This window comes from Phocoena phocoena, chromosome X, assembly GCF_963924675.1.
Source record: "Phocoena phocoena chromosome X, mPhoPho1.1, whole genome shotgun sequence".
Classification (NCBI taxonomy): domain Eukaryota; kingdom Metazoa; phylum Chordata; class Mammalia; order Artiodactyla; family Phocoenidae; genus Phocoena; species Phocoena phocoena.
The window spans coordinates 129,642,080-129,714,168 of NC_089240.1; the positions used below are offsets into that span (position 1 = coordinate 129,642,080).

The window sequence follows — 72,089 nt, forward strand, 5'->3', positions numbered from 1 at the left end:
AAGCCTTTACCTAGTGAGGCTTTCCTGGGTCAGTCTCCTTTCTCTGCCTGAGTTTTATTCTTTCCACTTCTCAGCACCTAACCATCTCTGTGTTTTTCTTTCCTTTTGTTTGTCTATCAATCACCATTGAGAGTGTAAGATCTATGAAGGCATGGAGTTTTGTCTGTTTTGTTCAGTACTGAACCTCCAGCATCTAGGACAGTGCCCAGATCATAGGAAGCACTGAACAATTGTTGAATGAAAAAATAAATTGAATAAATGAATCAAGGCATGTTTGGAGGTTGACTAGTGAGGAGCTGAGTTTCTATCATGGCCTGTCTCTCTCCATTTTGTCTATTAAGTAGGGTCAAGGTCATTTGTTGAGTGGAAGGAGGGTGGGGGAGGGATGGTACCAATGGGATAGGGAGTGTCAGGAAAATGCTAAGAATTTACAGTAGTTTCCTTGGAAATGTGAAAGGAACTAATAAAGTTCAGTTATTTCCCCTGTTCAATAATGTCCCCATCAATACTACATCATGAGGTGATATCAAGACTTTGAGGAAATAAAAAATAATCTTTAACAGAAAGTTTGAGGAATGTTGTACCAGATGATTAATAAGCCATTCTAGTCTTTGTGCTTCAAAGATATTGTTGAGTTATATGGGTGAATGTAAAATGGTAACTCTTTGCATTTATTCACATATATGGTAAATGGTTAACATTGGTGAAACTGGAAATAATAAAAATATTTCATTTTTAGGCTATACTATGTCACCCTTCATCAGACGATATAGCAGGTACTTGAATGAAAAGTCACTCGCATACAGACTGATGGCATGTGACATCAGCAAAGCCAAGAGAGGGTAGGTAAATACCATTGGTTTGTAAGCAAGAAGTACTGAAATACATACGTGCTCTGATATGTAGTTTGTCAAAAACACAGCTTTATTTCAAGATGCCAATGTCACAGTGCTTCTCAAACTCAGTTGTTATACTGCTGCTATGAGATTCTTTTATGTTTCACAGGACGAATGGTGTGATGAGAACTATGAACAGTAGAGAGCTGCTGAATGCTCTTCTAGTTATTCAAACTCAGTTCACTGCTCTGCTTAATGTTAATGTAAGAGCTTTATAAATCCCTTTGAAAAATACTGGTAAACAGCATTGTTTACCTGTAGGTGGGAGAGGGAAGTTTTTAAAATTGTGGTGGTAATTGATTACTCTTTTATTTAATTTCCAGGCAAATCCTGATGAAATAACTAATGGTATAATATATGCTGCTTTCATGCTCCTCTTTAAGGATGCTCTTCGCCTCTTTGTGGCCTATAATGAGGGGATCCTTAATCTGCTAGGTAAGCTAAAGAATAGGCATTACTTTTAAAAAATAAACTGGTAAAAATAATTTATTTGTAAAAATCTTTTATCTCTACATTTAGACTCATATGTGTTTTAGATTCAAAATAGAAGATCCTTGCAGGGTCATACATATTTTTAAATAATGAGACATCGTATTCCTTTTTTTCTTAAAAATAATTGGCTAATCAGCCACAGAAGTTTTCAGTTTGTATATAAGTGCTAACTGATATTTCTGGGAAACTTATCAGGAAATCAACATGGGTTGCCATATTTATACGTTACACACTAAGTCCCACTCTACCAAGGTCAGATAATACAGTTCTGACTTTCCTAAGATATAGCCTATAATATAAGTAATTGCTTTGATCATATACAAGCGTATGTTTCTTAGGCTTTTCAGGAAATTTCAGTCATCATTTAGCCCTAATGAGTGATTCATTTCATAGGAAGGGTTCTCCAAACTTTGTTGATGAGAATTTGAGATATTTCTTATACTGAAGAAGTGCCTGATACATTTGTAGAGCTATAAAGGGTAGAAAACACAGCCCCTTCCGTCAGAGACCATCAGAGCTTGATGTTAATCAAAAAGATTCCAGACTAGAAGTTGTAGAAATTAAACTATCTAAATTACACGTGTACACTGTTAAATGCCATACATATTACCAACACCACTGTTCAGCATGCAGTAGTTCCTCTATGAAAATCTGTTGATTATACTTAAATGAGCAGTGTTGTTGCTTCTTAAAGCAGAAAATAACTGGATTAAAACTGTAATTGTTTTCAACAAGTTACAATCATATCCATAATCAACTTAACACAGAATCATCAGAATGGAGTGAAACTTGGAATTGCTACGATATTAGCTCCTTTGTTGTAATTTATTTTTCTATTTTTAGGCAAGTATTTTTACATGAGGAAGAACCAATGCAAGGAAAGTTTGGATATTTACATCAGCTTCCTTGGAAGAATGACCAAATTTGTACAGTTCCTGAAAGTTGCAGAGGTACAGAAATCTATTTGTATACGAGGCTTTTGTGCTGTTTTCTGTATTAGTTTAGTATCCTGTATAACTATACATCTACCCACCACCATGCCACACAAACACACAGAAATTGGTAGTTTAAACTATTTTGTAAACAGTACAGCTAGAAGCTAGAATTAGGTACTTCAGATGTACCTTCCAATGCGCTTGTGGTCAAAAACAATCTTACAAGGATTTCTGTTTGTGGCCATGAGGATAACTGATACCAAGCTTACCCTCCCACCAGAAACAACTCTAAAACCAGGCCAAAAGATATATGACATGAGTCTTTTAAGGCACCGGATAATAGGTAGAACAGGTCTGTGATCAGTGAGAGAAGGAAATATATGAGGCGAGCTGCATGTTTGCCCCAATAGCTGATTCTGACTACTTGAAAAATTAGAACACATTTGTATGATATCCAAAATGCAGATTAGCTCTTCCCAAAACAGCAAAGGTTCAACATCTGGTGAGTCCTTTCTTTTTTAATTTTATCCTAAGAACAAATATAAGTTTATGCTTAAGTGTGCAAGGTATACGTTAGCCTGATGTTTTTCTTGATCAGGGTGTGTACCAGCCCAGCAAGGCATTCATGCTCTTGGAGTATTTTCTCTTTAGTGTACAAATTGGTCTCACACTTACTTTTCTTTGTTAACGCTCCTGGCTGTAATGTTTTCTTTTTTCCCCTTTTTTTGTGATTTCAGCAAGTTGGAATTGACCAGAATGACATTCCGTATATTAATCAGGTCAGTATATCTCTCATCCGTGTTTAAGTGACTTTTTAATTTAATTAATTAATTTATTTTTGGCTGCGTTGGGTCTCCGTCGCTGCACACGGGCTTTCTCTAGTTGCGGCGAGCAGGGGCTACTCGACGTTGCGGTGTGTGGGCTTCTCACCGCGGTGGCTTCTCTTGTTGTGGAGCACAGGCTCTAACGCGTGGGCTTCAGTAGTTATGGTGCGTGGGCTCAATAGTTGTGGCTCACGGGCTCTAGAGCACAGGTTCAGTAGTTGTGGTGCACGGGCTTAGTTGCTCCGTGGCACGTGGGATCTTCCTGGACCAGAGCTCGAACCTGTGTCCGCTGCATTGGCAGGCAGATTCTTAACCACTGCGCCACCAGGGAAGTCCCTAAGTGACTTTCTGTTTTTATGTTGTGTTTATTATATTAATCATCATCCGAGACTCAATCATTTTCCATATACTTACATGTGTATTTTCATTTTCCCGAGTAACATTTATATTTATACTTATATATACATAGGCTTGTGTCTTCTGAACAGGTCTGTGAGCTGTAGGTCTCATAAAAGAGGGCATTCCCCTCTGAGAGCTAAGTGGCGACTCATAGTCTAACAACTCCAACATGCTTTATATTTTTATCTTTTATTTTTCAAAAAATATTTTTATTGGAGTATAATTGCTTTACAATGGTGCGTTAGTTTCTGCTTTATAACAAAGTGAATCAGTTATACATATACATATATCCCCATATCTCTTCCCTCTCGCGTCTCCCTCCCTCCCACCCTCCCTATCCCACCCTTCTAGCTGGTCACAAAGCACCGAGCTGATCTCCCTATGCTATGCGACTGCTTCCCACTAGCTATCTATTTTACATTTGGTAGTGTATATATGTCCATGCCACTCTCTCACTTTGTCCCAGCTTACCCTTCCCACTCCCCGTGTCCTCAAGTCCATTCTCTAGTAGGTCTGTATCGTATTCCCGTCTTGCCCCTCGGTTCTTCATGACCTTTCTTTTATTTTTTTTAGATTCTAAATATATGTGTTAGCATACGGTATTTGTTTTTCTCTTTCTGACTTACTTCACTCTGGGTCCATCCACCTCACTACAAATAACTCAATTTCATTTCTTTTTATGGCTGAGTAATATTCCATTGTATATATGTGCCACATCTTCTTTATCCATTCATCTGTTGATGGACACTTAGGTTGCTTCCATGTCCTGGCTACTGTGAATACAGCTGCAATGAACATTGTGGTACATGACTCTTTTTGAATTATGGTTTTCTCAGGGTATATGCCCAGTAGTGGGATTGCTGGGTTGTATGGTAGTTCTATTTTTAGTTTTTTAAGGAACGTCCATACTGTTCTCCATAGTGGCTGTATCAATTTACATTCCCACCAACAGTGTATGAGGGTTCCCTTTTCTCCACACCCTCTCCAGCATTTATTGTTTCTAGATTTTTTGATGATGGCCCTTCTGACCGGTGTGAGATGATATTGCATTGTAGTTTTGATTTGCATTTCTCTAATGATTAATGATGTTGAGCATTCTTTCATGTGTTTGTTGGCCATCTGTATGTCTTCTTTGGAGAAATGTCTATTTAGGTCTTCCGCCCATTTTTGGATTGGGTTGTTTGTTTCTTTTGATATTGAGCTGCATGAGCTGCTTATAAATTTTGGAGATTAATCCTTTGTCAGTTGCTTCATTTGCAAATATTTTCTCCCATTCTGAGGGTTGTCTTTTCATCATGTTTATTGTTTCCTTTTCTGTGCAAAAGCTTTTAAGTTTCATTAGGTCCCATTTGTTTATTTTTGTTTTTATTTCCATTTCTCTAGAAGGTCGGTCAAAAAGGATCTTGCTGTGATTTACGTCACAGAGTGTTCTGCCTATGTTTTCCTCTAAGAATTTGATAGTGTCTGGCCTTACATTTAGGTCTTTAATCCATTTTGAGTTTATTTTTGTGTATGGTGTTAGGGAGTGCTCTAATTTCATTCTTTTACATGTAGCTGTCCAGTTTTCCCAGCACCACTTATTGAAGAGGCTGTCTTTTCTCCATTGTATCTTCTTGCCTCCTTTATCAAAGGTAAGGTGATGATATGCCAGCATGCCTTTTAAATGGACAGAACGGATTGGTGGAAACAGCAGACTATTGGGAATAATGAATTTAGGCTTGAGGCCACCTTGCCTACCTTTCAGGTGTGTAATCTCAAGCAACTCATTTCCATTCTCCATCCCTCGTCTGTGCAAATGCAGAGTGAGTGTGATAATATTGTCTACCTCAAGGCAGAGTTGTGAGAATCAAATGAACTTAGGCTTTTTCTTTTCCCAGTGGGTGTGATGTGAGGCAGAGGTGGCCATGCAGCAGGTGAGGATGAAGCGAGGGTCTGGCAGCCTGCACTCCATCCCAGGTGTATCATAGGGCTTGAGCAGCAGGGGTTGCTGGCCCAGCCTGGACCTGCTCTGGGCCCAAACTAATATGGCAGGCCACTTTAGATCACTTGGAATATGGGCCAAAGCAGTCTTCCTTGGTATCCAGAACCCAAAGAGACCTACCAATAGTCGTGTTTCCTTTTTTGGGATGAGATGTGCAAGGTGCACCCGTTTGTCTTCTGTTTTCAGTGGGATTTTCTGGTAGATCCCTGGCCACTGAAACCCTAAAAATTTTACTGTTACAGAAGGCTCCTGAATGTTTGTAGGGTTTACCTCCTATCCTCTGGAGTGCATATAACTTTCCAAGGTCTCCACTGTACTGGCACCTCCCTGTCCATCTGATCCATTTAGCATGAAGATCATGAACAGAAGTGGATCAATGCGATTTATGAGGGGTGACCAGATGGTCTAGGCTTCTTCTGACCATATTCTGACATATGGGTTGAGAGAGTTAACACAGCCTGGGTCAGAGTATAAATGTATAGCATTGCCCATTCCACGTGCCTACAGACTCTTACTGATCCACACTTTAGATGGCAATGGAAAGCAGAACATTCACCAAACTGTTAGCCACATACCATGTTCCTGAGACTACATTAACCCACCTCTACCAAAGAAACTATAGTGGCTGCAGTTGGGTTACTACTTGATTGATTATGCTGTAGTGTGTCACTCTCCAGGGCCTGACTGGTTTGGGGGCCATACTGGTGAATTATATGGAGATAGGGTGGGGACCATCACCCCTGCATCCTTTTTATCTTTAAGATTGGCACTGATTGCTGCCATCTTCCTAGGAGGTGATCTTGTTTATTTTTACTGTTTTGACTGGATGGTAGGAAGGTGGGTGGAGTAGAGGTCTCCATATCATCTCCAACAGGGGAGACTCAGGACATTCACAGCCATCCCCCTGGATCTCCCCATCCCATGAGTCAGGGCTTTTACTCTTTCCCAGTGCCTGACTGTGGTGTGGCAGACCTGCCTTGGTTGGGACTGGAGGAATGGGGAGTAGTCAGGTGGGTGTGGGGAGAAGTCTGTAAAGAGAGAGAGGGTGATGCTGTGGGGGGAGGAAATTGAGAGGATTTGGGATCCAGAACACGGTGCATCCAGCAGTGGCCTCACATGAGAGGGTAGAGGAGGTTGGGAGGAGAAGGTAGTTGCAGCTGCAAATAAATCTTGGGTTTGGGGCAGAGAAGGAGAGAGTTTCTGTCTGATGTCTTGTCAAAAATCTTTCAAGGACTACATCTTTATTCCCATCTTGCCCCTAGGTTCTTTGTGACCATTTTTTTTAAGATTCCATATATATGTGTTAGCATACGGTATTTGTTTTTCTCTTTCTGACTTACTTCACTCTGTATGACAGTCTCGAGGTCCATCCACCTCACGACAAATAACTCAGTTTTGTTCCTTTTTATGGCTGAGTAATATTCCATTGTATATATGTGCCACATCATCCTTTTTTTTTTTTTTCCACATCTTCTTTATCCATTCATCTGTTGATGGACACTTCGGTTGCTTCTGTGTCCCAGCTATTGTAAATAGAGCTGCAATGAACATTTTGGTACATGACTCTTTCTGAATTATGGTTTTCTCAGGGTATATGCCCAGTAGTGGGATTGCTGCGTTGTATGGTAGTTCTATTTTTAGTTTTTTAAGGAACATCCATACTGTTCTCCATAGTGGCTGTATCAATTTACATTCCCACCAACAGTGCAAGAGGGTTCCCTTTTCTCCACACCCTCTCCAGCATTTGTTGTTTGTATATTTTTTGATGATGGCCATTCTGACCAGTGTGAGGTGATACCTCATTGTAGTTTTGATTTGCATTTCTCTAATGATTAGTGATGTTGATCATCCTTTCATGTGTTTGTTGGCAATCTGTATATCTTCTTTGGAGAAATGTCTATTTAGGTCTTCTGCCCATTTTTGGATTGGGGTGTTTGTTTTTTTAATGTTGAGCTGCATGAGCCACTTGTAAATTTCAGACCTACTAATGGCTGTAGATGGCTAGTGGTGGTAGTGCTGAGACCAATCAAACTTGGGAGGAATTACTCAGCCATAAAAAGAAACGAAATTGAGCTATTTGTAATGAGGTGGATGGACCTAGAGTCTGTCATACAGAGTGAAGTAAGTCAGAAAGAGAAAGACAAATACCGTATGCTAACACATATATATGGAATTTAAGGAAAAAAATGTCATGAAGAACCTAGGGGTAAGACAGGAATAAAGACACAGACCTACTGGAGAACGGACTTGAGGATATGGGGAGGGGGAAGGGTAAGCTGTGATAAAGCGAGAGAGAGGCATGGACATATATACATTACCAAACGTAAGGTAGATAGCTAGTGGGAAGCAGCCGCATAGCACAGGGAGATCAGCTCGGTGCTTTGTGACCACCTAGAGGGGTGGGATAGGGAGGGTGGGAGGGAGACACAAGAGGGAGGGGATATGGAAATATATATATATATATATATATATATATATATATGTATAGCTGATTCACTTTGTTATACAGCAGAAACTAACACACCATTGTAAAGCAATTATATTCCAATAAAGATGTTAAAAAAATATATTTCAAGGAAAGAAATGTGTCCTCACAAGCATTCCTTCACGTACAGATAGTTATGAAAGGGACCTATTTTGTGCACAGACATTGAACCCCACAGAGTGGTCCACAACAGGAACCATTATTGGATGAAATAACGCACAGCTTCCTGAATGAGAATTCAGATAACCAGGCCGAGAGAAAATGAGACTATCTGGATTAATAGGGGAGAAGATGGAATTTCATTGCTCAAAGGCACTGGCATTGGTGGATTTCAATCAACATTCATTCACAGACACAGGCCTGACCCCTACCAGGAAGAAGGAGCTATAATGGATGAGGTACACTCCTAGCCCCTGAGTTCCAGCAAAAGAGACCTCACTTCCTTGAGGTGGTGAAGCTGGGAAGGGTTCCTGTGCTGAGAACCACAGCTTGGCTGTCATGGGGGCCCAGAGGAGCATCAGTTGACCTGGGCTTGGCATCTTGGCCTTGGCCTCCTTCAGTGCTCAGCACCTGTGGCCGGAGCTCTAGGGGACATCTGACTGTCGCTTGGCCAGTTTCTCTCGTGCTTGCAACAATCGTTATGTGAAGCAAGAGCTGCTAAACTGTTAGGTGCAGGCTCACCATTTTCAGGCTCTGCCAAACCCTTGTGTCTTCTGAAGGGGCATCTCCCTCCTTTCCTTGGCTGGTCCTTCCTCCTTGGTTTCAACACTGTCTAGGGCTCACAGGGCTTCCTTCTGCAAGTGGCTGTCTGGTGTGTCTGCCTGTGTCTATGCCTCTTCTTTCCACCGTCGCCTGCCGTTCGTGTTGAGTGCGACTCCCAGAAGCTCGCGTAGCAGAGTCTGCTCCGTCAGCCATTCGATGCACTTTTATTTTTCACCAGAGCCGTTCAGACCTACGTCTCTGGGCCACACCCCTCATCAGAGCTCCAGGGGCACAAACTCGGGGACCTACCAGATGGTTCCACCCTGCTGGGTACCAGCTTCGCCTTAGTAGCTGCGGTTTTGGTGGGCGGAGGGCCACTGTGTGCGTCACGAAAGAGCTCTGACAGCCTCACGCCTACCCTTTCGCTGGGAAGCACCGTTTGGGGGCCTTTTAAGTTTCGGTCGTTCTGAGCGGGGTTCTGCTAATCACGGGTGACAGCATTGCCACAAATTTATAGCTGTCGGTGAATTATCTGAAAGCAAATCGGATGAAAAAGAATGTTGCCAACCAACATTGTGCAAGTAGTGACAACTTCTATTTATTTATTATTTTGTTATATATTTATTGAGTGACTGAATGAATGAACGAAAAATGCTCTGTGTGTTTGCCCTGGTGATGCTGGGAGTCCCCTGGTCATCTTGGGGTCCCTCCACCCCTCTTTCCCGTCTAGTATGTTTGAACCTTTGAAGCTCACTCTGGACTCCAGACTTCCTGGTCTCCCTGCTGCTGAGGGGCCTGTGAGCTCTGGCAAGGAAGAGATTCTCCAATTCCTCTGTGTTCAGGGTGCCCACATGGTCAAGAGGCGTCCCTAGGGAGATCTTCTCCTGGTCCTCATATGTGGTCCAGCAGGAAATCCCTCTGAGCAGATTTCTGCTTGGGTGCCTCAGCGTGGCAGCCTGTCCTCACTGAGTGGTGTCCAGGCTCCTCTGAGTGTGTATACCTCTTGTGCCATTATTGTCATTCATAGCACTCCCTTTTCCTCTCAGAATGGTCCCTCAGCCCTGTCCACACCTCTGTGAACAGTTCCTTCATTAAACCCTTCTCCAGCTGCTAGTTCAGCAGCATCTGTGTCTGTCTTTGCCACCACACCATCATCCTGGCTTCAACTCGGATCCTTTCACTTCCCCATATATCTGCCCCCTGCTGTTTCTTTTATGCAATGCAACCAGAATGCTGATCTGAGAACTGCCAAAATACAGATCACTCCTCACTTCAGAGTCATCCGGTATTCTCAAGTTAAAGTCCAAACTCCACAACATTGCGTGGATTTTAAGGTCTTGCATCGTCAAATCCCTCCCAGCTTCATCTCCTCCACGCTCCCCTTGGCAGCATGGTTCACCTTTACTCGTGGCCTGTGCCATGTGCCCTCCTGCCATGCTCATTCCTCTTGTAGTATCCTACTTTTCTCCTGGATATCCTTCAGCTCTCAGCTCAGGTGTTACTTTGTTCAGGAGTGCTTGCTTCTCTGACATCCCTGACTTGGTCACATTCACTTACTTAAACACTACCTATCATGCACCTCTCTTTCACAGTACTTTTCACAACTTTCATTTTACATTTATTTGTTTGATTATTTGATACCTCTCCTCTGCCAGACCTGTAGACTGGAGCCACAAGCAAAAACAACCAACCTAGTTGCAGGCTTCATGACCTGGGAAGCTCCAGTCTACAGTAAACAATACAGACAAAATCTCTGTCTTCGTGGAGTTTTATATTTTCTTGCAAGGAGACGGATAATAAACATACACGGAAAGAAACCTATAATCTCAGGGAAGATAATTGCCATGAAGAAAAAGAAAACTTAGTGAGGGTAAAGAGACTGTTGGTAGGTACTATTTTATCTAGGATAGCCAAGGAAATCCCAGTTGAGGAGGTGGCATTTCAGGAGAGACCAGAGACCGTGAGTGAGATTCTCTCTCCCTCTTCCCCAGTAGACTTAATGTTTTACTTAAATTTATTCAGTAATCTGGTGACTCATGAAGGAACCATAAGTAATGAATGATTTCAAGCCCAATGTCTTCTCCAAAGGAAATACATATTTTAGCAGCCCATTGATCATTTTAAGATGCTCTTTTATTGTTTTTTTTAAAATGTATGTAAAAGTATAGTTTGAAAATGTGATTTGATACCAAGATGCTACTTTTAATAATGAATTTACTTCTAGCAATTAGTTAGCTTTAATCATTTGCTATACAGGTGTCTTAATATTTTTCAAAATCTTTTTATGATATAGGAGAGTATGAATTTGCTAAGAACTATCTATCATCAAAAAACAACTTTTTTCCTAATAACTTTATTTTTAGGTACCCTGCAGTTTACTTGAAGCACTAAAACAGCATTTAGCTTCTTTGGAAGAGAAAATTGACATTTCACCCCCTTATAGGTAAGTTGATAAATGTCTTAATATAGGTTAATTCTGTTTTCATCTAAATAATTTCTCTCATTTTAGCAACATCACAGTGACTGAATAAATTACAGGCTTTGAATATGGTGGAGTGCTGTACAACCATTTTTTCTTTTTTTTTTTTGCGGTACGCAGGCCTGTCACTGCTATGGCCTCTCCCACCGTGGAGCACAGGCTCCGGACGCGCAGGCTCAGCGGCCATGGCCCACGGGCCCAGCCGCTCCACGGCATGTGGGATCTTCCCGGACCGGGGCATGAACCCGTGTCCCCTGCATCGGCAGGCGGACTCTCAACCACTGCGCCACCAGGGAAGCCTATACAGCCATTTTAAATGATAATATGGGATAGAGTATTTCAGTCTTTTGTGGGATGCCATACACTTCACAGCATGGTCTGCTTCCCAAAGGAACATCCTTTGTTATACTGAGTGATTCTCAAAGTCAGAAGTTGGCACTTGAATAACCCCTCTTTGAAGAATTTGATTTCTTCCCTTAGGGACTCCCCTAGTGAGAATAACTGTTGTGCATAGTAACATTCAAGATGAATGTGTGTGTATGCATACATATACACATACCCACATACACATACTCCTCTATATGTGCACACATACACAAGTTGAATAATATAAACTTTGAGGTATATCACTTCAAAAATGTTCACATTAGCTATTTCTGAGTGGAAAAATTATGGTTGATTTCAGTTTTCTGTTTGTACTTTTCAGTATTGTGAAAATTTCTATAAGGGTCATGTATTATTCATTCACTCCACTTTTTACGGTTATGTTCATTGTGATTGATTTATATTATCAATCTCTACCAGCCAAGTCTGTTAACTATCTCTTTTTTAAAATAAATTTATTTATTTTATTTATTTTTGGCTGCATTGGGCCTTTGTTGCGGTGCACAGGCTTCTCATGGTGGTGGCTTCTCTTGTTGGGCTGTATGGGCTCTAGGCGCGTGGGCTTCAGTAGTTGTGGCACGCAGGCTCAGTAGTTGTGGCACGTGGGCTTCAGTAGTTGTGGCACACGGGCTCCAGAGCGCAGGCTCAGTAGCTGTGGCGCACGGGCTTAGTTGCTCCGCGGCATGTGGGATCTTCCCGGACCAGGGCTCGAACCCGTGTCCCCTGCATTGGCAGGCGGATTCTTAACCACTGTGCCGCCAGGGAAGCCCTGTTGACTATTTCTTACTTATCTCTTTATCGTAGCTGGATGTGTAGTTAGTATATAGTTGGATGGATAGATTGAGAGATGGATGGATAGATGAGTGAATGAAAGAAATGCAGGCTCAGCTGGGTAGGATATATGTGACTCTGTTCATTTCTTGTGATCTCTTCAGTGTGCAGCATGCATTGATTCCCTCCATCCCAAATTGTCCAGTTGTGAAAGCTTCAGCAAGCAGAGCTCGGCTTGAAGCTAATATAACACTACTGTATGTGATAATTGAGGGCAGGATTAGAACCTTTAATTCTTACATTTCCTAACCACCTACTATGTCTGCTGCCTCTTCCTAAAGCAGTCTTTGACCCAGCAACTTCATTTCTAGGAATTTATCCCGTATGTATATTCATAGTTGTGAAATGACATATTGAACATTACAACATTGTAACAACAAAATGATTCTTCCTAAGAGTCTTGTTTTAATGTACCAGAATGGAACGGTCTCCAACGTGTATTGTTAGATAGAAAATGAGCAAGGTGGGAAACAGTGCATAGTATGCTACCACTTTTTCTTTTTCAAAACAAAAAGAAAGAATATATATGTTTATTTCATTTCTTAAAGAATACTTCTGGAAGGATATCTGAGAAATGAATAAAATGTGCAAATAATTACTACTTAAAAGATAAATTTTACAAAAAAGAAATAAGACATACATAAATCCGGAGTGATGTCTGTGTACAGACCTTGTCGTGCTTACCAGGGAAGTCCTTGGTAAGCTCCTAAGGTTAGTTTGCCTCTTAGTCAGGAAATTTGAAAGCTGGTTGATGACACATTGGCAACTTGAAATTGGCTATGATGGAAGTATGTATACCACAAAAATGGGCAAACAGTATAAAACAGGCCTTTTCCTGGGGAGCTGGCTGTTACACATTTCCTGGCGTGCAACTGCTCAAAATCAGCCATATTCTGTTTTTTAATGGTTGATTTTGATTCAGTGATGATGTTACTTGACCCTCTATGCTAGACGAAAATCCCTGTAATAATGAGCTATACTATCATAGGGTTTATATGTCTTAGAATTTGTTTGCTCTTAATTTAACTTGAAGACTTAAACTGTATCTATTTTAAATGTTTTTTTCTGGGGCTTCCCTGGTGGCGCAGTGGTTGAGAGTCCGCCTGCCGATGCAGGGGACGCGGGTTCGTGCCCCGGTCCAGGAAGATCCCACATGCCGCAGAGCGGTTGGGCCCGTGAGCCGTGGCCGCTGAGCCTGCGCGTCCGGAGCCTGTGCTCCGCAACGGGAGAGGCCACAGCAGTGAGAGATCCGCGTACCGCAAAAAAAAAAAAAAAAGGTTTTTTCTTTTGTGCATATTTTCTCAATGGACACACTTTCTGCATTTTCGACGGGTGAGTTTGACCAAAACTATGATGAACATAAGTCCTTTGAGTAAAACAGTATGTATAGCAAAAACTGTACATTTGCTTCATTTCCAAAAGAAGGACTGTTTTTCTGAGGCCCTATGGTTTGGGAATCATTATAAGGTTAAATGTAGTGGTTGACATGCTGTGGATTCAGTCTGATGTGAATGTGAATCCCAAGTAGGGTAGAGGGGGAGGAGGGGAAGTACTATTATGGTGTTATAAAGGCCTCTGGGCCTGGTTCCCAACAGCCCAAAACTGGCTTCTGGTGATGTCTGCGCATGCTGTCCTGAGGACTTAGCCTAGGTTGCCTAACAGTCATTGCTTGAGCCAGTTGTGTTGAAAATCCTGTGGGCAGCTGAAACCACTTTTTATCTTCAATCACTGTGATTTAAAAATACTGGCCATGGAACCAGAATACTTGACGTTAATTTTCACTCTACCATTCATGGACTGTGTGACTTTGGGTAGATCACTTAACCTCTCTGTGCCTCCGCTTGCTTATCCTCAGAAGGTTGCTGTCAGGATAAATGAGTCAATGAAATGTAGAGTGCTTAGAACAGGACCTGACCCATGTATTGCTTAGAAGTGTATTTTTGAAATTTCATGTATATGGGGGCCTTCTAATTATCTTTTTCTTTTGTTACTGAATTTTGTTGTTGACATAGTGCTTACTTGCGCTGTGGCAGAGAACCTTCTCTGTATTTCAGTCCTTTGGAATTTGTTGATACTTGCTTCATGGCCTAGCATATAACCTTTTTTTTTTGGTAGAACTTTCATGTGCCATTGAAAACTGTATCCTGTTGAGGTTTTCAATTCTGTTGCTCAAATCCTCTAGATCTCCATTGATTATTTTCTCTGCTTGTTCTTACAGTTCCTAAGAAAGGTGTGCTAACATTGCCCGTTTGCTTTAGTCAAAGTCACCAGTGACCTCTAGGTTGCAAATCCGATGATAATTTCATCAGTCTTCATCTTACTGGACATGGTTCATCACTCCCTCTTCTTTGATATGCTTTCTTCAGTTTGCGTCTTGGTTTTCTTCTTATCTAACTCTTGGCTACTTTTTAGACTGTTTTCCACTGATTCGTCCTCATTTCTCTTCTTTATCTATATGCACGCATTTCCTAGATGACCTCATCCAAGCTCATGGCCTTAAATACCATTTACATGATAAGAACTGCCAAATTATTATCTCCAGCTCCAGCCATACCTCCTGAACTCAAGGGTTGTATATCCAAGTGTCTATTCCGTGGTAGCACTTGAATGTCTAGTAGGGTTCCAAAACTCAGTGTGTCCAAAACTAAGCTTTTGATACTTGACCCCAGACCTGCTTTATCCATGGTTTTCCCCACCTCAGCTAATGGCAAATAGCAACTCATTTCTTCTAGGAAGAATGTGACTAGGACCAATGTGAAGGAATGAGGACGGTGGGTGGGACAGAGGACTGAGCTAGAGGACGGGTGCCAGGAGAGGAGAGTACTAGAGAAAAGGCTGGAGCTGGAAGAGTAAAACAGTTGGACGGACCAAAGTCTTTACAATTCCTTACGAACCCCTCCATGGCCTCCTCCCTGTTCTTCAAACACACCAAGCACACTCTTTCCTCAGGACCTTTGTGCATGCTGTTCCTTCTGCTGGATCCACACAGTTCACTCTTTTACATGCTTCAGCTCTTTACTTAAAACTTCCCTTCTCAGTGAGCCTTTGCTGTCTAGCATTTAAGTGCCCACTCTCCCACCAGCATATCATAATCCTTTCCCTGATATTTTTTCCTTAGCACTTATCACGATCTAACATATTATGTACTTTATTTGTCTTGCTTATCTTCTGTCTCCAATAGAACATAAGCTAAATGAAGGCAGAGATTTTTATCTTCTTTATTCACAACTGTATCTTTAGCACCTAGTACAGTGTCTAGCACACAAGTGCTCAATTAAAATTTATTTAATTAATCATTTTAAACGACCTTATTTATACTAATTAACCTAATAAATTGAAGTCCTGTTGCTTTGTAATGGGAAGGTACATATATATATATATATATATATATATATATATATATAATTACTGTGTTGATAGAAATTTGGTTTAGGTTTTCATCTGATTCTGTCTCTTATTTTCAGATTGTTTCCTCTATGTGATATGTTACAACTGACATTGCCTTCACAAGTCCCCAAGTGTATTGCAGCCAGACAGCAAAGTGGAAGTGTTATAGCAAACAACCTGGATGGCTCACTGGTTAGCCCTGTAAGAAGTAAGCATCTATTTTTAATTTAATATTTGAGATACATATTTTTAAATGCATTTTAAGAAAAAGTATTTATACAAAAATAATGTAAAATTTGTGTTTGTTTTACAAAACAGATCTTAACTTTGGAGAAAGCCCAGTCAACAGGTAAGTTTTTTATTATTTAAAAAAGACAGCCAATAAATACATGTTAGAGGAAGGGACGGATGAGACTCATACCTGAAAAGAGTTATTTTTAACGTAGGTTTAACCCTTCATGGTTCATCTGAAGGATGTTTTTCTAAGCACATCTTAAATGTTGGCATTCCTCATAGTTCTTTGTATTCTTGGTTCTTTTCTTACTTTATGATATAAACTATTAAATGAGTAATAATTGTTTATTTTATTAAACAAAGACAATGAAACTACCAGTTGGAGTGCCTCAGCATCGTAAGGTAATCAATGTTACTTCATTGAGTGCTTCCCTACATTTTCAGCCAAAAAAACCCCCAAAACAAACCAAAAAAACCCAGGCAAATGGAAACCAAAGGAAGGCCGAAGCGATATTAACAACAAATAATGTAGAATGTAAGGTTAAAAGCAGTGAACAGAATAAGACACTATTTAGGGGGAGATACAACAGTCTTAACAGTTTATGCACAAAGGTGAATACATAAAGTGAAAACTATTAGAAATGCATGGAGAACTTGAGAAAAGTACAGTTAAAATGGGCAGTTTCAAACCACCTCTTTCATCGTTGGACAAATTTAGTAGACAAAACAAGAAAGGACACAGAGGAATTTAAATAATACATAATAAATAAATAATAAACCTAAGTGTACACACACACACAGAATGTTCATTTTCTTCAAAGCAATCACAAAGAAAACCTTTAAAAACTCCTAAACAATTTTATGGGCTACATTCTCTCATAATCCAACAAAATTATAACTACTTAATGAAAAGTTCACCATGAAAATCTTAACTACTTATAAATTCAAAAATATCATCCTTTTGCCAAAGAGGAAATCAAAAGGAAAGCTAACTATCTAAAGGTAATGAAAAAGAGAATTTCATACCAAAGCTAATGGGGCACTGTGAAAGCTGAACAGAAAAAGATTTCATCATTGTTAAAAAAGATAAATTAACAAGAATTTAGTTTTGTCTTAAGAAGATAGATATAAGTTAATAAAAATATATTAGGAAGATAAAATTTATAAAGATAAAAGCTTAAATTAATAAAATTGCAAAGAAAAATAAATCTGGAACTTATTTCTTTAAAGTCCAATAAAATGAGGTCCTCTGATTCAACTGAAAAGAGAATGTAAAAGTATACAACATGAGGAATAAGAGAGGCTGACGTAACCACAGACGTAGGAGAGATTAAAGTAACTATAAGTGAATACTTTGTGCAGCTGTTTAGTAACAACGTATTTGAAAATCTAAAGGAAATTGATGATTTCCAAGCAAAATACAATGACAAAATTCATCCAAGAAGAAGCAGAAACAGGCATAGACCAATTGCCACGTAGAGTAGAGCTTTCTCTATCCTTAAAGAATAGGAAATTTCAATTCCAGGCTATGTAGAAAAAAGGGAAGATCTCCAATTCAGTGTATGAAGTGATATGACCTTAATATGAAAGCCCAGTAAAGATAGAAGAAAGTGCTGACTAAGCTCATATATTCATTATAGATGTCAGAATTCTAAATAAAATATTCACAAATAAAATCCAGGAATATATTAAAAAATTCCACTACCTGTACAGAGTGTTCCTTTTCTTTTTGAGTGTGCCATATGAAACACCCTGTCTGGCTGGCATGGTAGTAGTAGAGGTTAAGGATAATGGAAAGTGGATGCACCTGGCACATGTTCTGGGGTAGAGTTGATAGCAGTTGCTGTCAGAGGTGAGGAGAAAAGCGGGACCAAGGGATGGTGCTTAGGTTTTTGGCCTGAGCTACTGCATGGATGGAATTCTGTACTGAGACAAGCTCTCGAGGAAATACAAGGGATAGAGTTTCCAGACACCCAAAATCTTAAAAAAAATTACCTGCCATGCACCTTTGCTTAGGAAGATCCTACAAGGTGTGCTCCAACAAAACAGAGAAGTAAACTAAGAAAGAGGAGCACATGGGATTCAGGGAGACAGTACTCTACTTAAGTGAGAGGTGGAGGGAATTTGCAATATAAAAACAATGGAAGTTACATTTACTTGTACAGCAGCCAGTTTAGAATGGAACCGAAGGATGTAGAGCTCCAGGGGAGATGTCTCCTGGAAAAAATCAAAATGACATGTTATCTGGTGCTAACATTTATTGTTTACTCTGAGACATACTGTTCATTCTAAGTATTTTACACATAATAACTCAGTCTTTCTACTTGAGAAAGTTATTGTTTCCACTAGATCACAAGCTCCATGAAAGCAAATAGTTTCATCTGTTTTATATATTCCAAGCACCAAGGATGGTGCCTGGCATCTAGTAGATATTGAATGGATGTTTGTTGAATGAATGCAATGAATCCACATTTCACATATGTGAAAATTGAGATACAGAGATTCTTTGGGATTATGGAATTAAATACCATAAGGAAAAGTGTGGCTACTTTTGCGAAGGAGAAGCGGTGACTGGTATTTTTGGTTTTAGATCTTTTAGCACTGGTTGACTTTTTAAACTCTGCATCACGTGGATAAAAACTAAATTTCAATAAGTCAAATGATGAATACAGAATAAATATGAGCTTTTAGATACAAGAACCATTTCTTAGAATTAAAACTAAAGTGTATGTGGAATAGATTATTACATAATTTGGTAGAGGAGTTGAAATAGATGTAGAAAACAGGGATAATAATCTTAACCACTGGCATAGAATATAGACTCCTAGTCCTGCCATTAATTAACTGTAAGACCTTGAGCAAGATATTTCCCTTCTCTCAGTCTGTTTCCTCATCCATAAAATGAGAATTTATAATACCTACTTCACATAGTTGCTATGAAAGTTAAATGATATTTAAGATTGTGAAAACACCTAACACAGAGCCTAGTAAGAATAAATGCTCAATGAGAGTTTGTTTCCTTTTGTTTCTAGTTATTTTCTTATTTATACAAAATATTATGCATCTTGTATTATTTATTCTCTTAATAACTCTAATTCTATGAAGCATAGTTTATCCCAATTTTACAAATAAGGAAAGAGGTTAAGTTATTTAGTCAAGGTTACACAGCTAGCTAATAGCCTGGTGAACCTCAGAATGCAATACTTCTGTTTCTTACTCTAGTGCCCTTTGACCCACCACCATGGGGAATACTAGGTTTTCTTCCTTTCTATATAAACTATTAAAATAGTTTAGAATTAAATGTATTTGTTCAAGTCACTTTTTTAAATGGGCAACTGCTACTATTGAATTCCTTCTATGAACTCTCAAACTTTGTTAGTGGGAAATTTAAATTTGGCATTATCTATAAAAAGTAAGCTGAAATATTTAGTTTTGTAATGATAACTTAATATAGAAAATAGCCAGTGGTCTTTTTAAAAGCTTTTCTTGTGATTCCTTCCTATTATATTTTACCTATTGATAGCCATAAACATTGTCTCAAAGGCTATATCCTGACGAGATGTTTAAATGGTAGATTTGCCATTTCCCCAAATGGGCTGGTTTATACGTCTCATTTTAGATCGGACGTGAAGGGGTGTCAATCCTCAGAGATGGAAATGACTGGTGGAATGAACTGGCAGTTGAATAGCTGTACCTGCGTATCAACCACCTGGAGCCCAATTTCTATTCCTCCGGTTTCCCACATGGTAACGTTTGTGATGTATTATTACGTGTTTTCCTTTTTGATATATACATATAACATATACATTTGTATTAGAGAAGTAGGTAGACCAAGAAATGTTCTCTTTTTAATCACTTTTAATATATTGTGCTAACATTTGTTGTAGACATGTTAAGCTAACTAACTGTTCCTCTATTTGTGGAAGGGTCGATCCTGTGGTGGAGAGAGAACTATAGAGTTCCACCATTTTGCTCCACATTTATTGAACACCTATTAGGTATTTAGGCACTGGGCTGACAGATCAACGGTAGACAGACATGTCATCAAATAGAGGAACTGAATATTCCAAGTGGAATGAATACTTTAGAGGGTGTGTTGGTTACTTTTATAAAGAAGCTGAACATGAGGTAAAAAAGGAGATGAGGTGAATTGACAAGAACTGGTTGGCAGATGGAAACTTGGTGGGTTATTCAGGGAACTCGAAGTAGTTTAACATGGCTATCGTGTAATGTATGATGGGTGCAGCAAGAGATAAATCTCGAGCTTAAAGAGAGGTCAGATCTTGTAGGAACTTGTATAGGAGTTTTGGCTTTGTCTTATAAGCAGCGGGGAGCCAAACCTATAACACGATCACTTTTACATTTTTGAAAGATTAGTCCAGGAGGAGTGTGGAAGATGGTTAGTAAGGAAATAAGACACAAATTGGGGAAGTCAATTAGAAGTCTCTTCAAGTCATCCAGGCAAGAGATCTAGACTGCTCTGGTCTAGAATGCTAGAATGTTGGCAGTAGATCTAAAGCAAGAGTTTCGAGAGATAGATCTGCAGATAGAGTTGATGAGAGTTGCTGACAGGTTGAAAGTTGAAATATGTGTCCCCGATAAATTATCTGCAAACATAAAATTCAAAAAGCTCTGGAAAGCAAGTTCTTTTGTTAAGTTTGCAACAAACTCTTTTGGCTGCAGAACTTTACTTGAACCATAATGAGGCTATAGTCATTATTTATCCTACTAAGTGTAACTGTTCATACACGAATGTTGCATTTGCATTTTGCTGCAGAAATATTAGTGTGTTTCATTACAGGGTGCTATTTCAGTCCCCCTGGGGTGTTACTAGTATCTTCTATGTGTAAATTCTAAATTAGCTTTCTAAAATACAAATCATTCTGAATTCCAAAGCACATCTGGCCCCAAGGACTTAAACGATGTACACCTCTGCTATTTTTTGCATGATTTTGCTTTGAAACTTCATTGGTCCAATGATATAACAAACTGCACATTAACTCTTGAGTACATAGTGACTTTGCTTTCCTGATATGCAGCAGAGGTGCATTTAGGAATGAGAATTCTGATAGGATTTGGGAAGAAATAATTTTGAAATGTACTGAGGAAACGTGCGGCTATGCTGCTGCAGTAGATTTGAGGACATAGCTGACTAAGAACCTAGAAAGGGTTTGGAGGGATGTATTAGTCTATCTTAAGGTTCACTGAATCTTTCCTTTGTCATCTCCCTTCTGACATGGAGTCTGTATCTTCTATTTCTTGGCTGAAGCTTTCTATTTTAACTCTTGTTTCAAGAGTGTTCGTGATGACTCATTCAGGCATCTGTCTAATAACCACTTTAAAGTCTTTGTCAGATAATTCCAACATCTGTGTCATCTCATCATTGGTGTCTGTTGATGGCTTTTTTCCATGGAAGTTGAGATTTTCACGGTTCTTCATGTGCCATTTGGACATTTTGACCATTAATTTAAAAGACGCCAGGTCTTGTTAAATTATGGAGCATGTTGATATCTGTGCTGTAGCAGACACTTGACCTGGTTAAGTTTAAGCTACAACTTCAAGCCTGCTTCTCTGGCCCGTGGTCCCAGTATCAGCTCAGTTTCTACAGTCTTTGCTCTGCTCTTAGTGGTCATCATGGGACCTGGGCTGTGGTCTCTCCAGGGGCTTAGTAATCAAAGTCTTTGGTATATGCTCATTAAGATCCCATCTACCCGTGTACAGGTGGGGGGAGGGGGCGGATGAACCCAGAGGTCCACAGCCAGCTTCCCCGAGCCTCTCTATCTCTGCTGTCTCTCCAGTATTTTCCAGTTTCTTGGGGCTCCCATTCTCTTTCATCTGGCCCAAAACGCCATACATTTCTGTGATTGAAACAAGTCAAGCTTCCAAGTAGTGGTAGGACAGAGAGAATTAAAACACATTTTTTGTCCCTCCCTTCATGAAGCCACAGCTCCACCTAATGGAGAAGAAAGTTCCTCTCCCTCATATATTTGGCTCTTGCAGTTTTCCCTTACTGCCACCATAGCCACTGCTGCAGGAAAAGGAGAAAAAGAAAAACCACTGCGGGCTTTTTCTGACTTTGTCTGAGCTTTAGGAGTTCTCTTTATAGCTACTCAAGCCAGAGCTAGAGAACTTCTGGAGTTTTTTCTCATCTGCGCAACAGTGATCTCTTCCAGGTTTCAGGCTGATTTGAGTCCAGTGTGCATGATGCTGGAAGGGAAGAATTACAGATTCACTGGTACTTTGAATTCTGGTGTTCTTTCCTGATCTACCTGCTGATACTTACTTTTCAGAGTTTTCGGATAGCCGACCGTGCATCCTATCCAGGTTTTAGAGTTAGGTGTTCAGTGAGAGAGGAAGATTTTCTGTTCTTACTCAGTTTTAACTGGAAGTAGAATCCAATCCTTGTCTTTTAACCTGAGTTTAGTTAATGTGTTTTTATGTGATTATGGATATATTTGGATGTTTCTAATATAAGCTGTTTTTTCTCTTATTTTTCTTTTTTCTCTCTTATTTTTTGCTTTCTTTTGTCATGATTAAATTCTTTTTTTTCTCCTTTCATTTTTTCCCTTTTCCCTTTGAAGTTATACTCTAGAGACTACAACATACATAGTTAAATTACCAAGGTCTAAAGTTAATCAATATTTTCCTCTGAAACAACAAAAGGACTTCAGAAGACTTTAACCCTGATCATACTCCCTGCTGAGTTCATATGCTATTGTGGTAAAATATTCATAACAGAAAAGTTATCATCCTATTTGAAGTGTACAATTCAGTGACATTAAATACATTCAAAATGTTGTGTATCCATCATCATTTTGTAGGTTCAGAGCTTTTTCATCATCTCAAACAGAAACTCTACCCATTAAAAAATAACTTTCCATTCATCCCACCCTGGTTACCACTTTTCTATTTTCTGTCTCTATGAATTTGCCTATTCTAGGTACCTCATACAAGTGGAATCATACATGATCTGTCCTTTTGTGTCTAGCTTATTTCACTTAGCATAGTGTCTTCATCCGTGTTGTAGCATTTATCAGAATTTCTTTACTTTTTTTTTCAAAGTTGTTTATTAATTAATTTATTTATTTTTGCTGTGTTGGGTCTTCGTTTCTGTGCGAGGGCTTTCTCTAGTTGTGGCAAGCGGGGGCCACTCTTCATCGCGGTGCGCAGGCCTCTCTTGTTGCGGAGCACAGGCTCCAGACGTCTGTGCAGGCTCAGTAGTTGTGACTCAGGGGCCTAGTTGCTCCGCGGCATGTGGGATCCTCCCAGGCCAGGGCTCGAACCCGTGTCCCCTGCATTAGCAGGCAGATTCTCAACCGCTGCACCACCAGGGAAGCCCCCAGAATTTCATTACTTTTTAAGGCTGAATGATATTCCATCATACATATTTACCATGTTTTGTTTATCCATTCATCCATTGATGGACATTTGGATTGTTTCCAACTTTTGGCTGTTGTGAATAATGCTTCTATGAACATCGAAGTACAAATATCTGTTTGAGTCTCCTCTGCTTTCAATTCTTTGGGCATATACCCAGAGGTAGAATCGCTGCATCATATGGTAATTCTATATTTATTTCTTTGAGGAATCACAATACTGTTTACCACAGTGGCTAAACCATTTTATATTCCCACCAGAAATGCATGAGGGTTCCAACTTCCCAACAACCTCACCAACACTTATTATTTTCTGGATTTCTTTTTTACTTACAATAGTCATCCTGATGGGTATGAAGTAGAGTCTTATTCTAATGATTAGTGATGTTGAGCATCTTTTCATGTGCTTATTTGCATTTGTATATCATCTTTGGAGAAATGTCTATTCAAAACCTTTGGCCATTTTTGAATAGGGTTGTTTGTTTTGTTGTTGAGTTGTACAAGCTCTTTATATGTTTTGGATATTAATCCCTTATCAGATACATGCTTAGCAAATATTTTCTCCCATTCTCTGAGTTGTCTTTTTACTCCATTGACAGTGTCCTTTGATGCGCAAAATTTTTAAAATTTCGCTGAAGTCCAATATATCTATTTTTTCTTTTGTTGTCCATACTTTGGGTATCATATCCAAGAATTCATTACCAAATGCAATGTCATGAAGATTTTCCCCTATGTTTTCTTCCATTTTTACAGTTTTAGCTCTTGAGTTTAGGTCTTTGATCAATTTTGACTGAATTTTTGTATATATTGTGAGGTAAGGGTTCAACTTCATACTTTTGCATGTGGATATCCAGTTGTCCCAGCATCATTAATATCCAGCATCATTTGTTGAAAAGACTATTCTTTCCCCATTGAATGATCTTGGCACCCTTGTAAAAAATCAATTGACTATATATGTGAAGGGTTTTTTTCTGGGCTCTCTCTTCTATTTCATTGATCTATATGTCTGTCCTTATGCCAGTACCACACTGTTTTGATTACTGTAGCTTTGTAATAACTTTTGAATTCAGGAAGTATGAGTCTTCCAACTTTGTTCTTATTTTTCAAGATTATTTTGGCTAGTTAGGGCCCTTTGAGATTCTGTATGAATTTTAGGCTGGGTTTTTCTATTTCTAAAAAAAAATTCATTGGGATTTTGATATGATTGAATTTGTAGATCACTTTGGGTGGTATGGTCAAATTAACAATACTAAGTCTTCCAATCCATGGACATGGGCTGTCTCTCCACTTGCTTAGGTCTTCTTCTTTAATTTATTTTCAGCAATATGTTGTAGTTGTCAGTGTATAAGTCTTTTGCCTCCTTGGCTAAATTTATTCCAAGTATTTTACTTCTTTTGTTGCTATTGTAAGTGGAATTGTTTTCTTAATTTCTCTTTGGATTGTTCATTGCTGGTGTATAGAAATGTGATTGATTTTTTGTGTGTTGATATTGTATCCTGTAACTTTGCTGAATTCATTCATGAGTGCTAACAGTTTTTTTGTGGAATCTTTAGGGTTTCTAAATATAAGATCATGTCATCTGCAAAAATAGATAATTTTATTTATTCCTTTCCAATTTGATGCCTTTGATTTCTTTTTTAGCTCTAGCTATACTTTGAATAGAATTGGTGGAAGTGGGCATTCTTGTTATGTTCCTGATCTTAGGGGGAAAGCTTTCAGGCTTTCACCCTTGAGCATGATGTTAGCTGTGGTCTTTTCATATATAATCTTTATTATGTTGAGGAAGTTCCCTTCTATTCCTAGTTTATTGAGTGCTTTTATCATGGAACGGTGTTGAGTTTTATTAAATGCTTTTCTGCATCAATTGATATTATCTTATTTTTTCCCTCCATTCTATTTATGGTGCATATTATTGATACACTGATTTTCGTATGTTGAACTATCCTAGCATTCCAGGAATAAATCCCACTTGTTCATGGTATATAATCCTTTTCATGTGCTGCTGAATTTGTTTTGCTAGTATTTTGTTGAGGACTTTTGCCTCAGTATTCATAAGGGATATTGGTCTATAGTTTTATTTTTTGTATTGTCTTTGGCTTTGGTATCAGGGTAATGCTGGCCTCATAGAATGAGTTAGGTAATGTTCCCTCCTTTTCAAATTTTGGAAGAGTTTGAGAAGAATTGGTGTTAATTCTTCTTTTAATGTTCAGTAGAATTCAGCAGTGAAGGCATCTGGTCTGAGGCTTTTCTTTATTGGGAGGTTTTTGATTAGTGATTTAATCTCCTTACTAGTTATAGATTTATTATTCAGATTTTCTATTTCTTCATGAGTCAGTATCTTGTTTTTTTAATTACCACAAAATAATCAGAAGTATCACTGTTTTACAGAGTCAGTGTTTGTTTAGATTTAGCTACATTATTTGCCACTTTCTTTCTCATAATTTCTTATTACATGTTAGACCTTCTGTAGGCGACCACCTGAAGTACATCTTTAACATTTCCTTTAATAAGACTGAATTGGTGGCCAACTCAGTTTTGTTTGTCTGGGTATCCCCTTCTAGTTTGACAGTTATTTTCTTTTAGTATTCTAAAGATATCACTCTACTTTCTTCAGGCTTCTACCACCACCACTGAGAAGTCAGCTTTCAGTCTAATTATTTTACTGTACCTTTATAGGTATGGTAGACAGAATAATGTCCCCCGCAAAGATTTCCATATCCTAATCCACAGAACCTGTGATTATGTTTGGTTACATGGCAAAGGGGAAGTAAGTTTGTAGATGGAATTAATGTTGTTAATCAGATTACCTTAAAAGTGGGAGATTAGTGTGAATTATCCAAGTGGACCCAATATAATCACAGGTGTTCATAAAAGTAGAAAATGGAGGCAAAAGAGTCAGGGAAAGATGTGATGATGGAAGCAAGGTCAGAGCAATGCCATGTTGCTGCCTTAAAGATAGAGTGAGGGGGTCAGAAGTCAAGGAAAGTGCAATTAAACTGATTTTCTCCTGGAGCCTCCAGAAGGAATGCAGCCCTGCTGACACCTCAGTAGAAAACTAAAAGAGCAATTAATCTGAATTGTTTTATTGCATTTAAAATTTTGTCTTTTGCTAACTACTTTTACCTTGATGTTTCTAGGTCTGTCTCTTAACACCTCTCTCACGTTTCCCATCTCTTTATCTCCATGTGCTTCATTCTGGGTACTTTCTCCAAGTTTGTATTCTAATTTACAGATTCTCTCCATCTCTGTTTAATTTGCCATTAACAGAGGGATATCCCATCCATTGAGAGTGTGTGGTGTTTTTGTTTGTTTGTTTGCTTGTTTCTGCTTTGGTAAATTTTATTGAATTTTCATGAAGTGAACATATCCAACTGAACATATCAAGCAACTACTCCTATTATTCAACCCTTCGGTTAAACATTTTATTTAATGAGTTATGCTTTTAATTTCTAAGAATACATTCTCATTATCTGCTTTTTTTGTAACTTTCTGTCCATTTTCATAAATATAGTATGGTTTTATATCACTCTGAGACTAATAATTAGATATTTAATGTTCTCTTCCGTTCACTGAGATTTCTCTTTTTGCTTATTTCTATTCACTTTTATATAGTCACCTCAGTCCTCTTTTGTGTTGTTGGTTTTTCCAATTTTGAACTTTATAAATGGAATTATACTGTACATATTCTTTTGTGACCTGCTTATTTCAATCAGTATTATGTTGGTAAGATTCATTTGTGTTAGTGTGTGCAGGTATAATTCATTCATCCTTACCATTGTATAATATTTCATTGTATGGACATTTATGTTGGACATGTACATGTATGTTGTTTCAAGGTGTTTGCTATTATTAACAAGGTTGCTATGTATATTCTTTTGACTATCTCTTGGTACATATGTGCAAGAGCTTCTCCAGGGGATCTGCCTAGGAGTGTAACTGCTTGGCCATAGGGTTTAAGTTTACTGGGTAATTTTAAACTGTTTTCAAAAATGGCTGTAACAGTGTATATGCCCACCAGTGGAATAAGAGTGTTATCAATGTCATCAACACTTGACATTATTTTATTAATTTAAATTATTTATTATTAATATAAAATAATAGTAATGTATATTTTCCATTAATATATAAATATGAATACCTACCTAAAATTAAAATATAAATAGTATAATGTAAAATGTGCCATTCTTGCTGGTGTTTAATGGTATCATGGTATGTTTTCCTTTTGGTATCTGTCTAATTCATAACCTGGTTGAGTATCTTTTGATATATTTATTAACCATTAAGTTTTCTTCTTTTGTGAAATGTCTGTTCAAGCTTTCACCTATTTTTGGTTTGGTTATTTGTCTTTTTCTTATGGATTTATGAGGTAAACTGCTTAGAATACTGCCTAGGTCACAGTAAGTACTCAATAAATATTAGTTAGAAATATGATGATGGTGATGATGATAATGATGCCAGTGATTTTGTGTCACAGTACTCCCACCCACTAGTATGTGAAACATAGACCATTAAATTAAATCCCCTCAGTGCTCAGAGAAGGATGTGAAAATAGGAAGGCAAGGAGAATAAGCATCCCCCCAACAACAATGAAGATGCGCTGGGGGAATTGTGAACATGCTGGGCATACTTCTCTCTTGATAGAACTTTTTAAACCCTTGCTACACTTTCTTATTCTTGAGCTTTAACCTGCATATGTCTCACCTTGGGGTGTTGTTAAAATGAAACAGGACTGGGATGGAGATTGAGATTTTGCATTTCCGGGAAGCTCCCAGCTGATGTTGATAATTCCGGTCCAAGGATCAGACTTTGAATATCAAGGCTTAATGGTAAGTGCCTGGTAATAGGGCACAATCATCAAGAATAGAAATTATTCATGAGATAGTTATCAATTTTGGCTCAAATGATATATAACAAGAATGAAGAATTTTTAGGGGCTTCCCTGGTGGCGCAGTGGTTGAGAGTCCGCCTGCCAATGCAGGGGACACGGGTTCATGCCCCGGTCTGGGAAGAGCCCACGTGCCGCGGAGCGGCTGGGCCCGTGAGCCTTGGCCGCTGAGCCTGCGCGTCGGAGCCTGTGCTCTGCAACGGGAGAGGCCACAACAGTGAGAGGCCCGCGTACCACAAAAAAAAAAAAAAAAAAAAGAATGAAGAATTTTTAAATAGCAGAATTGGGAGCTAGGATATAAGAAAACTTTGGAAAATATCAGAAACATTGATATTAAAGATGTATTTCTGCCTCTTTTTTCAAGTCCTTCTGGGCAGTCACTAAACACTCTGGCATCAAATGTCTAAAGTCAAAGGCCACTTGTCTCTCATGTTATATTACCTAGTAGTAAATAAAGAGACTAAGACAAGGATTAAAGTTCTGACTTGTATAGGCAAAGAGACTAAATCAAGGTTGAGAGCCAGGCATAATTTGATGTTACACCTATAGCACTAAATGTATTACTCTTCTGTTCATCTATTGCGATGAAAGCCAAATTATCTTCATTTTTCACATTATCCCACATGTGAAAAATATCATAACCAAAGACTGGAAATGAAAATTGAAAAATTAAAGTTTTATTTGTTGGAGGTAGCGAGATTGTGGTTGAAACTTTTCTTTTTTTCATTTTGTCTATTAATGTTATTATTTTATTTATGTAGCATAAAAACAAAGTCATAACTCTTTCTTGCTTAGCTAAGTTCATATTTCTCTTCGGTTGGAAGTCCTGAAACCTCCTGTATCTGTCATGTTCAAGGAAAGATCATTGTCCCAGCTGTAAATGGTTCACTATATTAATTCTCAATATTTAATATATAGCAGAAAGTATTCTATATCTTATAACGTTTCTTATTAAATAGTAGTAGAAAATGTGCTATATAGTAATTGACACTTTTCTTCAAGGTTCCACACCAGTGGCCTATCCAGTGACTTCACAGCAAGTGCCTATGTATAGAATGGCAACAAAAAAACAGTTTTAAGATCTCAAGAGTGGGAGATATACGTAAAACTCCCCATGGTTTGCACTAATAGAATAAAACGTGATAGGGATAATTTTAAATGGAAGGTAATCCACCCACATCCTTTTCTTGCATTGGAAAAAGAAACAGTAGTCCTCTGAGAAATAATATAGCGAAGGCTTTGTGAGGAATAGGGAAAGGAACCCTAGAAATGGGGAGGAGAAGGGATTGTGAAAGTGGAATAGTTAAGGGAAAGCTGTTCCAGAATTAATAGATGATCCAAAATAGGAATAATCAATATACACATAATAGAGATTCAATTATAATTTAGTTTAGTTTACATTATTGGTTTATTCCAAGAGTAATGAGCTACTGTTTGCTTCTGTTTTTCTTCCCTTTCTGCAAGGATTTTGCTGTTTCATTTTGTTTTGTTTTGTTTGCCATTCTGCTGTTTGGGATCACTTTCACTCTGCTTTAAGGATGTAAAAAAAGAAGTGGACTTTCATAAGGCTGAATTTGTTCTCATTGTTCAAGGCTTCCAATGGGAGGAAATTTTAATACAGGTAGAATACTCTCTGGAACTTTTCTGGCTTTATATCCAACCTTTTTCTAACTCATTTTAGTTAAGTCTGTTATTTCTGTTCTGCCTATTTGGCAATGTTTTCATGATTTATAAATTTTCTTTACTTAGTTAAAAATTGTTTGCAATCACCAGTTCTCGTTTTTATAGCCTCAGTGCGTCGTATAAATTTCACGTGATGTAATATGAGTAATGGAAACTCTGAAGTCCTTTAGCCTCACCACCAATTCAGTCATGCTTTTGCTGTTGGTGTCAATTTGGAAAAACATTTAAAATATGGGAAAGTATAGAGGATAACAAACGTCCTTGCTTCAACATTCTGAATTACTAAATGTTAACATTTTTTCATAATTTTTCCAGATCATTTTTTAATGAAATTTTACAAATAAGACCAAAGTCTCCTTGGGTCATCCCTAGTCCCAGTCACTCTCTGCCACTCCAGAGACAATGACTGTGAATTTTATGTCTGGCCTTCTAGAACATTTTCATACTTTTACTAAGGAAAAATATGTAGTACTCTTCTAAATGATTTTTAAAAATTGATTATAATTGGTATTATTTTATATTTTTGAGATCTGTCTAGATTGGTACATAATTAATACATTAATTATAATGGCTCAGTGGTATTTCACATATGAATATACTACCATTTAGTAGTATATTTTATCCCTTTACTGAAAAATTCCTTAAAATAGTTCTCTATAGGCTATGTAACTACTTCTTTTCCTCTCATTCCCTGTTTTTTTTTTTTGAAGTTTAAAAAAATTTTTTTTACTGTAGTATAGTTGATTTACAATGTTGTGTTAGTTTCAGATGTACAGCAAAGTGAATCAGTCATACATATACATATAACCGCTCTTTTTTAGATTCTTCTCCTGTATAGGCCATTACGGAGTACTGAGTAGAGTTCCCTGTGCTATACAGTAGGCTCTTATTAGTTATCTATTTTATATATAGTAGTGTGTATATGTCAATCCCAATCTCCCAATTTATCCTTCCTCCTGGCCTTTACCCTTCGGTAACTATAAGTTTGTTTTTGATGTCTGTGAGTCTATTTCTGTTTTGTAGGTAACTTCATTTGTATCATTTTTTTAAGATTCCACATATAAGTGATATCATATGATATTTGTCTTTGAATGATTTTTGAAGTTTATTTTTAAATTGAAGAACAGTTGATGTACAATATTATACAAGTTACAGGTGTACAATATAGTGAGTCACAATTTTTAAAAGCTATACTCTATTTAAAGTTATTATAAAATATTGGATATTCTGTGAATATGCTGTGAATACACAGCATATTCCCTGTGCTGTACAATACATCCCTGTAGCTAATTTATTTTATACATAGTAGTTTGTATCTCTTATTCCCCTACCCCTCTCTTGCCCCTCCCCCTTCCCTCTCCCCACTGGTAACCACTAGTTTGTTCTCTATATCTGTGAGTTTGCTTCTTTTTTGTTATATTTACTAGTTTGTTGTATTTTTTCCTCTCATTCTCTTTTTTTTTTTTTTTTTTTTTCTCATTCTCTTTTGAAACTCTTCCAGTAAGGATTCTGCCTGCCCACCGTTGTTCTTATCTCAGTCACGAGTAACCCCCATATTACCATATCCCTTCCACTTCATATGGCTCTGGGTCATCTTTTTTGTTCTCTTCTTTGGAGGTTTTTCAACAGCTTCTTCAGTGCCAGTTGCTGTTACTTCTTCATAAACTGCAAAGCAGTTGGTTTGTAAACTAGTGATATTTCATTTTCTCTGAATGCAGAATATTCCAGCAGCATCTGAGTGAAATATTGATACTTCAAATTCTAGTTTGTCATTCACGTTTATCTCCAGGGTCTGCCACTACTCAGCTGGCATCTTTTCAGTTGACATTCTTTAAATGTAATATTTGCTCTAGAGTGGTTACTTGTCCTCTTGGTACTATTGTTTTAGGGGAGCAATAAAATACTAATTAAGTTTTTATTTTGTTTTCTTTTGCATTTGAATTCATAGGTTCCAACTCCAATTGGAGCTCCTTCCCTAATGGCACCTCAACCCATGATTTATACCCAACCAGGCTTAAGGACCAGCAAGCCTGCTGCTCCATCCACAAGAAATAACGTATGTTTGACCTGTTGTTACTTAGGTACTTGGTAGGCATGTGCAGTCACATGTTAGAACAGAGTTTTATAATCTTTTGTGCATTGTCGGTGTCTCATAGAAGAAAAAAGAATTCTAACATTTTCAGCATTGTAAAGAGACACAGAACTGTGGAAAGCCAATCCTCTACAAACTTGTGTTGTTAAACATCAACTGGGTTCTGATACCTAGTCAGCAAGCCTTTTATCCATTCATTCAGCAAACGCAACTGAGATCAGTGCTGGAGAGGTGGGTAGCTCAGTCTGGAGGTTGCAGGCACAGCTTTCCTAAGGAAGTGATACCTAAGTTGAATGCTAATATTTAAAAATGGATAGCCAGTCAACGGAGAGGGGAAACGATATTGCAGACAAGCATATAAACAGATAGGAAAGCCAAAGCACTATGGGAGGTCAAAGGAGGGAACAGTTAATTCAGGGATAAAAGATTTCAGGGCATTGTGTATCAAATGATAAGGAGAATTTCAACTAGTGGGTGTATAGATGATAGAAGTTTGACATTAGAGGCAGAGGAAACAGCTTGAGCACAGAAGTGGAAGCAAGCAGTGGTAACATGGATGAGGTGTAGCTGAAGCATATGGGGAAGTGTCATGATCCAGGTGTTCATTGCCTCAGAGTGTTGTTTTCTAGAAGAGTCTTTACAAGGTTTCTGCCTTCAGTCCATGCACTTGGGGCCCCCTGGTTCCTGAATGTTTGTTTTAGGAGGCCTGACAAAGCTTCGAGTATTAGATAATGAGAAGACTGACCAAAGTTTTGTGTAAAACGATTTGTAATTTATTTCATAACCACAAGGAAAAATACGTGGAAATAATGAAAGATATACACATGTGTCTTTCTTTCACACGGACAGAATCCATGAAGTACTAAAGCGGAAAGATTCCAAATCAGAGGTGAAAACAAATGACGATCTCTCTACATGCTGATTGAATCATCCACTTCTTCCAAGTAAAATAAACATCCATTTTGACATTCAGTACTCTTGAGATTCTTCATTTAGTGTTTTTGAGGTGATGCACTCTTTCTCTTGTTTTAATAGTTAGCCTTGAAACTTTATCCTGCAAAATTATCAAAAACTAAACTTAATATCTTAATCTCCTGATCAACATCACTAATCATTAGAGAAATGCAAATCAAAACTACAATGAAGTATCACCTCACACCGGTCAGAATGACCATCATCAAAAAGTCTACAAACAATAAATGCTGGAGAGGGTGTGGAGAAAAGGGAACCCTCCTGCACTCTTGGTGGGAATGTAAATTGATACAGCCACTATGGAGAACAGTATGGAGGTTCCTTAAAAAACTAAAAATAGAGCTACCATATGACCCAGCAATCCCACTAGTGGGCATATACCCTGAGAAAACCATAATTCAAAAAGAGACATGTACCACATTGTTCATTGCAGCACTATTTACAATAGCCAGGACATGGAAGCAACCTGAGTGTCCATAGACAGATGAAGGGATAAAGAAGATGTGGCACACATACACAATGGAATATTACTGAGCCATAAAAAGAAATGAAATTGAGTTATTTGTAGAGAGGTGGATGGACCTAGAGTCTGTCATACAGAGTGAAGTCAGTCAGAAAGAGAAAAAGAAATACCGTTTGCTAAACACATATATATAGAATCTAAAGAAAAAAATTGGTTCTGAAGAACCTAGGGGCAGGACGGGAATAAAGACACAGACGTAGAGAATGGACTTGAGGACACAGGGAGGGGGAAGGGTAAGCTGGGACGAAGTGAGAGAGTGGCATGGACATATATACACTACCAAACGTAAAATAGATAGCTAGTGGGAAGCAGCCGCATAGCACAGGGAGATCAGCTCGGTGCTTTGTGACCACCTAGAGCGGTGGGATAGGGAGGGTGGGAGGGAGACACAAGCGGGAGGGGATATGGGGACATATGTATATGTATAGCTGATTCACTTCGTTATACAGCAGAAACTGACACACCATTGTAAAGCAATTATCCTCCAATAAAGATGTTAAAAAATATATCATCTTAATCTCCTCTCTCAGATAACACAAGGACCTCAGAACACTTGTAAACTACAAGGGCATTCCCTCCCAACTTATGGACTGTAGTGACCCAATATTTTAGTCCTGTCCCATTTCGTTAGCCCCCAAATGAAAGCGTTAGAGACGGTTCTGCTTACACTTAGCAATGTGTTCACGAATTCTTTGTTCACCATTTCTTCTTGCATCGGAGTCATTCCCCTCTTCTTCAGGTACATCTTTTAGAAGTTTATTTAATGTAGTTATGCTGGCGATAAACTCAGTTTTTATCTGAAGATATATTTCTTCATGCTCATTATTTTTAAACTAAAATTTAAATTTATATACACATACAAACTCTATAAACATTCTTTTTTAACTTTTAAAATTCATTTTATTTACATTACTCCTAACTTTGATTTGATTTTATTTTTTTAATTCAATTTTTATTTTTTAAAAAATTTTTATTGGAATGTAGTTGATTTACAATCTAACTTTGATTTCATTTTTTTAAATTTTCATTGGAGTATAATTGCTTTATAATATTGTGTTAGTTTCTACTGTACAGCAAATAAACATTCTTGTTTGAATCTTTTTGTGGATAAATATGGATCTGTCTCTTGGGTAGATACCTAGGAGTAGAATGGCTGGGTCACAGAGCAGGTGTTTATCTAAAATTAAGACTTCCAAAAGTTGTCCAAAAATTACTGTACCACTTTATTCCACGAGCAGTGTATGAGAATTCTGCTGCTCCAAATTCTTGCCCAAAATCCGTATTTTAAATTTTGGCCATTCTAGTGGGTTTGTAAGTAATATGACATAGTGGTTTAATTTACCTCTCCCTGATGACTAAGCAACTTTTCATACACTTATTGGCCATTCCAACATCTCTTTTAGTGTGTGAAGCGTCCAACTATTTTGCCCATTTTGATGTTTTTCTTTGGTTTTGATATATATATATATATATTTTGGCCACGCCACGTGGCATGTGGGATCTTAGTTGTCCCACCAGGGATTGAACCCGTGCCCCCATACATTTTTGTGTTTGGTGACAGGTAGGGGTAGAGGTTTACTTTTTCTATATAGTTATCCAGTTGTTCTTGCAACATTTGGGATAGACAAATTCCTTTTCCCTTGGACTGTCTTGGCACTTTTCTCAAAAACCAACTGACAGCGTATTTATGGGTCTATTTTTTCTTTTTTGTTCTGTTGATCCAAAGGTCTATCCTTAGTCCAATAACACACAGTCTTGATTATCATACTTTTCTGTAGGTCTCAAAATCAGGTACTATTAGTCTTCCATGTTTATTCATATTTTTCAAGATTGTTTCAGGTATTCACATTTTCTTTGAATTACATAAAATATGACAGTCAACTGATCAATTTCTATGCTGATTAGGACTACATTGAATCTATAGTTAAATTTGGAGAAAATAGACATAAGACATCCTAACAAAATCAGTAATTCCAAATCATGAACACAGTATAACACTCAATTTCTTCAGGCATTCTTTAATTTCTATCGACTTGGGATTTTTAACAGTATCTAGCACTTTTCATTATATAACTACCAACTATTTCATGTTTTTTAATTCTAACGTAATGGTATTGTTTAATTTCATGTTCTAAGTTTTTGTTACTACTATACAGAGGCTCCCACTGTCATCCACCGCCCGTATTCCAAGGCCTCAGCCCTGGCACCCTCTGGTCCTACTGCCCTGCCCAATTTCTCCATTCCTCAGGCACCAGCCATCTCCGCACCGCTCCAACCCCTCCCCTCTCCCCAGTCCTCTAGCCCTGCCCCCTTCTACAGTTCTACAGCTCCCACCCCTCCCCTTCCTCTAGTCCAGCCCTCTTTCCAGTCCTCTAAACCCTCGGTCGGAGCCAGTCCAATTCAAAGCCCTGCCCACATTCCTCTGCCCCGCCCCTCTCCCCAGTCCTCCAACCCCCTACCTTCTCTCTAGTCCCCAGGGTCCTCACATCTCTCCAGTTCTACAGGTCCGCCCAACTGTTTTACTCTTCCAGCTCCAGCCTTTTCTGTAGTACTCTCCTCTCCTGGCACCCGTCCTCTAGCTCAGTCCTCTGTCCCACCCACCTCCCTCATTCCTTCAGCCCCTCCTCATTACCCAACCTCTGGCCCCACCTCCCTCCTCGTTCCTCAGGCCCTGTCATCTCCCAAGTTTTCCAGACCTTCCGGCTCCCCAGCCCTTTTGCCACACCCCTCTCCCGCCACTTTTGCAGTTTCATCCGCTCCCTCTTCGCACTTCTTCAGCCTCGCCTAGTTTCCTCATTGCTTTAGCCCTACTGTGTGGCAAGTACTTATTAGGTATTCTACATACATAATCTCATTTAATCTTTACAACAGCCTTGTTGATACGCGTTGTAATTCTCATTTTAAAATATGACTTACGTAGTGTCTTCACCTGTGCTTCTTTCCTACCCCGTATGTCACGGTTATAATATTGATTCTATTATCTTACCAATCATTCATTTTAAGTCCCTTTACTTGTCTGCAAACTAGGGGTGATATTAGGGACACTGAGCTGTGGGGTTTAAAGAACATGACTCAGTGAGTTGCACATAGTTCGTTTTTATTAAATGTTAATCACTATTATTATATATGTGTCCGCACTAAGTAAGGAAACTGACATTTATCCTTTGTACAGACAGGACCTGTCTGTTGGTAGGCTTTGTGTGAGTGGATGAAGCACCGGTGTAGTGTGAAGCACTACAGTGCAGGCAAACGCAGGAACAAACACGGTGGTTACATGTCAGAAAACAGATCGAAGAATAATTACTTGCTTTCAAAGGGTTGTAGTGGTGGATGATCTTGGGGAATGCGTTGGGCCTAGAAGCATCGGAAGAGTTCTTAGGATTTTCTATGTACACTGTGAAGTTTTGAAAACGTTTGAGCTGGGGTGGTGAGAGCCTGATCAAAGGTGGCTTTCGGTAAATTGTGACAAAATGGGCGGAGTGTTTATTAGGATGAAGCCACTGGGTCCACCCGGAAGTAGGCACAAAACAAGTCCCCTTCAAGGGCCTGGAAGCTCGTGAATATGGTGGGCCCAGAAAGACACCGAGACCCAGGCCCTGTGGTGGTGTCTAGATCCCGGATTTGCTTGAATCCGAGAAGGGATCGGGTCGCTTCGAAGGCTATTCTGGAGAGTGCCGCGTGTTCTGGGGTGGTAGTGGGGTCCGTTCCGGCTTGGTCCCCGATTGTCAGGGTCTTCCAGCCAGCCCACCCACAAACCCCCCGGAATCCCTTTTCCCAGGACTAGGTATTGGTCCTCCCTGCAGAGCCAGCTTCGCCTCGGTAGTCCTTCCACGCTTATCACTCACCCGCGCGCAACCAATTAGAACCCACAGGTTGGGCGACTCGTCCGACGGGTAAGGGGCGGCTACTTCCTGTGAGCCAATGAATGTGCAGACTCACAAGCGGAGGGCGGGCCTGCCGTTGTGAGCGAGCCAATCACAGGCCCCAGGCTACAGGCGCTCGATAGGCCGTTAGTCGCGCGCTCGCTTCCCCAAGATGGCGGCCGGTAAGGAAGGTTGTGGGTTGGGAGAAGTGGCTGGAGGGAACGGACGGCGGCTCCATCTGGGGATTCCTGAGGCCGTTTTCGTGGTAAGAGACACGCTGGTGCTCCGTATCTTGACGCTATGCGGTGGGCTACCCTTTCCTTCTTGGCCCCCAGCTCGGCCTTGGTTGTTGGGGGAAGGAATTGAGCTAAAGGACCGCAGAGAGAGCGCTCCGTCCGCTCTCCCGCTCTGCGCCAGGACCGACTGAGCTGTGTCAGGACCCGCCGTGGGGCGCGCGGTCTGAGAAGGCCCCAGAAGATGGGGGAGGGGGCGCGGGGCGAAGGACTCAGGAGCCGGAGGGGGCGCGGGGCCTCTCTGAGGGACCGCCGCCTCCCCCCCCCCCCCCGCCCCAGCCCATCCCCGACGCGGGATTTCGACCCTACTTCCCGGAAAAACGGAGGCGGTGAGAAGCTTGAGAGTCAGCCCAGGTGCCGGGGAGACCGATGCGTAGATGGTGACGGGGTACAGTGAGCAGGCAGAGGAGCTCAGGTGTGAACATAGGAAATGGCACCTAGTGTGTTGAAGGGCTGCGGTGGCCAGTTGCCTCGGAAGAAGGCGGAGGGGAACGTCGGACCGGGGAGACCTTGAAGGCCTTGTGTGGCCCGCTGGGCCCCTGAGGCTTTAGCCAGCCGGCCACGGGCAGTCACCAGAAGGTGTCTAAGTGAAGCCCCTGTGTAACCACATTTGCTTTTAGCTAAATGGTCTTAACAACTTAGAGAATAAATCGCGTGCAGGTGAGAGAGGAAGCAGGGAATGCATTGTGGGAGGCTTCACAGAACAGGGAGACCAACCCAAGGCCGAACAGAGGGAAACAAGTTGTGCTTTCAATCCTGTCCCCGCCCCGTAAGGCTGTTCTCGAAATAGTATTTGAATATTATTTGAATAATAAGAGAAAACCTGAGTGGCCTTCCAGGCCGGTATCGCCCATCTTTCTCCACTCAGTTTTGCCTGAACTACTATAAAATCTTAATGGAAATTTCTCAACCTTTTGGTTTGTACCTATATTGCCTTGTCTCTACCTTTTTGTTCTTGGTATCTTCCAGCCTTCAAAAGACCCATTTCTTTTATTTATTCTTTTATTCACACCACTTTTATATACATTCTGTGCATATTTGCATTTGATGATTCGGTTTTGTACTATTTTCTTCAGTTATTTTGTTTTTTCTCCCTGAGCCGTGCCATTTATTTCTATCCACTCATCTCCCAGGTAACTGTCAACAAGAGAGAAAATTTGTTGAATACCGGGCACTTTCCTAATGCTTTTACAAAACTCTAAGAGGCAGATACTGTTATTCTCATTTTGTACATGTTGGAACAGAGACACAGAGCCCTTGAGTAACTTGCTCCAAGTCACACAGGGTGTAAGTGAGTTACCCAGGCTTTGAATTTAGGCAATCTGTGCGGCTGCAGAGCTCTACTTCTGCGCCATGCTCTGCCACTGGGAGGGAGGTTAGGTCATTACCTTGCCCCCTGTCATTTCTCCTGACGCTAGCACAGTACCTGACACACAGTATAAGCTCATAACTAAGTGTTGATTGAATTTCCATAGTGCCTTAAAATACCACACCCATGGTGCTCAGCAAGAGATGGCTTCAGAAATCTAATTCAGGAGGATAAACTTTATCAAAGGGCTTTATAAACTGTTATCTTAAAATGCATTTTCCCTAAAATGTCACAAGTTATTTTTTCTAGACCTTAAAATTTCTGTCAATATGATATAATAAATAATCCAAATTCACATAAATATTTGTATGTTCCTAAACTAATTGGAATAACATGGTATTATAGAAAGAACAATGGTTTCTAAATAGAACGAGGTTTGAATCATGCCTCTACTTCCCAGTTGCTGCTTAATCTTGAGCATATTATTTTACAATCTGAGCCTCCGTTTCTTTAAGTGAAATAGGAGTAACAGTAGTTAGAGTTGCCCTGAGAAACAGAGACTGTGCTTTCAGTATTGCAAGTAAATGCTTAATGTATATTAGTTTCTGTGTTGATAGTGGTTAAAAGTCACACCTTGCCTTTTCCCCATTGCCGTTGATGCAGTAATTTGTTTTCTTTCTCTGCTTTAATTGTCCCTTTCCCCCCTTGTCGATTTGTTGACCTCTCCATCTCTCAACATCTAGTTCAGATATGACCTCCCTGTAGTTTTGTACACTTATACATATCTAATGTTGAACACTTACTAGCTGTTGTGTACTCTTCTAAGTAGTTTACACGTGCTAACTCATTTAATCCCCTGTGAGGAAAAGGTACTTTTTTTCTTTTTACAGATGAGGAAATTGAGCCAAAGAGAAAGGTTAACTAACTTCCAAGGTCACCTAGTATGTGATGAAGCCAGCATTCAAACCAGGCAGCCCCTGTCTCTTAACCACAAACCTATGCTGCTGTAGTTAATTCTCCTTGCTAGAGTCTAAGCTGCTAATAACATGTGCTAAAAACTTTGACATTTCTCTTCCTACAGTGAGCCTTCTAGGAAGATGCTATCTCCATTTTATCTCCAGAATGCATTTCATCTCCATGCAGAACTCAGCCATTGCCTCAGCCTCACCTTTTCAATTTCTTTTACAGTCTCTAGCTTGATGGCTTCATAGTTCACTCCCTTGCTGTGTTTCTCTTCTTTTTGCTTCTTGCCTCGTTTCTGCTAAAATACTCCCTTATAGCTAGTAAGCATGGATAAGAATAATGATGTAGAGATCCCAGAAACTGTGAGATAATTGAATTTAACTTAGTTGCAAGGAAGGACTAAAGTTCTTTAAACTACTAGAAGGCTGTTACAGAATCTCCTTAAAGTTTCCATATAGTTTCACTTAGTTCCTGATCCTTACCTAATTAACTAGCTTTTCTTAAAGGACCAGCATGTGCAGTATACATTTAAAAAAATGCAGTTCAGTTTCATTGCTTTTCTTTTGCTTATTTATTCCTGTTACAAAAGATTGTTCAGTTTGCCTTTTAGGCTTACTTTATTTCAACCACTTGAAACTCAAGGAAGCAGTTGTGACTTGTCTTGGGAACCTAATGGCGATATTTAGCATGATATCTGTGGCAGAACTTGTTCAGTTAAAAATTTCAGTAATAAAATCTATAATTTTGGCACACAGCCTGTTGAATCGTTTTGTGGCTAGGGCACATGACTAGGCAATGTGCTGCATGGCGGATGTATAAAGCAGACAAGGTCTGCAATGAACATTTTGGTACATAACTCTTTTTTTTTTTTTTGGCGCTGTACGTGGGCCTCTCACTGTTGTGGCCTCTCCCGTTGTGGAGCACAGGCTCCGGACGCACAGGCTCGGCGGCCATGGCTCACGGGCCCAGCCGCTCTGCGGCATGTGAGATCTTCCCAGACCGGGGCACGAACCTGCATCCCCTGCATTGGCAGGCGGACTCTCAACCACTGCGCCACCAGGGAAGCCCACATAACTCTTTTTGAATTATGGTTTTCTCAGGGTATATGCCCAGTAGTGGGATTGCTGGGTCATATGGTAGTTCTGTTTGTAGTTTCTTAAGGAACCTCCATACTGTTCTCCATAGCGGTTGTACCAACTCACATTCCCACCAGAAGTGCAAGAGTGTTCCCTTTTCTCCACACCCTCTCCAGCATTTATTGTTTCTAGATTTTTTGATGATGGCCATTCTGACCGGTGTGAGATGATATCTCATTGTGGTTTTGATTTGCATTTCTCTAATGATTAATGATGTTGAGCATTCTTTCATGTGTCTTTTGGCAATCTGTATATCTTCTTTGGAGAAATGTCTGTTTAGATCTTCTGCCCATATTTGGATTGGGTTGTTTGTTTTTTTGTTATTGAGCTGCATGAGCTGCCTGTAAATTTTGGAAATTAATCCTTTGTCAGTTGCTTCATTTGCAAATATTTTCTCCCATTCTGAGGGTTGTCTTTTGGTCTTGTTGATGGTTTCGTTTGCTGTGCAAAAGCTTTGAAGTTCATTGCAGCTCTATTTACAATAGCCTGGAGATGGAAACAACCTAAGTGCCCATCACCAGATGAATGGATAAAGAAGATGTGGCACATATATGCAATGGAATATTACTCAGCCATAAAAAGAAACGAAATTGAGCTATTTGTAATGAGGTGGATACACCTAGAGTCTGTCATACAGAGTGAAGTAAGTCAGAAAGAGAAAGATAAATACCGTATGCTAACACATATATATGGAATCTTAAAAAAAAATGGTCATGAAGAACCTAGGGGTAAGACAGGAATAAAGACACAGACCTACTAGAGAATGGACTTGAGGTTATGGGGAGGGGGAAGGGTGAGCTGTGACAAAACGAGAGAGAGGCATGGACATATATACACTACCAAACGTAAGGTAGATAGCTAGTGGGAAGCAGCCGCATAGCACAGGGAGATCAGCTGGGTGCTTTGTGACTGCCTTGGAGGGGTGGGATAGGGAGGGTGGGAGGGAGGGAGACGCAAGAGGGAAGAGATATGGGGACATATGTATCTGTATAGCTGATTCACTTTGTTATAAAGCAGAAACTAACACACCATTGTAAAGCAATTATACTCCAATAAAGATGTTAAAAAAAAAGCAGACAAGGTCATCTTTCTTTCCCTATATATAAATAAAAAGAGGAAGGTGGAAGAATAATAAATTAGCTACATAATGTATGTGCACTGTCTGAAATGGTCTCTAACTTTTTATAAATACTTTTTTAGTTAAAAACAAGCCTTTGGAGAAAAAGAAACACAGGCTCTTTTTATGTTTAAAAATAAAGCTAAAGTGGTCAAAAATCAGAGGTATGAATTCTAAAATTTGTAATGTATTCTTTTTGATATTAAAGGAAGATGTGGATTCCTTCATGAAACAGCCTGGGAATGAGACTGCAGATACAGTACTGAAGAAGCTGGATGAACAGTACCAGAAGTATAAGTTTATGGAGCTCAACCTGGCTCAAAAGAAAAGGAGGTAAGTGCAAAATTTCTAAGTTTTTAAAATTAATATTGTATAGCTTAGATTTTTAAAAGATCGAGACATAATTTGCATACAGATAAAATGTCTATGCGTTGAATGTTCAGTTTGATGAGTTTTGATAAATGTATCCACTTCTGTAACCATTGCCCAGATCAATACATGGAACATTTCTGTTACCTCAGGAAGTTTCCTCCTGCCCCTTTACACCCAACCCTGCACACTCCCAGAGACAGCCACTGTTCTGATTATTTTCACCATAAATTAGTTTTGTCTGTTCTTGAACTTCATATAAATGGAAGCATATAGTAACTACGGTTTTACGTCAGGCTTATTACACTTAGTATAATGCTTTTTGAGAGTCATCCCTGGTGTTGTGTGTATCAGTAAATTAGTTTCTTTTTAGTGCTGAGTCATTTTCCATTGTATGTGGATGTACCACAGTTTTTGTCTATTTTTATCTATTTGCTTGTCAATGGACATTTGGTTTGTTTCCCCATTTGGTTTTAAGTCTTTGGGTGGACATGTTTTCATTTCTCCTGGGTAATTATCCAAGGGGTAGAATTGCTGACTTGTATGGTAAGTGTATGTTTAATTTTATGAGAAACTGCCAAAAGTCCTCCTAGGTGGCTTTAGCATATTACACTGCCACCAGCAATGTCTTGGGAGTTCCAGTTGTTCTTCATACTCACCAGCACTTTGGTATTGTCAGTCTAAAGATGCTTTTGAAAACGTAATAGAATGAATATTGAAGTCCTTATTCCAAAGCTTCTAGGATCGTAACATCTTAAATGTCTAGTTCATTCTTTTCATTTTGCCGATGAGATGAGAAACCCACAGAAGTTGTGACTTTGCCAGGACTTCATAAGTGATAGGGCAGAAGTATTCTTGCTCTCGATCCTTTATTCCCCTGTATGTTCATAGTAGCTTACAAAATCAATCCACAGTAATAAATACCTACGGATACCTGCTATACACATGTGACAGCATTCTTCTGTCAGTTGAATGTTTATGGAATTCCTCATAGGTGCCAGATACTGTTTTGGGTGAAGTAAGGTCCAGTATCTGCTTTCAACAGGGTTATGGCCTAGGGGCATAACAGATATTTAAATAAGTACAGAGTATAGCAGTCAAGGAGTTATGGTGCACAGTAATGAGTTAGCATAGGGGAACGGGTGATCTGAAGGGGGACACAGGGATTCAGGGGAAACTTCCAAGAGAAGCAGATGGCTATGTAGAATTTTGAAGCCTGGTTATGAGTTTGGAAGCAGGCTCCAGTGAGGAAGGGTAGTCTGGGCGTGAGGGTACCACTTAAGCAAAAATACAAAAGTTTGTCTTTAGTTGAGAATTCCCTGGTGGTCCAGTGGTTAGGACTCCGCGCTTTCACTGCCGAGGGTGTGGGTTCAATCCCTGGTCAGGGAACTAAGATCCCACAAGCCATGCGGCACGACCAAAAAAAAAAGAAAAAAACAAACCAAAAGTTTGTTTTTAGATATATTTTCTCATTTGATTTTGGTGACAACTGAGGAAATTTGAATAGGGCTAGGTGTTAGATGATATGAAAAGTCATCAACATGGACAGATGAGGGGTGTTAATAGGAAAAAAGATAGAAAACACTATGTGCACAGAAATACCTGGAAGAATTGACACTAATGTTATATTGACAGTGGTAATCTTTGGGTGGTGGGAAATAGCATTTTTCTTATTTTGCTTACCTGTATTCTTAATTTTCTGCAATGTACATTTATTGCTTTTATAATAAAAGTTTATTTTTATTTGAAAAAGAAGCATAAAGCCATTGGCTTTGAGGTCATTTGCACGGAGGTTACAGATAGAGAAGAAAATGGACCTCAGGACCAAGCCTTGGGGAAGCGGAGGGAATCCGTGTGTCATAGTTACCTTGGTAACTCTAGTACTGTGGCGGCATGTGCGATGGCTCCCAGGTCTGAGCAACTGGAAGGGAGAGTTACCAACATCTGAGAAGACTGTGGGTGGAGCAGGTTTGGGGGAAGATCAGGAGGAGTTCAATTCTGGACACACTTGAGATGCCTTGGACATCATTTGGACATCCAGGTGGAGGTGTTAGGTAGACAGTTAAATATATGAATGTGAATTTTGGGAGCGATCTGGGTTGGAGATAAAAATTTGGGAGTCATTTAAAGCCAGGGGACTGAATGAGGTCCATCACCAAGAGAGTGCATGCAAGTGAAGAGAAGATCAAAGATCTGGACATTGCGACAGTAAGAAGTTAGGGAGAAGAGGGAACACCAGCAAAAAAGGCTGAAAAGAAACTTTAAGTGAGGTCAGGAAAACTGGGAGATCATGGGGTTCTGGAAGCCTAGCTAAGAAAATGTATCATGGAGGAGGGAATGATCACCTGTGTCAAATGCTGCAGATGGCTCACCCAAGTGGGATAAGGACTGAGAATGGACTTGGACTTAGCAAAGTGGAAGTCATTGGTATTCTGGATGGGAACAGTGTTGGCCCAGTGGTTCAAAGGAGAATGATGGAGACAGCAAATGTGGAAAACTTTTTTTGAAGAGTTTTATTCATTTAATAATGGGTTGGTTGTCTTTTTTTATTTGTAGGAATTCTTTATATATTGGATACTAGTCCTTTTAGGTTATATGTGAGAAATTTTTCTTGCTTTTGTAATTTTTCTTTTTTTCCCCCTTATGATTTCTTTTGATGAGTAGTTCTTAATTTAAATGTTTTAAGTCAAAAGTTCTCTTAATAGTTAGTGCTTTTTGTGTATTGTTTAAGAAATCCTATTTTGTATTCCATGTTCAAAAAGACATACTCCTAAGTGTTCTTCTTAAAGTCTTAATTTTTTTCATTTTCATATCTAACTTCTTAATCCATCAGAAGTTTATTTTTATGTGTGGTATATGGTAGGCTTCCGATTTCTTTTTTTAATTGGAAGCACTGTGGATATACTGTTTGAGTCATCACCCTTTATTTTTTTTTTACATCTTGTTGGAGTATAATTGCTTTACAATGGTGTGTTAGTTTCTGCTTTATAACAAAGTGAATCAGTTATACATATACATATGTTCCCATATCTCTTCCCTCTTGCGTCTGCCTCCCTCCCACCCAACCCTCCCTATCACACCTGTGGCATGGACATATATACATCACCCTTTATTTTTAATGTAGTTTGATTTAAGAATTTTTCCTTAGTGGTTAGTACTTTTTGTGTCCTATTTAAGAAATATCCCAAGTTCATGAAGATATTCTCTTAATGTTTTATTCTCAAAGCTTTATTGTTTTATCTTTCACATTTAGATTCATAATCTATGGGTTATTCAGAAGTATGTTGCTAAATTTCAAAGCAGTTGTGGGATTTTCAAGCATGTTTCTTTGCCCTTTCTGTTTATTATAAGTTGATAGTTGTATATGCAGTCTTGTTCATAGTCAGGTTTTTCTTCTCTTTTTTTTTCTTTTTTTGTTTTTTGGCAACACTCCTTCATAGGTTTGTGTATTGTTTCTCCATTAAGAGGCAGATAGTATCTAGTTGTTTCTTAGAATGATACTGAATTCCTAGATCCATTAATTATGAGTTGCAAAATGATGATGTTCTAATTCAGTTATTTATTTTTTATTTATTAATAAGCTGGCATATTTCTGTAAAGAGAAATGTCCCTTCATGTACTCTTTGGTAAAAAGTGGCTGCAGGAAATCAACTCACCTGTCACTTCGTTCCCTTGCAGGAATAGCCCTGTAGCTCCTATCATCGCAACAGCTCTCTGCTACGTGAACAGTTAAAGGTGCAAGTGCTAGTCTGCTGCCATCTTAACCTGAAACAATTTTCTATCCTTTTTTTTTTTAAAGCTTTTTAGTCTATTCTATTAGGTGCATGCAATTTGAGAATTACGAAGTCTTCTTGGTGAATTTAACCCTATGTAAAATAATGCTTATTGTTTTAGTCAGTTTTGTTGGACACTTAGAGCTACTCCGGCTTTCTTTTGGCTAACATTTAAAAAAAAATTTATTAGAGTACAGTTGATTTACAATGTGTTGGTTTCAGGTGTACAGTAAAGTGAATCAGTTATACACATACATATATCCATTCTTTTTTAGATTATTTTCCCATATAGGTCATTACAGTGTATTGAGTAGAGTTCCCTGTGCTATACAGTAGGTTCTTATTAGTTATCTATTTTATGTATAGTATGTATATGTCAATCCCAAGCTCCCAATTTATCCCTCCCCCCCTTCCCCCTTTGGTAACCATAAGTTTGTTTTCTACATCTGTGACTCGATTTCTGTTTTCTAAATAAGTTCATTTATACCATTTTTTTTTTTTTTTAATTTTATTTATTTTTGGCTGTGTTGGGTGTTCGTTTCTATGCGAGGGCTTTCTCTAGTTGCGGCAAGCGGGGGCCACTCTTCATCGCAGTGCGCGGGCCTCTCACTATCGCGGCCTCTCTTGTTGCGGAGCACAGGCTCCAGACGCGCAGGCTCAGTAGTTGTGGCTCACAGGCCTAGTTGCTCCGCGGCATGTGGGATCTTCCTAGACCAGGGCTCGAACCCGTGTCCCCTGCATCGGCAGGCGGATTCTTAACCACTGCACCACCAGGGAAGCCCTGTACCATTTTTTTTTAGCTTCCACATATAAGCAATATCATATGATATTTGTCTTTTTCGTCTGAGTTACTTCACTCAATATGACAATCTCTGGGTCCATCCATGTTGCTGCAAATGGCATTATTTCGTTCTTTTTTATGGCTGAGTAATATTCCATTGTATACATGTAACACGTCTTATTTATCGATTCATCTGTCGATGGACATTTAGGTTGCTTCCATGTCTTGGCTATTGTAAATAGTGCTACAATGAACAGTGGGGTGCATGTATCTTTTCGAATTATAGTTTTCTCCAGATACATACCCAGGAGTGGTGGCTAACATTTTCCTGGTGTATATTTTCCAATCCCTTTTCTTTCAGCTTATTTATATTTAAGGGTGTTCCATGTAAACAATATATGGTTATTATTTTAAATCTTTTTAGATAAACTAATTTTTCTTTTTGGATACTTTCAAGGTTGTCATCTCTTTTGTTTTATCTGACTATAATTTGTCTTTGTGAGGATATCTTTCTTTTTTTTTTTTTTTTTTTGTGGTACGCAGGCCTCTCACTGTTGTGGCCTCTCCCGTTGCGGAGCACAGGCTCCAGACGCGCAGGCTCAGCGGCCATAGCTCACGACCCCACGTCCCCTGCATCAGCAGGCGGATTCTCAACCACTGCGCCACCAGGGAAGCCCTGTGAGGATATCTTTCTTAAATTCTTCCTTAACTGACTATATGTCAGCTTCCTGTAACCATGGATACCTGTGTGGATTGCTTTTATCTATAGACGATTTTGCTTTTGCAGGAGCTGTGGGTCTTCATCAGCCTTGGACTGCTTGAGCCCTGTTCCAAGTTCTTGCACTTAATATGTGAGCTCCCCCGTTGAGCCGAGCGTCGGGGGCCCAGGCTCAGGTCTATAGCTGGTATTGTCACCTGCCTTGAGATGCCTGCTTTTCTCTAGTCCTCACTGCTCAACTCAAAGCCTTTTCCAATTTTATCCCCTTTTATTTTTTCTGAAAGTTCCCTCACCTCTGTGATACCAGCTGTGCAACGAAAACTGTTTCTGTGCTTGACTGAGTTGTTTTGCAGCAGACGGCTGTGTAGTTTGGATACTAACCTTTTCTTTACAGGTGTTGTAAATCTTTTGTTGCAGCCTGTCATTTAACCTTTTCCTTCAGCTGTATAGGAAGCAGTAGCGTAGCACAGGGAGATTGGCTTGGTGCTTGGCCATGACCTAGAGGGGTGGGATAGGGAGGGTGGGAGTGAGGCTCAAGAGGGAGGGGATATGGGGACATGTGTATGCATATGGCTGATTCACTTTGTTGTACAGCAGAAACTGACACGGTCTTGTGAAGCAATTATACTCCAATAAAGATCTATTTAAAAAATATATACATAAAGTAATTATTGATAGGTATATTAAAAAGTTATTTAGTATTTCATTGTCTTGTGGTGAACTCTTTAACACATGAATTATATGTGCTTTATCTTTCTCTAACTGGAAATTTTGTGATTATCATTTTTTCATTTTTTTCTGTCATCTGTTAATTTTTTTCCTTCTCTCCTTCTGGGATTCCTGTTAATATGGATGTTGACTCTTCTAATTCTGCCTTCCCTGTCTCTTTATTATTTCCTGTCTTCTGCTATTTTGGTAATTTGTCTTTTGGCAATTAAATGGATATCTGTGAGTTCCTTATTTCAACCATTACACTTTTTATACGTAGTATTTTTGGTCCTTCTTACAGCTACTTGTTTCTTCTTCATATTACCAATATCCTGTCTTTTCTCTTTGAAGTATTTTTAAATACTTACTGTATAATCTTGTAGAATTTGATTTTGTTTCATCTGGTACAGGTTGTCGAATTTATTGTCTTTATTTTATTTTGTAGCTGAGTTTATCAGATTACCATTTTTTTCCCCATCAGCTCATATTCCCTCAGGGTTATCAGTTCCTTTGGCCATTAATGTGTGTGGGAACAGGAGTAATTCAGGTCCCTCCTGGTGGGTGGGGTTTACACTCTGCAGCACAGCCATTGGAAAAATGCTGTTTCTCCCCTACCGGGTGCCTTGGCCTCTGGGCCTCTGGGACATTCTTTCCATTCCTCTGTCTTTGGCATCTCCCCTGGGAGGGGGAGTGGGCAAGGGGAACTGCTGGGGGCCAGTACGTCTATTCTCAGCTCCTCAGCCTGACCTTCTCCCTGCCTTTGGCCAATTCTGCTGTTTTTCTGCCCTGTAGCAGTGATGGGGTAGGTAATGTGATTCACCCACAGCAATTTAGAGGGAGGAAAAACACCTACCCTTTAGCCTTAAATTCCCCCTTTGAAGACTTGATCCACTTCCCTTCTAAGCTGCTGTCTTCCCTCTCACTTCCCTACCCACTCCCAGAACCTAGAGATTTCCATTGTTCATGGAATAACAAAGATCTGGAACTGATCCAAGTGTCTGTTGATAGGAAGTGGATAAACAAGTTGTGTTATATTTTTAAATGGATATTACACAGCAGTGAAAATGAATGAACAAATCTTAGGAACTTAATTGAGTTATAAAGCAAAACCCCAGAAAAATGCATACAACATGAGACCATTTGTATTAAGCTAAGAAACTAGCAAAGAATATATTGTTCAGGGATACACATAAATGTGATGAAACTATTTGAAAAAGTAAAAAAGGGACTGTAAACACACAGTTCAGGAGAGCTGCTATCTTTTGGGACAGAGCAGGGTGGGGAGGGTGTATTGCTCAGACTTGCACAGTGGCCTGCGCTCTACAGCCCACGAGCCCCAGCTACAGAGCCCGCACTCCTAGAGCCCGTGCTCCGCAACAAGAGAAGCCACCACATCCGGACGCGCAGGCTCAGCGGCCATGGCTCACGGGCCCAGCCGCTCCGCGGCATGTGGGATCTTCCTGGACCGGGCACGAACCCGTGTCCCCTGCATCGGCAGGCGGACTCTCAACCACTGCGCCACCAGGGAAGCCCCAGTGATACTATTTTTTAAGCAGCAGGCTTATCTGACATATTTGCCGGGTCAGTAGCACACGCTGTAAGAAAGTTTGCTGTGCTAACCTTCTTCACACATGATGTGACTTCCTTTATATAATTCACGAAGTACATTTTCATTATCATATTTAAATTTTGTTTACATGGTGATCTCTAATATTTTGTTAAATGTATTTTGAAAGAACCACAGCTTTGTTTTTGTATCCTTAGTCTGTTTTCTTACAGATTACATTGTGATCTGACAGGACTCCCAGAACTGTTTTGCACATTTTTCCATGCAAAACACTTTAAAGCCTTGGGCAGCTTTAATCCAAAAAAAGAGCTAAAAATGTTTCATTTTTTCTTCTCTAAGTTTGACTTTGAGTGTTTTCAGCATATTTTTATCTCTTATTTTCTTGTCAGTGAGATTGATTTCATTTGGGAATTAGTTGCTAGTAGTTTTTAAAAATTATTTTTAATACGCTTTATTTTTTAGGCCAGTTTTAGTTTCATAGCAAACTTGAGCAGAAGATGCAGAGATTTCCTGTATAGCCCCTGCCCCCACACACACATAGCCTCTCCATTATCAACACCCTTCACCGGATGGAACATTTGTTACAATTGATGAGCCAAGATCGATATGTTATTATTAGCTAAAGTCCGTAGTTTGCGTTAGTGTTCACCCTCGTGTTGTACATTCTATGGGTTTGGACACATGCACCATGTGATGTATCCACCATTATAGCATCATACAGAGTAGTTTCACTGCCCTAAGAATGCTCTGTGCTCAGCATGTTCATCCCTCCCTCCCCCTCCTAAACCCCTGGCAACCACTGATCCTTTTACTGTCTCCATAGTTTTGTCTTTTCCAGAGTGTCTTATAGCTGGAATCATACAGTCTGCAGCCTTTTCAGGTTGGCGTCCTTCACTTAGTCATATGCATTCAAGGTTCCCCCATGGCTTTTCGTGGCTTGATAGATCATTTCTTGTTAGCAGTGAATACTATTCCATTGTCTGGATGGACCACAGTTTATGTCTCCATTTGCCTACCAAGGTCATCTTGGTTGCTTCCAAGTTTGGGCAATTATGAATAAAGCTTCCATAAGCATTTGTGTGCAGTTTTTGTGTGGACCTAAGTTTTCAGCTCCTTTGGGTAAATACCAAGGAGCATGATTGCTGTATCATATGGTAAGAGTACTTTTATTTTGTAAGAACCTGACACACTGTCTTCCAAAGGGGCTTTTGCTCCACCTCCTCACCAACATCTGGACTTGTCAGTATTCTGGATTTTGGCCATTGTAATAGGTGTGTAGTGGTATCTCGTTATTTTAATTTGCAATCCTCTGATGACATATGATGTGGAGCATCTTTTCATATGCTTATTTGCTATGTGTATATCTTTGGTAGGGTATCTGTTAAAGGCTTTGGTCCATTTTTTTTTTTTTTTTTTTTTTACGGTACACTGGCCTCTCACCGCTGTGGCCTCTCCCATTGCGGAGCACAGGCTGCGGACGTGCAGGCTCAGCGGCCATGGCTCACGGCCCCAGCCGCTCCGCCGCATGTGGGATCTTCCCAGACCGGGGCACGAACCCGTGTCCCCTGCATCGGCAGGTGGACTCTCAACCACTGCGCCACCAGGGAAGCCCCTGTTCCATTTTTTTAATCCAGTTGTTCATTTTCTTATTGTTGAGTTTTGAGAGTTCTTTGGGTATTTTGGATACCAGTCCTTTATCAAATGTGTCTTTTGCAAATATTTTCCCACAGTCTGTGGCTTGTCTTTTTGTTCTCTTGACAGGGTCTTGTGCAGAGTGGAAGTTGTTAATTTTAATAAAGTCCAGCATGTCAATTATTTCTTTCATGGATTGTGCCTTTGGTGTTGTATCTAAAAAGTCATCACCATACCCAAGGTCATTTAGGTTTTCTCCTGTGTTATCTTCTAGGAGCTTTATAGTTTTGCATTGTACCTTTAGGTATGTGATTCATGTGAACTTAAGTTTTGTGAAATGTGTAGTGTCTGTGTCTAGATTCATGTTTTTTATGTGTGGATGTCCAGTTGTTCCAGGCTAGTTGCTTTTCTAGTAGCTGTAATATAACTTTACTGCTGAGTCTGATCAGTCTCATCATGTCCATCGTTTTCTTAAGTTTTTTCGTGTGTTCAAACAGTGATCCATTTATAATTTTAAGAACAGTTGTTAACTAACTTGAAAAGAAAGTATTTTTCAACATAAAAGTTAAAGAAAAATTACCCAAAGCTTAAAAGAATCGCAAAGTTGTACTATATCTTACTGTGGTGTGTTAGGCATTCAAGTGCTTTTACAGTGTGGGAAGCGCAGGCCCTGAGAAGCTGTCCCTGCACTTGCTGGTGCTGAGCTGCCTATGACGGAGGGAGTTGGTGGTTTTCAATTTAGAATATAATATTTGAATGCATGTTATTTTAAAAATGAGTATTTAAAATGCAATTCTAATTAAATGTAGAACCTCTGAATCACCTCTGTGGAATATGATTTTCTCTAGAAATGTTAACTAATGATGGGGGGTTTGACGTATAGAATAGGACTCTGTGCACAGTAGTCATTCCGTAAATATTTGCTATTATATCTAAATATTTTAATAAATATGTCTGAAATATCTTAAATATTTTAATAAACAAAATTTATTAAATATCTTACAGATAAACTATCTTAAATATTTCATATATATAAGTTGTCCTCAAAACGTATCAGTAGAAAATGCAAAGCTAGTAAGACTGTGTCCTGGTGCCAAATACTAAGTTAACCTTTTTCTTATTCACAGGCTAAAAGGTCAGATTCCTGAAATTAAGCAGACTTTAGAAATTCTAAAGTACATGCAGAAGAAAAAAGTAAGTGCAGTTTTCTTTGTAAACAGGAGCAAACCAGGATACTTCAGCAGAGACATGTGTTCCTTGACTCCTTGGTCACTGGTATTTGAACCAGTCCTGAGCACGTGTACTGACATCACAGACAGTGAGACATGTGGCTTTCCGCCAAAAGTCAGGTTTAATTCTAGGACCCACACTTCTTGGGGTATTTTACTTATATGTAGTATCTGCAGAACTTAAATGCAATTTGAAATTCTTTTAAGTACAAAAAGAAAATGTCATTTTGAGCAGCATCTAATAGTTTCTGTTGTTATTGTTATTGTTCTCTCTAAGAATAAGGAGTGAGTCCAGTACTTACAGAGCTGGAAAAAATTTTAGAAATGACGTTTCAGGTTCTCATTTCACAGCTGAGGCAACATTTGCAAAGAGGCTACACTTGAGCACTGTTACATAGCTAGTTCCTGGCAGAACTGGATTTGAGACTCTTCCAAGTCCTCATCCAATATTTGTTACATAAGCAGGCTGTAAAAATTAAATGTCATAAGTATATTGTATTTAAAATAGTATGTGTATGTATATATGATTTATTACTTGACTGGTAGAATAACTACGTTTCTAGTATGTTTTTTATGTCATGAACTTAACAAGAGGCTTCAGAAAATTGGTTGTTGAGCACGAAGCACTGATGAAGTAATAATAGCGCTTGTCTAGTGCTTACTCTGTGCCAGGCACTGGGGTGTGTGTGGGGGCGGGGAGGGGTGTGAGACTGGGGTGTGTGTGGGGGGGGCGGTGTGAGTGTGTGAGAACTCTGCTTGCCACAGCCTTCAGAGCTATAGTAAGTAGCTGAGCCAGGATGCACGAGCCTCCCTGCCCATCCATCTGGCTCCAGCATTCCTTTCTTTACCACTCTACTTAGTCTGTGTGATAGGACTGTTTTAAATGGCTTAGGTTCAGTTCTGTGATCTCTTCCTTATAACCTTGGTGTGAAAATGGACTGTTTACAGTACTGTCATTTTTTTTGAAGGAGTCCACCAATTCACTGGAGACCAGGTTCTTACTGGCAGATAACCTGTATTGCAAAGCTTCAGTTCCTCCTACCGATAAAGTGTGTTTGTGGTTGGGGGTAAGTAAATGTAATAGCCACAACTTCCTTGGCTGACATTTGTAAAGCATTATTGTTGAAGCTGTGGAAGGAATGAAGGGGTGGCATTCAGGGGGATCGGGAGTGTGAGGAAGATTGCCGCAGAAACATGCTCGAGTCTCTCCCAATCAAAACAAAACGGACCAAAACCCTGCTTCCCCTCCAACTAATGCTTTAGCTCTTAAATGTAACAGAAGGTGCTGTTGAACCTTAGATAGATGTTTCTTCATCATCAGATTTTGTTAGTTCTAGAAAGATCTCTCTAAATTTGAGGGGGCAAGGATTATTACAAAAACCTTGAGGTTAGAACCCATTTTTAAAAATCATATATTTCAATTTTGATGATTTCACAGACCTTCTCTGTGATTTTTTCCTATTTTACTCCTCTCAGTCCCATGATCGACCAGCCAAGCCATTCCTGACTGTCCAGCTAGCTATCCATAGGTCTTGTTACCTCAGGCAAGTTCCCATACAAAGCAGCCAGTCAATACTGCTCTCAGCTCTCCCAGCTGGGAGGATTTCCGCTTGCTATCCTGTAGAGTCATCCCTGAGAGGCAGTCTCGTGCCATGAAAGATAGGCAGATTCGTACATGGAAACTCACTTCTCTGTCCCTTAGTTCCTCCTCCTGATTTCTGTTAGCTGTAATCTTTTCAGAGTTTGTACATTTATTTCTACAAGCATAATTCCCGTACTTGTTTAGTTTTAGTTCTGTAAATGGAACAGCTGTCCACCCAGTAGCCCAAATCCTAAGGGTTATTGTCCTTTGTTTCTCTTTCCCTTGGCACACATTTAATCAGCAAGTGGGGATAAGGTGATTTCATAAACTAGACTGGGACAACAGGGAGCTCTCTCTCTCTCTCTCTCTCTCTCTCTCAAGAGAGAGAATTACGGCTGGAGCCCACCTTACACGATGGTGAATTCCAAGTGGATCACATTTGAAATGTGTGATGAAATACTGACACCATCAAAATTGTAGGCCAAGTCACAGATAACTTATTTAGAGCCCTGAAATAAGGATGGTTTTTCAGGCCTCAGAATTCAGAAACCATGAGCAAAGTCAAAAGACAATCAACAGGAAAAATATTTGTAACTCATATCACAGGCAAAGGACTGACAGGTTTGCAGGGCGACTTGGAGTTGTGTTTTGGGCATGTCAGTCTTGAGGTGACTATTAGACCGTCAAATAGAGAGGCCGATCAGGCAGTAGTTGAGAGGTGAATCAACTAAGGAGATATACTTGGCACAGGGTACTTCCTGAATGAATGATCGATGTTTTTTGACATGAATGAAGTGTTTTTAAATGTATTCGATTTTCTCTTGTTAAAAGTAAGCAAAGTCTAGAAATTTTCTGGAAAAGAAAAAGTAATAAGAAGCATCAGTCATTGAGAAATGAGATTGTGGGTCCGGGTTTTAGAGAGGCATTTACTCTGCACTGAATGTTTTTAGTCCTATCTGAATTCTTATACAGTTTTCTGATTATCATGGATTGGCATATCCAGTCAATAAGAATGTAGCACCTACTTTGTGCTAAGCACTTTCATGTTGTCTCATTTAATTCTTCCAACAACCCTTTGGGCAATTTTCAAATTCCATTTGCCAGATAAGGAAAGTGGTTCAGGAAATGCCCGGTGTTAAGTCAGGTGCTAGGAGTATGGTTCCCCCTGTGTCAGCATTTACTCTGGAGGTAGGAAGGGGGCAGTAAAAGCCAGCTGTTTCTCTCAGTGGATCAAATGTAGATAATATGTATGTTTTTGAAAACTTTTGGTATCTTAAGCTCAGAAACAACTATTTCAGTTGATCTGAATGTAATACTATTTGGTGTCACAATAGAGCTAGTAGAAAGATAGGATTTGGTAACTAAAGATACTGGTTCTTATGGTAATTCTTCCATTTATGTAGTATCCCCGAAAGCGTAGGTAACCTGACCTCTCGGAGCCTCTGTTTTCTTAACTGTAGAGAAGGTAACTTGCCTCTCCAGGGTTGTTACGACGAGTAAATGATAAAATGTGTGTGAATATATTCTCTAACCCAGGGGTCAGTAAATGTTCTGTTAAGGGCCAGAGGGTAAATATTTTTGGTTTTGCAGACCACACGGTCTCTGTCACAAGTAGTACTTAGCTTTGCCACTGTAGCATGCAAGTCTAAGTGAATAAAGAATGGCTGGGTTTCAATAAAACTTAGGACAAAAGGCAGCCGGCCGGATTTGGCCCAAGGGCTGTAGTTTGCCAACCCCCGTTCTAACCTGTAAAGCACTGGGTAAGTGTGCGGACATTGTCATGCTTTTCTCTCTTCAGGCAAATGTAATGCTTGAATATGATATTGATGAAGCTCAGGCATTGTTGGAAAAGAATTTATCGACTGCCACAAAGAATCTTGATTCTCTTGAGGAAGACCTCGACTTTCTTCGAGATCAGTTTACTACCACAGAAGTCAGTATCCTTTCCTGAAAAAAGGCAAAGGGGGGAAAGGAGAAGGATGCTTTCAACGTTCTTACATGCATTGCTTTAATGAAAAGAATGTCCTTATTCTTAGACTGATGTTAAGTTGCAGATTTTATGAGAGTAGTAAATGACATACTTGGAACTAATATTTAATAACTTTATAGATAGACTAATCTGAATTTGAAGTGTGGAAACAGCAAGTCGATTTAGCAAATGAGTATTTTTCTTTCAAATATTTTCCCGAGACATCTTCATAGCTAGTCAAGTAGTGTATTTATTAAGGGTCTCCTGTGTCCCTGCAACTGTGCTAAGCTGTATGGGGCATGGGCTGGTGAGAGGATCAGTGCATGACAAGAAGAGTGGCGAAGTCTTGCTCTGTTACAACTGCGCGTGTGAACCTGCTGAATGATCGTCTCACAGCAAAATATAAGTGAGTTCACTTCATGTACTCAACACCAAGGCAGTTTAAAGTTAGGGAAAGATAGGTGTGGGCTGGAATTAGCTCAGAGCAGGCTTTGAGAAGATAGGACTGAGACTGTATTTAAGGCAGAGAGAACAGGCGGCGGCAGGTATTCTGCTCGAGGGGGAGGGCTCGCATGTTGACCCAGCTGCTCGCGCGCTCCTGTCGCCTAGTCGTCAGCCCCGCACGGTCACCCAGCACAGAAACGTGGGAGTTGACCTTCGCTCCTCTCTCTTTCATCACCAGAAGCCGACTAATCACCAGATTCTTGTCAGCTTTCCCTTGTAAATCTCTCTGTCCATTGCTGTTACTCTCATTTTGGCCTTCTAGAAGCTAGACTCAGTAGTTTTCTAGTCTGGTTTCCTCACATCTGTCCTTTACACTGTCTCCACCATGAATTCACTGAGTCACACTTCTTTTTATTCCTCTGGTTATAATGCTTCAGTGTTCTTTGTTACATGTAAGGTATGCACGTGGGCGCCCTGTGAGGTGCTTCCTGCCAGTCTTACCTCATGCCACTGACTGCTTCCTGCCTTGGCCCTCTCCCAGTGCACCCAAGTTCCAAATAACCCCGATCGGTTTTTCTCAGCCCCCATATGTGCTGTGTCCTTTGTCCACACTTGGTTCCTCGTAGCTAGACTCATTTCCCCCTGTTTACCTGGGTTCCTCTGTTTTGTCTTTCATATGTCGGCTCAAGCAGCAGAACATTTCTGGACATTTTCCAGTCCTCTCAGGGTGTTTTGTTGTTCCTCTGTGGCTCCCAGTGCACTTTGCACGTAGTGCTTTATTTATTTTTCATTCCAGACTGGGAGCTCTTCAAGTGTAGGAGCTCCACTTTCTCTCCTCCACAGCACGTAGCACATGACAGGTGTTGAGTGGTTGGTGAGGGAAGGCAGGCCTGTTTGAGGCCTAGAGCAGGAGTTGGCACGTGACTGGTAATGTGGAGACTTCATTCACACACACACAAAAAAACAAAACTATAACATTCCCAGAAGATAACATTGGAGAAAATCTAGATGACCTTCAGTACAATGGTGGCATTTTGGATATACCACCAAAGGCATGATCCATGAAACAAATAATCCATATGTGAAGGCCTACGCAGGGTGGTGTTTGTGGAAAGGAAAAGATGTAGATGCTTAATAAATTGGGTGAGTGTCCTGTTAGCCAAACAGAGGGTAAGAGATAAAGTGGTTGATAATTGTAATAATTTAAACATTACATGTCAGTGTATGCTTTGAACTACCTTTGAAATATCATGGATGAAGGGCTCTCTGTAAAACTGTTGACAGTATCAAGCACATATTTGTTAAATATAATACCATAGTTGACTAGATATGCTAAACAATTATTGATTTGAGGCCTTGACTTGATTTTGGTGTAATTTTGTTCCCTTTTTTGCCAGATGATACTACACCTTGCTATAGTCACTAGTATTTTTTGTGTGTGATTTCTGTCTTTGATTCAGTGTGTGAATGGATACTTAGTCATTGAATGTTCTCTTTAGAATTGCATTTGCATTTTCTTTGACAATTCTTGCAGATATGGCCAGGGTTTATAATTGGGATGTAAAAAGAAGAAACAAAGATGATTCTACCAAGAACAAAGCATAATGCTGGCAATTAAAAATGTGGTTCAATTTTCCAAACATGGATTTTAAATACCCCAAAGTTTATCCTTAAAAGTTGCCATAACTTTAAATAATTTTTAACAGCAAGAATGATGATTAAAACTTTAAAAAAAGATAAACACCACTTTATTTATTTATAAAAACAGAATTAATTTCAAATATTTTATAAAATTTGCAGTATTTTTATTTTTATTTTTTGCATTTCCAACAAAGTAAATGCTGCTTTCATCATTTTGTTTGTTTGTTTGTTTGTTTGTTATAAGAAAAGTCTTAGCTGAAATGGCTGAAAACTGTGAGATATGCTATAGAAGCGGACTTTTTGGACAGTTTAGCACACTTTACTTTTTCTTTATTGGCTGGTGTTACTCTCACTTGTGATGTGGTTAAAACCAGTTTAGAGGTAGGAAAAACAGTTTGAATATTTGAAAAATTGTTTTTCTTTAGCACACATGGGGCTTTATGGTCCTCTATTGCTGTTATTTGTCCTATGTAAATGCAGTTTCATGAATTACTGCTTAGCCAATAACTATTATAATCTTCTGTACTTTTCAGGAAGTGGTAATTTGCATTCCTAAACAGTAAGAGGGCTATTGAGACAACGCTTTCTAACCCCATATAAGTGTACAGAGCCTAGAGCCTTTGCAATGCTAACATAAAGGAGATCTTGGCCAACATGAAATAACAAAATTACGCACTGAAAACTCTTGCCTGAGGCGATTTTGTACTTCTTAACGGTTCCCCAAAGCAGCTGAACAGGAATATTAAGATAAATATAAATCTGTGATGGTTTAACGGAGTTGTGAGCTTTTTTATTCATGATAAAACTTCGTAAGAGTGTTAGAAGATCCCTATGGAAAGCCATTGGTACAGTGGCTAGTACTGGGTGATACAGATTCTGGTAAAAACACAAATGTATTATTCCATCTCCATGTAGTAAAGAGTATACTTGTACAATGTTTTGTACTTGTATTTCATGATATTAAAACAGTGAAGTTAAAACTGTGGCACAGTACCTTTTTTTATGTTATACTTTCTAAAATTAACATGGGTCTTTTCACATACTCGTAAAGTTTATTTACTTACACCATAACTAGCCGTGTCCCAAGAACCTCTTATGTTTGTAGAAACAACATAAGATCCCTTTGGAAGGAATATAGATAAGCAAACAATTGAGAAGTTAAATCTGAAAGATAGCAGAGTTCCTTGTCAATTTTTCTTTCATACTTTTGAATTTCCATATTTTAGAATTTGAGGTTTGTAATCGTCTTGATGTATTTTAAGTGCTACTTTCCCCCAAACTTTATTATGGTAAATAAATTGGTATAAAATGTCCCTGTTAATATTAGGATAGGAATGATTTGCTCAGAAGATCTTAATTTTGTCTTAATTTAAGTCCGTAAAAATCTAAATACGAATTTTTAGGTATTCCAGGCAATATGAGGAAACAGCTCTTTAGAGGTGTGAATTAAAGAGCAAAAATTAAGTTAATTATTCAACAAATATACATAAGCACCCAGTATGTGTCAGAAACAGTATTAGGCTCTGTTAATTAAATAAAAGATATTTAAATCTTGCCTTTGCCAGAAAGCTTCTCTTATAGCAGTCTACATTTTCAGAATAACATAACCATCCTGATTTGACATGGCATTTTCAAGCTTAATTTTTTTTTTTTTTTTTTTTTTTTTTTTTTTTTTGCGGCACGCGGGCCTCTCACTGCTGTGGCCTCTCCCGCTGCGGAGCACAGGCCCAGCGGCCATGGCCCACGGGCCCAGCCGCTCTGCAGCATGTGGGATCCCCCCGGACCGGGGCACGAACCCATGTCCCCTGCATCGGCAGGCGGACTCTCAACCACTGCACCACCAGGGAAGTCCTCAAGCTTAATATTAGGATAGTAAACCCGGAAAGATAATGAGCACAAGATTGACTACAAAAAGTGATACTGAGTAACAAATGTGTTGGAAAGGCAACTGAAATTTAACTAGTTTTCCATTGTAAACATGTTCATTTGAGAAAGTTTAGAAAATAGGAAAAAAGGCATTTAAGTTCCACTTGCAGTCCCTCTTAATGGTTCTGTGGCTTCCATTTCTTTTTCTATGCATAGGTTTTTTAAAAACACAATTGAAATAATTTTGTCTGTATAATTTTTATCCTACTTTCTTTACTTATTATGGAATTTGCTTATTATATACTGCTTTTAAATTAACATTATTTTACTGGTTTCATAGTATTCTAATAGGTAAACTCTAGTAAACTGTGATTCACAGACAATTGGTTGTTTTAAAATTTTTTTCTCTTAAGTAGGAAATAACTCAGCAGTTTGCATGTTTACAGAAGGATTTTTCTTTTATTTAGGATTTTTCCTGAGATTAGATTACCAAAAATGGAATTATGGAGTCAAAGATTATAGCGTTTTATTTTCTGGGGTTAACTGAGAGTGGTTTGGTCAGTAGCAACAGCAGGGGATGATGGGAAGCACAGTTGATCATCCTTGCTGCCCCTGTAGACGCTGACCGCCACAGCTGCGTAGCCAGAGTGAAACCCAGATCTGGTTCCCGGGTGAATTCCCTTCCCTCTGTACCATGGTGCCTTGCTCTTATTTAGAAATACCTAATAATTCATTAAGTTCAGTCCCTTAATGAATGCATACTCTTCCTTTCTTTGTGTGTTTGCTATTCTCTGCCCTAAACCTCATGATACCTTTAAGGGTATTGAACCATTTCTTAAAGGTTCGTCTTGGTTGGTTCTGCAGACTCTGCCGATAGCATGTACAGCACTCACCATAGCTGGTGTTGGGTTTGACTGCTCGTTAGACTCACAAGACCCGGATAGGCCATGTCTGACACCACTTTACTCTGAAGGACACAGGACAGGCAAGACACCGTGGGCACCATGCCAGGGGGCAGCTTTAGGCACAATTCTAATATCCCCACAGGTGGCCACAGGAGCCACCCTGGCTTAGAAGCCATCAGAGAGCACTCTGTCTTGTAACAGCCAGGGTCAGGGCCCAGGAACGATAGGCCCACTGCACTCAGGGACGCTGAGCTGTGACTCCCAGCAGGTGTTGATGTGCAGTCGCAGCCCTCCCAGACCAGGCGCAGGGTACCTCCTGGGACATTGTGCCGGAAGCAGGACCGCCCATCCCACAGCTGACCATCCACCTTCATCAGGTTTCCAGGGCAACCAAACTAGAAAGTGAATCCAAGGTCAGTGCCTCACCTCGAGGGAGAAAGGGGTTTTGAACACCTCACTCAGCCTGTCGGATCTTGCGTGATCATGGCCAGTTTTTGACAATGGCTTACTTCCTTTTCCAGTTCCTTTCATAAGGCTGCTTAGCTAATATCTGCCTCTGCAAAAAAGGTAATAATAGTTCAAATATTCTAAAGAGCCAGATGGAAGCATCAGGTGGGAGGTCTGAAGTTTTACGATTGCATGATGGATTGGAGGGCTTTTTTCTCCTTGCCCCAAGTGACGCCATAAATTTATTGAAGCTTTATGCACTCATCGCAGAGTGACTTTTTAGTCTTGTGGCCAAAATTCATTGATAGACTTTTTCAGTTTTTATTTTGAAATTCTATAACTACAACCAGTATCATAGAAGACAGGCCTGCTAATTCACCATGTTTTCTCTATATTAATACTCTTCTGTATGCAGTGAGTACTGTTTACACAACCAGTTCTGAAAGGCACCAGTGTTGGAAGAGTTGGTTAGTGTATTATGTGCGCAGAACTGCTTTTCTTCTTTGAGTTATTAGCAGGACATGGCCCAGGGTTCTAGCTGAAAACTCAGGTGTGGATGGTGCTTCAAAGTTCAGCTGAAGAATTTACTTTTGTTTGTATCCCTTTCTTGTGTGCTCAGTATATTTGAGCAGTTTGTGTATAAAGGATCATGTCTCCTGGCCGTGGTTTATGTTCAGTTGATGGTGTTACAACTCTGTTTTGCCTTTAGGGGATTCTTTATTCAGAGGTAGGCCATGAATGTTTTTCTGGATCTTTTAGCTCCCCAAATAAACCCATCTAAAACTGAGTCAGCTTATTTTCCCCAGATCAGACCTGTGGATTCTAGAGAGTGAAATATACAAAAATTTAAAAAGCAAAAGGTCAGGGGATAACAATCTCTTCCTTTTCCTCAATACTTAACATCTTTGCCTACTAAGTCCCTGTTCAGAGTGGATTGGGCAATAGTTTATTCTCAGTCAGGTGGTCCAGAGGCAGCTTAAGAGTTAAATTTTAACTGACCCTAGACATTTAATTTTCAACTTTACTATCACTGTTGGTTGCAATACCAGCACAAAGTGACAGTGTTAGCTTTTCAGTATCGACTTGGCATCACACTGTGACTGCAGTGTTCAGTTAAAAGTGGGCTGTGGTCGCACTTGTCTACTCCATTGGTCCGCAGCTGCCTGAGAGATGACCAAGGTCTAGGACTGACCTTGGCTTTCTGGACAGAGTCTGTGCAGGTCAGATGAAAAAGAAGGTGCTGGAGAAAAAAAGTTTTATCCCAGAGAAGGATTGGTCCGAGACAAAGATGATCCTGGAAGACGAAGGGCAGGAAGACCAAGGGAATTTGGCCCTGGCAATACAGAGGTGGGCAAGTTGGGAAGTAAGCCTGGACTCCCTTCCCTTCCTCCCGGCTCCCTGTCATACCCTGTACTTGACCCTCCCCCTATCCCATAGGTATTCAGTTGGTTATACCTGAAACTTCTGAAAGCAGATCGGGCCCAACATGGTTCTGGGAGAAATCCGTATAACCAGTAACTGGAGGGAAAACTGTTCACCCATAGTAAAGACCAAGGAAAGGGACATTTTAAAAGCAGATAATAAGAACAAAGCTTGGAAGGGTTTTTGAGAGGGAAGGAGTATATGGTCAGAGTGCCTTTGTACAGCTCAGACTTTTCATGTACGACTCCACATATGTCATAAGACAGAATTATTCAGATTGCTGGAAAATGGCAAATAGATACCAATATTTAATATGAAGCTTAGAAGTGGTGGAGTATACTGAACACTGGTTATGGAATTGCCATTAATACAAGTTTTCAGAGTAACATACTTTTAAAAAATGTTTTGAACACTTCAAATGAGACGGCAGTGGGATGTTTTGGAGAATCAATTTTTGGGGCTTCCTGTAGAACTTAGTGCAGTGAGAACACTTAGGAACAGAGGATTCAGATGAAAATATGAACTCAAAAGAATAAAAATAAATATCCAGCACACTAACTTTTGTTGCCTCCATGTGTCCCTTAAGGTAATACGGCTCCTTCTGCTTGACCATCTCCCTCTGGTGGTCTTGACCTTGACCTTCTCCCCATCCCTCAGCCACAGTCACACCTGGGACCTTGTCATTACCAATCACCGCAGCCCCTTCCTAATCTCAACCTCAAGCCATTGAGGTTTACACTGCCTGCAACATCTTGACTTCTTTCATGGTCTGTCTTGCTCTCTTCCTTGTGCATACCACTAATGCTCTTGTCCCACTGCTGCTTTGCTGGCCTGGCCTGGCTAAGTCAGTGTCTTGTCCAGTCTGACTCTGCGGGTTTCCAGCACTTTAAAGTTGTGGCTGCAAGCCTTAGAGGGTGGTGGTGCTGCGCGGTCATCGTTCACGCTTCCACGTTCCTGTTCTTCATCTCAGCTGATAGTGGGAGGGATCGGTGCGTGGCCCCCCCGCCCCCCACATGGATCTGCCCACCAACTGCCGATATTTATAAGCCTTTGCTGTCACTTCACTCACTAAAAAACAAAAACAAGGAAAAACCAAACGACAAAAGAAACTTTTGTATGGGAGGCCCCTTCCCGAGTGCAGCCCCAGCCTGTGGCGCTCTCCCACCCCTCTGAAGGCACTGGGGCGGGATCCCTCCAGTTTTCACGTGGCATTCTTCCTGTGTGCATGTCTGTGTCTGAATGTCCCCCTTTTATAAGGACACCAGTCATGTTGGATCAGGGGCCCATCCTCTTCCAGGATGACCTCAACTAATTGCATCTGACGACTCCATCTCCAAATAAGGTCAAATTCACAGGTACTGAGTGTTAACCTCAACATATCTTTTTGGGGGGACATGATTCAACCCATAACTGTTGGTGTGCGGCTTTGCACAATGTTGAAATGTCAGGAGTGCGTGCATTGCACTGTGGTCCACAGCAGGACAACTGTCCTTGCTGCACTTCCCCTCCCCCAGTTCCCCTCTCTCCTGCATCCTCGGTCTTCTCCACTGAAGCTTTCTTAACTTAAAAAAAATTCTCTCTTGGCCTGACTTCCCCCAAGTTGTCATCCTCATTTCTCTTCCCTTCACAGAAAGTGTTGTCTCAAAAGTGTTGTCTGTACTCACAATCTCCGTTGTTTCTCTGCTGTTATCTGTCAGGTGCATTTGACACAGAAGATTCCTCTCTCCTCCGAACATTCCCTCCCTGGTTTCTATGGTCCCTGCCTGGTCTTCGTCCCCTCTCTGCCTGCTGCTTCTCAGTTTCATGTGCTGATGCTTCTACCTCCTAGATGCCTTGTGCTGGAAAATACTGCCTCTGCACTGGCGATGCTCAGATTTTTATCTCCAACGTGGACGAAGTCGGCAGCATCTGCATCACCGCCACAGCCTCCGGAGTGGACTCTCTGCTTCCACCCTTGCCTCTCTTCAGGGCAAAGCCAGCATCCTGACAGTGGTCTCAGTTCACTGACATGAGATTAGCTTCCACTCTGTCTTTTCATTTACCTCCTACCCTTCCCCTTGTGCCTTCTGCTCTCGCACACCTGTCTCTTTCCTGTTCCTGGAATGGACTCATTTTGTTCCTACTTCAGGACTTTTCCGCTTGTTGTTCTGTCTTCCTGAAAAGTGCTTCCCCAGGAATCTACAGATATCTACGTGGCTTACCCCTCCACTCAAATATAACTTCATAAATAAGCTTCATGTTGCCACCATATACACATTTGAAATGAGTAGCCCCCGCAAAACACGTAAAAGTGTGTCCTTATCCCTCTTCTTTGCTATTTCCCCATCAGTACTTAAGTCTAGTGCGTATGCCATGGCTTACTAGGGACAGCCCTGGTTTATACCTATTGTAGAGCAGTCAGTTAACACCCTGTTTCTAGCTCCCCCTTCTACTTTCAATGCTGTCTCAGCTTGGTTGTGATTTCTGACTGGAGCACAGAAAGGGGAAGGCCCAGGGAACTGGATTGTCCTGGAGTGAGAAACGTAGGGAGGAGCTTAGGAAAGCGAACCTGTGAGTTCCATGGGTATTCCTAATCAACACACCAGAGACTTCCAAAACTGAGCAAAAAGGATAGTTCACTGCCCAGTTTCTGGACGGTCCGCTGAGTGCTGTGCGAACACAGGAAAGATCTCAGTGGCTCAGCAAAAGTTTTGAGAACAACTGGCATTGGGAAAAACAGCCCACAGAGACCAGTTTGGAATGTGAGACCTTAACCCATCCAGATAAATTGTCTGCTAAAACAAAAATATCTGTGTTCGCCATAGAATTTAAACAAGACCCAGAGTCACATAACGTTCAAGAACCAGAGAAGTATCCACTCACCCGAAAAAACAAAAAGTATAGATTTATGTAGATAACATAGAAATTAGTATATTACAATGCAGAAAAGGTCAAATTGATAAAACCAAGAACAGAACTGGTTCTTTGAAAATACCGATAAAAATAGACAAACCTCTAATAGCTCCTCTGAATAGTAAAGCACAGAAACATAGAACATTATAAATGAAAGGTTTCTAACCACCAATACAGATATTTTAAATTATACCAAGCACAACTGTATGCCAGTGCATTTGAAATTCTAGATAGAAAATACAACTTTCAAGGAAAATATAAATTACCAACATTTACCCACAAGGATGCATGTGTTAATCTGGACAGGCTGTGCGATGCTACGTTAGTCAATCCCAATCCCAGTCCCAATCCCTGGGGCCACTTCACTCTGGAATCCAGGCTGATGGATTAAACTATTCTAAGGTATACAAAAAGACAGATTCCCAACCATTTCATGAATTCATAGGGCCAGAATAACCACGATGCCACACCTGACAGCACCAAAGATCAACATTTTCCAGTGTGTTTCCCACTGAATAGTAATTCTTTAAAATCCTTGAGAAAGTGAATTTTTTTGTCATATGGGTTGAGGAGAGCCCCCATATGTAATAGTGTAGTCCTACAGAATACTATTTTGCTTTGTTTAATCCACAATTTTCCAAATTTATTTGACTGTATGTTCCTCCCCCCACCCCAACCCAATTCTTCTTAATCCCTGCGGACTACTTTTTTGGAAATACTCTTATGAACCAATCTCAAACATGAATATAGATGCAAAGATGCTAATAAAATATTAGTAAATTAAATCAAGCAGTGTTTAAAAAATAACACCATGAACAAGTAGAGTTTATGCTAAGAACGTTAAGCAGTATTGTTAAACATCAACAGATTTACTAATACAACTAATTATAGGCTGAGGGAAGAAAACCATTTGATTATTTCAATGGGTACAAGAAAGACATTTGAAAAACTCAACATACACTCTTTCTCAAAGCTCTTAGTAAAATAGGAACGCAGTGAGAAGTTCTATAACCTAATAAAGATAATTTAAAGTTAAAATTCTTCTAGCAGGAGCAAGACAAAGATGCACACCATCCCTGTTGTTATTCATCATTTTGCTCCAGGCTCTGGCCAGTGAAAGAAGACCAAAATAATAATAATAATAGTAAACATTAGAAAGGAAGAGAGAAAATTATCATTATTTGTAGACTATAATGTCTACCTAGAAAACAGAAGAGATCAATTGAAAAACTAATGAGAATTTAGTAATGTGTCTGTTTACAAGATGTAAGCATACACAAATCCACAGATTTCCTACACAGTAGAAATAACCAACTAGAACATGTAATGAGAAAAAAACCTATTTATGATATATAAATACTAAATTAAGGATTAAATGAATGGAATGACATATTCTATCAGTGTCAGTAAATTAATGCAATCAAAATCCTAACCCTACCTGAGGGGAGTCATGACACATTTATACTTATTTTATTTTTAAAATAAAATTGTATACATTTAAGGTGTACAATGTGATGGCTTGATATACATATGCACAGTGAAATGATTACTGCAGTCAAGCTAATTAACACATCCATCTCCTCACATAGTTACTGTTTTTTGTGTGTGTGGTGAGAGCACCTGAAACCTAGTCTCTTAGCAAATTTCCAGTGTTCAGTACAGTAGATGTCCAGAACCTATTCATCGTACATAACTACAGCTTTGTACACTTTTTCCAGCATCTCCCCATTTCCCCCGCCCCCCTGTGCCTGCTTCTATGTATTTGAGGTTTTCAGATTCCACATACAAGTGAGATCATGTACTTGTTTTCTTTCTGTGTCTGGCTTTTTCAACATATGAATAGATAAAGAAACTGACACATTTATTCTTAAGTTCTAATATACTGCATGAGAATATCAGAAAATTTTGAAGGCAAAAGAGATCATAAATACATATTATGGAGTTATCATAACTAAAACAATGTAGTATTAGGACAGGAATAGGCAGATTAATGAACTATAATACAGGAGTCCAAAAACAGACCCCCCTCATATATATATATATATATATATATATTTGATATTCAAATTTAATGTTCGAAAGGGGTAAAATATAGAATGGAGTATTCTGTGGATAGTATGGGTTAAAAAGCTAGGCATTTGGGAAAAATAGTTATCCCTACCTCCACATTCTATACATAAGTCAATTCCTAAAGGAACCCTAAATCCATTATAGGAAATCATAGGAAAATGTTTTTCTAGTATTTGGGTGGAGAAGGTCTATCTGAATCTACCATTACTGCCAGAAAGCATTAACAAAAGAGGCCATATAAGAAAAATAACAAGGTACATGGTACAGAAATCACAACTGCCCCCCAGCCACCCAGTTCCCCAACTCTGAGACAGCTGTTTCCAGTTTCTTGGAGACAACATATTAAATAATTATTAAATAATAAATACTAAATATTATTTAGTATTAAATTATTTAGTAATAATAAGTGATATTATTTATTATTAAATATTAAAGACTTCTGTATTACCAAACACCATAAGTAAAAAGTCAGAAAAACATGAAAAAATATTGTAACATATGTGATGGATAAAGAATTGTTTTCCAGGACTTCCCTGGTGGTGTAGTGGTTAAGAATCCGCCTGCCAATGCAGGGAACACGGGTTTGAGCCCCAGTCCGGGAAGACCCCACATGCCGCGGAGCGACTAAGCCCGTGCACCACAACTACTGAGCTTGCGCTCTAGAGCCCGTGAGCCACAACTACTGAAGCCCGCACACCTAGAGCCTGTGCTCCGCAACAAGAAGCCACTGCAATGAGAAGCCCATGCACCACAAGGGAGAGTAGCCCCCGCTCGCCACAACTAGAGAAAGCCCGTGCACAGCAGCAAAGACCCAAAGCAGCCAAAAATAAATAAATACATTTATATAAAAAAATTAAAACCTCTAAAAAAAAAAAAGAATTGTTTTCCATATATAAGATCTTACTAATTAATAAGATAAAAGCCAGCACCTTTTTAATTTTATTTTTATTTTTTGCGGTACGCGGGCCTCTCACTGTTGTGGCCTCTCCCGTTGCGGAGCACAGGCTGTGGACGCGCGGGCTCAGTGGCCACGGCACACGAGCCCAGACGCTCCGCGGCATGTGACCTTCCCAGACCGGGGCACGAACCCGCGTCCCCTGCATCGGCAGACTCTCAACCACTGCGCCACCAGGGAAGCCCCAAAGCACGTTTTTTATTACTTAGGACTATTTTCAGCAGCAAGGAACAGAAAACGAATAACCAAAGGTATGCAAATTTAAAAATATTTATATATGTTCACCTCTCAGATTTGCAAAGAGTTAAAAGATTCACAATAATACTCAGTATAGGCATTATTATACACTGTTCATGGGCATTCAGTTAAACCTTTCTGGAGAGCAATCTGGTTAATTATATCAAAATTTTAAATGTGTATATTATTTGATTCATAAATTGGTCACATTTATGCCTTTGACTTGAGGACATAATTGGTCAGATGCACAAAGATATGTACGTGTTGAGGAATGGGTTTGTAATAGCAAAACATTGTACATAACCTAATGTTCACCAAAGAGAATTGATTAAGTAACTTACTGTATGTACATACGTATAATAGAATTCTGTTGTATTAGTTAGGAGTCTTTCAGCTACAAGTGGAAAAAAATGGCATAAACTAAAAGGGGATTTACTGTCTCTTGTAATAAGACGTCTTAATATAGAGTGGCTTCAGGATAGTTAAATCTGTAGCTCAGTGGCGTCATGAAGGACCCAGCTTTCTTCTACGTCTGCTTCGTCATCTTCAATATGTCAGCTAATTCCTTCTGATCACATTCAACAAATATGGGGAATTCCCTGGCGGTCCAGTGGTTAGGACTCGATGCTTTCACTGCCACGTGCCCGGGTTCAATCCCTGGTCGGGGAACTAAGATCCCACAAGCCGCGCAGCACAGCCAAAAAAAAAAAAAAAAAATGTACTAGGCGCTGATTGACTGTAGAAATATTATCATATGAGCAAAAATGGCTACTGCCATCATGCATTCACAGAAAATATACTGTATGTGAAAAAGGTAACAGCACAGTATGTGTTGCATGATACCATTTATGAAAAAGATTCATTTAGGTGCAAACATAATACATAAACTGAGTATGTTTACTATGTGACGTTCAGCAAGTGCCAGGGCTTTTGCTAAGTATTTTATGTAGATCATTTCATTTCATCCTCACAACAACCTTATAGATTAAATACTATTATTATCCAATTTAATATATGTGAAAATCGAGACTTGTAGAGTCAGAATTTGAACCCATGTTTGTCTTACTCCAAAATCCACACTTTTAACCACTCTGTTAAATAACCTTTTGAAAAGTAAAATGAAAAAAATCTAGAAGGAAATAGATCAAACTTTTAACAACCATTTTCTTTAGGAACTGATGACTTGAATGCAGTTGACCAGAAGAGCCAGGAGACGGAGGGAGAGAAACAAAGTCAAGGGGTACCTTGATTGATAGACTGGCAATGGGCAGTGACTGATTGCCTGAAGGTTCTAAAGAAGTTTAAAACAGGATTCAAGGGATAGAGTGGACAATCAGAGCTTGTAATCGGGGAGGAATTCCAGAGGTTGTATAAAATTCTGTAATGCTTTAGGATGGGGCCATGTGTGTATTTTATGGAAGTGAAGTAACAGTCAAGGTCATTGGATTGAAGTAGGGCAAGAAAAATATCATTCATTCAAATATTTATTGATGATTCAAGCCTATATCTATGGTACAGGTTGTGAAAATACTGGTGAACAAGATGAATAAGGTTCTTACTTTCATGGACCTTATATTTAGAGTAGTCAAGAGGCCAGATCATGCAAGGCCTTGTAGCCATGTTAAGAAACGTAAGGTTTGCTTGGATTTTGTTCTAAATGTGATGAGAAACCACTGGTGGGTTTTAAGCAGGTGAATGACTTGGTCTGACTTGCATTTTGAAAAGATCATTCTAGCCGTTACGTTGAGAATGTGTCATGGGAATAAGAGCAGAAGTAGGGAGACCGCTTAGGAAGATATTAAGTAGTTCAGCAAAGAGTTGATAGTGGCTTAGACAAACGTGATAGCAATGGAGATGGAGAAAATGGCAGACTTGGATATATTTTGAAGATAGAGCTGATAGGGCTTGATGATTAATTTAATATGGGAGGTGAGGGGAAGTGAGGAATTAAGAATAACTCTTAAGTTTCTGTGTTGAACAAGGGGGTAGATGGTGGTGTCATTTATAGAGATAAGAAAGACTGGGGTTGAAGGAGCACATTTTGATAAATGTTGATCTCATACTGGATAGGTGAAACTTGAGGAATCTGTGGATGTGTTTGGTAGGCAAGTTGGTTGCATTGGTACAATGCTCAGTGGGCTGAAGTCCTTCATTTGGGAGTCTTCAATGCAAAGACAATAACTGAAGTCATGAGAGTAGGTAAGATTGTCTAGGGAGAAGAGAGGATGGAGAACGAGGAAAGAATTGGGCCTCCCACAGAACTAAGAACACTGACTTCCTGAGAGGCTTGGTGCAGGCAGAAATCATTCCACCAGCACTGTGCCGGCAAAGGTCGTGCATGACTCCCTCAAATGCTATGGATATATTTTAGTCCTCGTCTTTCTGAACCCATTGCTGCATGGTGATACTATTGTCTACTCCTTCCTGTGACACTGTGCTCTCCAGGTTTTCCATTCTCTCCTTCTAAGTTCCCTTTCCCTAAATTTTGTTGTTCCCCAGGGAATAATCATCTACTCATAATTCCCCAGTGGTTATCCATTTTAGTCAGCTGAAAACCCAAAGTCCTTCCAATGGCCTTCGGAAGAACCCTTAAAAATGAAGTCCATCCCCATCCCATCACCCGTGTAACCTTGTTTCTTAC

At 39.6% G+C, this 72,089-nt stretch overlaps 1 protein-coding gene across 2 annotated transcripts; it reads left to right on the forward strand.

Moving 5' to 3' along the window:
* Positions 1-31,951: 31,951 nt before the first annotated feature.
* VBP1 (VHL binding protein 1) lies at positions 31,952-59,629 on the forward strand. Of its 2 annotated transcripts, none has more exons than XM_065900716.1 (6): positions 31,952-32,029; positions 42,450-42,574; positions 52,917-52,983; positions 53,987-54,085; positions 56,399-56,537; positions 58,548-58,618. In XM_065900716.1, the coding sequence occupies exons 1-6, from the start codon at positions 31,952-31,954 to the stop codon at positions 58,616-58,618; spliced, it is 579 nt and encodes a 192-aa protein (XP_065756788.1). The 2 variants fall into 2 exon arrangements, with proteins under 2 accessions (XP_065756788.1, XP_065756787.1); XM_065900715.1 differs by lacking the exon at positions 31,952-32,029 and adding an exon at positions 37,552-37,688 and having other exon boundaries at positions 58,548-59,629.
* The last annotated feature ends 12,460 nt before the right edge of the window (positions 59,630-72,089 follow it).

Bases quoted from the DNA above. Each gene is read 5' to 3' on its own strand.
- VBP1 (XM_065900715.1), top strand. From the start codon at position 37,596: ATGGCGGCCGGTAAGGAAGGTTGTGGGTTGGGAGAAGTGGCTGGAGGG. The intron at 37,689-42,449 runs GTAAGAGACACG...TTGATATTAAAG, and splicing joins TTCCTGAGGCCGTTTTCGTG to GAAGATGTGGATTCCTTCAT. The intron at 54,086-56,398 runs GTAAGTAAATGT...TTCTCTCTTCAG, and splicing joins AAGTGTGTTTGTGGTTGGGG to GCAAATGTAATGCTTGAATA.